The following is a 63499-nucleotide window of genomic DNA, read 5'->3' on the forward strand; positions in this document are numbered from 1 at the left end:
TCCTAACAGCCGGTAGGCCTGTTTTAGATGCCTCTACTCTGTAGAATGGATGCAGTTTCTTAGAATCATAGAATCGCAGAAGAATAGAGTTGAAAGAGACCACATGGGCTATTCAGTCCAACCCACTTATTTCTGCCATATAGGAAAAGCAGAATCAAAGCACCCCCGACAGATGGCCATCCAGGCTCTGTTTAGGAGCCTCCAAGGAAGGAGTTTCCACCACACTCCGAGGCAGAGAGTTCCACTGCTGAACAGCTTGTTGTGACTCAGCTGGAGTCTCAGAGTGACTCTGATGGGGATTGTGGGATTCAGGATCCAGATGTTCAAGATGATGGGATTCCAGTTCAAGATGATGACTCGGATGGGAATTCATCATCATCATCATCATTTAATTACTTATTAATCGCCCTCCATCCACGATGCTCTAGGCCAGGGGTCCCCAAACTAAGGCCCGGGGGCCGGATGCGGCCCTCCAAGGTCATTTACCTGGCCCCCGCCCTCAGTTTTATAATATAATATTTTATATCAGTTTTAATAATATAATATATTGTATATACATATAATATTGATAATAATCTTATTATTATCTTACAATATAATACTAATAGTAATACCATATAATAATATTAATTATATGGTATATATTACATATTATATAATAGTATAGTGGTATAGTTCAGTATAGTAATATATAATGCTAATATTGTGTTATGCTAATAATATAATATATTGTATGTACATACAGCTGCTCTGAGTCCCCTTCGGGGTGAGAAGGGTGGGATATAAATGTAGTAAATAAATGCAATAAATAAATAATTAATTTTAGACTTAGGCTCGCCCAAAGTTTGACATGACTTGAAGGCACACAACAACAACAACAACAATAATCCTAATTAACTTGACTATCTCATTGGCCAGTAGCAGGCCCACACTTTTCATTGAAATCCTAATAGGTTTATGTTGGTTAAAATTGTTTTCATTTTTAAATATTGTATTATTTTGTTGTTGTTGTTGCACTACAAATAAGACATGTGTAGTATGCATAGGAATTTGTTTGTATTTTTTTCAAATGATAATTTGGCCCCTCAACAGTCTGAAGGATTGTGGACCGGCCCTCTGCTTTAAAAGTTTGGGGACCCCTGCTCTAGGCGATTTACAAGATAAAATTGTAAAGGATAAAAATACATACATACAAATATTGATTTAAAAATATTAAAATAGATTAAAAGCTCTAGTAAAGAGCCATGACTTGAGTGCTAGGGTAAAAGGCCCCAACTCACGCATGGCTCTCATCTAGGGCGGCAAGGCCTTCCATAAGGCAGGGGCAGAAACAGAAAAAGCTCTGCGCCTGGTCCTCTCCAAGTGCACTTCTCTGGGACCCGGTACATAGAGTAAGTCTCGTTGGGATGGTCGTTGCGACCTCCGATGATGGGAGAAGGAGAGACGGTCCCTAAGATACGATGGGCCCTGGCCGTAAAGAGTTTTAAAGGTCAGAACTAGCATCTTATATAGACCACGGTAATCAGTGGGAAGCCAATGCAGATGCTGCAGCACTGGTGTGATGTGGCATTTCATGGGTGTTCTTGTGAGTAGCCTGCCTGCCGCATTCTGAACAATACGGAGCTTTCGGGTCGTGGACATCGGAAGGCCAACATACAGGGCGTTGCAATAGTCCAGCCTAGACGTGACCGTGGCATGGATGACCGTTGCCAGCGCCTCATCAGATAGATAGGGAGCCAGTTGCCTCGCTTGTCGTAGGTGGAAAAAGGCCTGTTTGCTGGCAGCAGCGACCTGAGCTTCCATTGTCAGCTGCGAATCTAAAACGACACCCAGGCTCTTAATGGAAGGCGAAGGAGATAGGGCAGCACCATCGAAGGTGGGAAGCAAGTGGGTCAGACCAGTCGAGCGGCCATGCCAGAGAATCTCGGTCTTCGCCGGGTTCACCTTCAGTCTACTAGCACGTAGCCAGTTCGACAGAGCCTCCAGACAGAAGGTGAAATGGTCTGGTACTGACGTTGCTCCAGGCTCCAAGCGCAGGAGTTGGGTGTCGTCCGCATATTGATAGCAGTCTAGGCCGAAACTCTGAACCAAGCTAGCAAGGGGTCTAACGTAGATATTGAAGAGAAGAGGGGAGAGAATGGCACCTTGGGGTACCCCACATAGGAGGGGAGATCTGTCAGAGACTTGGTCCATATACTCCACGCATTGGCTCCGGTTTCGCAGAAATGAGTTGAATCAATTGAGGGCCTGACCGCCCTTATTATGAATTATGGGATTCAGGTTCAGAGTGTCCCTGTTGTGAGAGATGAGGAGCAGGGAGGCATTCCTGAAGAGACTGGACCTGAAACTGGGCCCATAACCTGTTATGGGTTTGTAGAAAAACAAACTGCGTGCAGTCCTGTCCAGACTTATCCAGTCCTTTGTTGTATCCACAATGAGAAAAAGAAAAACAAGCCACGAAAATGGAAGAGAAAATCAAAATTTACTCTTAAGTAGCAGAGTCAAAAATCATAATAAAACTTCCAGCAACAAAAATTCACATAGTCTCTTGCATTAAATTCATGCAACTTCATAGTAGGCTCTCAGCAAGTATTCAGTAAGTCCCCCAGTAAGTCCCCAAAAGACATTGCAAACATTTCCCAGATATACCCCATTCAGGGAGTGGCTCAAGCCTGTTAGCCCTGATTGTTCCAATTACTCAACCATGATTTGTAATTGACCAGGTGTTTTTCTCTTAACACACACTTACACAAGTAGTGATCCAACAGAAACTTAGTCACATACATGCATATACAGTAATAATTCCCACAGCAGGGAATGGTTTTGTTGATACTGAAGATGATACTGAAGCTAGCCAGGTGCAAAGGGAGGACAGTTCCCAGTTAGATAGCAGGCAGACTGGCTGCTGCTACCGAGCTGTCTGGCCTTGACCAAACAACATCTCTAGACCAAGCTGGCCATTTAGAGTTCCGAGTTTGCAGGAGTGCCAGAATAGCAAACAAGAGAGAGGTCAGAGGCCAAAGAAATGCATTCATGCTATGCACAGAATATTAAAGGGTGTGCTGAGAGACAAACCTTTGTCAAAAGCAACGTCGCGTTTTGCAGTATAGAAGCTAGCTCTTGCTTTCCTGGATTACCTTGCAGCCTTGTGTATTCAAGTTATGGGACTTTGTCAAGCATTCATGGAACATTGTTTTATGCCTTATGTTTTCTTGGATTATTCTTTATAGCCTTGGTTTTGCAACAATCTTTTGGAACTTTACTTTTGTTTTCAAGAGCTACTTATTTCCTATCTTCTAATAAACTACAAAAGACTATAACCTGTGTGCAGCCTGTGGTATTTAGCAAGGTGAAGCTAACCTGAAGGTGCAACACAGCTCTTCTTACGGTCAGGAAGTTCTTCCTAATGTTCTGCTGGAATCTCCTTTCCTGTGATTTGAACCCATGGCTCCACTGAGTCCTAGTTTCATGGGCAGCAAAAAACAAGCCTGCTCCCTCCTCCTTATGGCATCCTTCCACATATTTATACATGGCTCTGGTGTCTCCTCCCAACCATCTCTTCTGAGGCTAAGATACCCAGCTCCAGACTTTTGATCATTTCAGTTGCCCTCTTCCTCTGGACACCTTCCAGCTTAGAATCAATATGTTTCTTAAATTATGGTGCTTAGAATTGGACACAGTGTGATTCCAAGGAAAGAGGTTTGACCAAAGCAGAACGGAGAGGCACCATGATGTCCTGCGAACTGGACACTGGACTCCTTTTGAGCTGCTGCATCACATTCACGTTCCCTTGATCAAGACACCAAACTGCTCTTGATCCTTTTGTATCTTCTTCTTCTTCTTCTTCTTCTTCTTATTATTATTATTATTATTATTATTATTATTATTATTATGTGCATGCAACTGTTTTGGTCATCTAGGCACTGGAGCCATGTTCAAGCTCCATCTTGGGAAAGGCAGGTGGGTTGACCGGCTGCATGGCAAACCCAACCCATTTGTCCCCAGAAACATGTGGACGTGGGAAAACAGTCATTGTTGCCAACACAACACAACTTCCTGGGTCACGTCTCAGGTGATACATCCGTTTGGGAGGTGTAGGTTTGGCTCATGGACAACTGGTAGGATGCAGCAAATCATGGGAAAGGTGTGTGCTTTGCACATCAGACCATAAAGACAGGTAGTTTAATCTCTCCAAGTGGTACCTCCAGAAAACTGAACCCTACAATGGATGGAGAAATGAGTGGTTTGGACTTGCATCCAGAGAGAAATGCAAAGAGAGACTTAGATTGCCAAACTCACTAAAAGACAACATGGGTTTCTCACAAACAAGTCATGCCAGACTCACCTGATCTCGTTCTTGATAGAGTTACAAGCTCCATAGATGCAGGAAATGCTGTGGGTGTATAATAATAATAATAATAATAATAATTTTATTCTTATATCCCGCCCCATCTCCCCGGAGGGACTCGGGGCGGCTTACATGGGGCCATGCCCAGACACGACAGCACAAATCAGATAAAACATTAAACCGAGCAGTAAAACTTCAACATGATTAAAAACAGTCATAAAAGTCAATATACACAATAATATTAAGATCCCGATTTGGGTCAAAAGATCCAGGCCAAGGTGCAAAGTAATATCAAGTTATCAGGGAGGGATAATTATGCAGCAGGTGTAATACTTAAAGTGCTGAATGAATCCTAAAAACAATCCAGAGGGTCTACTGCTTAATAGGTAAATAACATGATCCCACAAGGATCAGTCAACGAAGGCCTTCTGGAATAGCCAAGTTTTCAGGCTCTTCCTGAATGAGAGTAGGGTAGGGGCCTGCCTAATCTCCCTGGGGAGCGAGTTCCACAGCCGGGGGGCCACGGCGGAGAAGGCCCTCTCCCTCGTCCCCACCAACCGCAACTGCGAAGTTGGTGGAAGCGAGAGGAGGGCCTCCCCCGACGAGCGAAGAGGTCGTGCGGGTTCATAGGGGGAAATGCGGTCTCGAAGGTAGGTGGGTCCCAAACCGTTAAGGGCTTTGTAGGTGATCACCTGCACCTTGAATTGGGCTCGGAAAATAAATGGCAGCCAGTGGAGCTCTTTAAACAGCGGCGTTGAGCGCGTCCTGTAATCTGCCCCAGTTAGAAACCTGGCTGCCGATCGTTGTACTAGTTGTAGTTTCCGAGCCGTCTTCAAAGGCAGCCCCACGTAGAGCGCATTGCAGTAATCCAGTCTAGAGGTAACTAAGGCGTGGACCACCATGGTCAGATCTGACTTCTCGAGGTATGGTCGCAGCTGGCGCACAAGTTTTAGTTGTGCAAAGGCCCTCCCAGCCACGGCCGACACCTGGGCCTCAAGTGTCAGCGCAGTGTCCAGGAGGACCCCCAAGCTGCGGACCTGCGCCTTCAGGGGGAGTGCGACCCCGTCAAGCACAGGTGGCCACCCAATACCCCGATCAGACGTACGACTGACCTGGAGGACCTCTGTCTTGTCAGGATTGAGCCTCAGCTTGTTCGCCCTCATCCAGGCCAATACAGCGGCCAGACACTGGTCCAGTATCCGAGGGGCTTCCTTGGAATTAGGTGGAAAGGAGTAGTAGAGTTGGGTGTCATCCGCGTAGAGATGGCACCGCACTCCAAAACTCCGGATGACCTCACCCAGCGGTTTCATGTAGATATTAAAAAGCATGGGGGACAAAATGGAACCTTGCGGGACCCCACAGGTCAATGGCCAGGGGTCCGAGCAGGTGTCCCCCAGCTTCACCAACTGGGAACGGCCCTCTAGGAAGGACTGGAGCCACTGCAGAACAGTACCCCCAAGGCCCATCCCGGAGAGACGTCCCAGAAGGATACCATGGTCGATGGTATCGAAAGCCGCTGAGATGTCCAAGAGAACCAGCAGGGTCACACTCCCCCTGTCCAGCTCTCTGTGGAGGTCATCCACCAAGGCGACCAAAGCTGTCTCGGTACTGTAGCCAGGTCTGAAACCAGACTGCGATTGGTCCAGAAAATCCGTATCTTCCAAGAATCCCTGGAGCTGGGAAGCAACCACCCGCTCCAAGACCTTGCCCAAGAATGGAAGGTTAGAGATTGGTCTGTAGTTACTGAGGTTAGCCGGATCCAAGGAGGCTTTCTTCAAAACAGGCCTCACCACAGCTTGTTTTAGGCCAGATGGAAATATGCCCTGCTCCAAAGAGGCATTGATTATTCTCACAAACCAATCAACTAGCCCTCCACTGGCTTGTTTTAAGAGCCAAGATGGGCAAGGGTCAAGGGCACAGGTGGTCGCCCTCACCGCTCCAAGAATCTTGTCCACATCATCAGGCTGCACAAGCCGAAACGAATCCCACAAGATCGAACAGACAGATGCCTTGGTTACCTCACCTGGCAATGCATCAAGGCCGGCGTCTAAGTCGGAACGAATCTGAGCGACTTTGTCTGCAAAATGGTGAGCGAACTCGCTACACCGAGTTGACGAGATGTCGGGTGCTCCCCCAACCTGAGGAGGGTGGAGGAGCTCCCCAACAACTCGAAACAACTCTGAAGATCTATTTGTTGCAGACGCGATGCGGGCAGTTGAGAAAACTTTCCTGGCTGCCCGCAATGCCGCGGAATAGGCCCTAATAGCGGCTCTAGACCGTGCTCGGTCAGATACGTCACGAGTTGTCCGCCAGCGGCACTCTAGTCTCCTTCTTGCACGTTTCATCTCCGCCAGCTCCCCAGTAAACCAGGGAGCTGGAGCAACTCCACGCAGCAAGAGGGGACGCTCAGGAGCGATCGTGTCTATTGCCCTGGACAACTCGCCATTATAACGAGTGACCAGGGCATCGACAGGATCGTCAGCTTCCATGGTAGACAGATCCCCAAGAGACCTCAGGAATCTCTCAGGATCCATAAGTCTCCTGGGGCGGACCATCTTAATTGGTCCACCACCCCTGCGGAGGTTGGAAGAGACGGTTAGTCTTAAACTGATCAGATAGTGGTCGGACCATGACAATGGAAGAATAATTTGCTCTTCCACTCCGACCAAACCGTCGCCCGCAACAAAAACCAGGTCGAGTGTATGTCCAGCTTGATGAGTGGGGCCCGATATTATTTGGGACAGACCCATGGTCGTCATGGCGGCCATGAATTCCTGAGCTGCACCTGTCAAGGTGGTCTCAGCGTGAATGTTGAAGTCGCCCAGCACCAACAGGCGCTGGGAACCCAACACCACGCTAGAAACCACCTCTGCTAGCTCAGGCAGGGAGACTGCTGTGTCGCGGGGTGGACGGTACACCAGCAGAATCCCCAAACTGTCCCGGGTACCCACCTTCAAGTGGAGACACTCAAACCCGACCGATTGCAAAGCGACGCATCTGACCAGGGCGATGGACTGCCTAAAGACCACCGCAACCCCACCTCCCCGCCCTCCTGGCCTAGACTGCTGATGCACCCCGAAACCCGGAGGACAAAGCTGGGTAAGACTAACCCCACCCAGATCATCCAACCAGGTTTCGGTGATGCAGGCCAGATCCGCATGTTCATCCATGATTAGATCCTGGATAATAGATGATTTACCTTTGACGGATCTGGCATTAAACAGCAGGACCTTCAGCCGGGAGGGGCTACCATGGAGGCTACCACACCTATCCTTCTCCAGGGTCGCAAGAACCCTGTTGCGCTTCTCCCTGGAAATGCGTTGACGGCAATTCCTCCTCCTCCCCCACACGACCTCGATGGAGCCACCCCCCGCCTGTTCCCCACCCCCCAAGGAGTCTGGCTCAATTGGAGCATCCTTAAGAGAATCTAGTCAGCTCCCTGGATCCAAAAGGTTACTAGACACACCATCTAACTTTACTTCAAAAGAAGGGGATAAATGGGGCCTACTGGAAAAACGTAGTGAGGTTGAAGAGGGTGAAAGTTGCTGGTCTGGTACGGAAAATGATTGGGCCAGAGTCTCTAATTGAGACTTTTCTAAAGGGGGGAGCCTACGCTGAGGACTACACATCCTATTATCTCTGGGCCTAACAGATGGTTGAGTGTGTAAAGATAGGTTGGCCACCAAAGGGCGAATCACGGGGTCCACAAATACTCTTCTAATGGTAATGCCCCATGAGAGCAGCCGGAACCTAAGGGCCCATAATTCCTCTGTTATAGACTTATCCTCAAAAGTGAAGATAAGGCGTAAAGAGCGATCATATGATTGATAGCCCTTATGGAGCCAAGTGATCATCTTTATCTTGACTGTCGTCAGGCTCCTTGAAAGAATTTGACCCAAGCACATCTTGCTTTTGGTAAAGCCTGTGACAAGGTCCCCCATGGCATTCCCATAAAGAAACTCATAAAACGTGGGCTGGGTGAGGAATGAAGTGAATGTCCAAACCCAAAGGGTGCTTCTGTCTGTTCCTCTTCTTCATCCTGGAGAGAAGAAGGGACCAATGGAGGCCATCAAGAGGGTCCTGTCCTGGGCCTTTCAGAGCTATCCAGTATCTTTATCCGTGGCTTGGATGATCAAATGAACAGATGGGACCAAATGTTGGATTTTATGTTATTATATCATTTTGTCTGACTACATGCAGTTTAATTTATTGATGTTAGGTTTAAGTCACTGATGTTAGGCTTTAATTTGATGCTAGGTTTTAATGTTATTTTAATAGGCAGAGTTTCTCTGGGATTTTATGTTTAGTATTTGTTTGTTTACGGAGGCATTGAATGTTTGCCATTGTATGTTGGAATCTGCCTTGAGTCCCATTGGGGAGATAGGGCAGAATACAAATAAAGTTATTATTATTATTATTATTATTATTATTATTATTATTATTATTATTATTATTAGGTATAGATAATACCTTACCAGGGGACTTACCGTATATACTCGAGCATAAGCCAACCCGAATATAAGCCGAGGCACCTAATTTTACCACAAAAAAACTGGGAAAACATTGACTTCAGTATAAGCTGAGAGTGGTAAATTCCAGAAATAAAAATAGATACCAATAAAATTACATTAATTGAGGCATTGGTAGGTTAAATGTTTTTGAATATTTACATAAAACTCAAATTTAAGATAAGTCTGTCCAACTCTGATTAAATCATTATTCTCATCTTCTTCAATGTAAATGTGCTTAGGTATCCTTTTAATAATAATAGAGTAAAATAATACATGTGATAATAATAATAAATACAGGAAAATAATACATGTAATAATGAATAGAGTAAAATAATAAATGTAATAATAATAATAACATCAGAGTGAAATAATAAATGTATTAATAATAATAAAAATAGAGTAGAATAAATGTAACAGTAGCAACAATAATAGAGAAAAATAATAAATGTAATAATACCAATAATAATAGAGAAAAATAACAAATGTACCATATATTCTCGAGTATAAGCTGACTCGAATATAAGCCAACCAGGACCCTCACCTGAGTATAAGCCAAGGGGGGCTTTTTCAGTCTTAAAAAAAGGGCTGAAAAACTAGGCTTATACTCAAGTATATACAGTATATAAGTCTTTACACTAATGCACAGAGCATGGTAAATAAGCAAGACGAACTACAACTTTTAGCACAACACCACACTTACGATGTCATAGGCATCAATGAAACCTGGTGGGATGACTCCTATCACTGGAATGTAGCCATGGAGGGCTATAACCTCTTTCATAGCAAAGGAAAGTGGAGGAGGGGAGTAGCTTTATATGTCAAAAACAGTTACGTTGCAGAAGAGATGCAAGACTGCAATTCGAGAAACCAGCTTGAAAGTATCTGGATAAGAATTAAGGGAACTCCAAAAGATCTCGTAGTGGGTATCTATTACAGACCTCTGAGCCAGGATGAAGAACTTGATGAAGCCTTCTATCAACAGTTGATCAAACAGGCACAAAAAAGATTTGTAGTAGTCATGGGCGATTTCAACTATCCCGATATTTGCGAGAAAACAAACTTGGCCAAGAGTACAAAGGAGGATAGTGTCCAGATCAAAGGAAGTCCCAGTCTCAGTCTCTTCTTCTGCCTTGGCCAAACCTGGAATAATGACCTTTTATCCAGTCCTGTGCACTGCAGTTCAAGAAATATAATAACACTAGCTGTGCCCGGCCACGCGTTGCTGTGGCGTTGTCTGGTGGTGTTGGTGAGAACTTGTTGAGGTAGTGGTGGTATTGAATGTCTGTTGTATGGTTGTCTTTATGTTTAGTATGCATTGGGTTATTTGTGTACTGTGAAAGTGGTGAGGGTAGAGGGGGTCTATGTCCCTGTGTCGTATTGTATAAGGAGCCCCGGTGGCGAAGTGTGTTAAAGCACTGAGCTGGAGACCAAAAGGTCCCTGGTTCAAACCCCGGGAGCGGCGTGAGCGGCCGCTGTTAGCTCCAGCTCCTGCCAACCTAACAGTTCAAAAACATGCAAATGTGAGTAGATTAATAGGTATCGCTCCGGCAGGAAAGTAAGGGCGCTCCATGCAGTCATGCCGGCCACATGACCTTAGAGGTGTCTACGGACAACGCCGGCTCTTCGGCTTAGAAATGGAGATGAGCACCAGGCCCCAGAGTCAGACATGACTGGACTTAATGTCAGGGGGAAACCTTTACCTTTACCTTTAGTATTGTATAGTATTTATACGTTGTCCATGTGTTATGAAAGCTTGGGTTGTGTCCTGCTGCATAGTAGAAAGGGTTGGGCTGGATGGCCTCTAGGAGTCTCTCCAAACTCTTGAATTCTATGCTATTATTATTATTATTATTATTATTATTATTATTATTATTATTATTATCTTCTTCTTCATCATCATTATTATGTAGAGGCTGGATGGCCATCTGTCAGGAGCGCTTGGATTGTGTCCTCCTGCATGGTAGAAGGAAGTTGATCTGGATGACCCTTAGGGGTAACTCCAAACCTTAGGATTGTATGATGTTGTTATTATTATTATTAGTAGTAGTATTAGTATTGAGAGGCTGGGTGGCCATCTGTTGGGAGTGCTTGGATTGTGTCCTCCTGCATGGTAGAAGGAAGTTGATCTGGATGACCCTTAGGGGTAACTCCAAACCTTAGGATTGTATGATGTTGTTATTATTATTATTAGTAGTAGTATTAGTATTGAGAGGCTGGGTGGCCATCTGTTGGGAGTGCTTGGATTGTGTCCTCCATGGCAGAGTTGAGTTGGAGTGGATGGCCTTTAGGGGTGTCTCCTAACTGTCTGATGCTATGATTCGATGTGTGTTATTATTGTGCAGATATTGGATGGCCATCTGTCAGGAGTGGTTGGATTGTGTCCTCCTGCATGATATAAGGAAGTTGAACTGGATGATCCTTAGGGGTATCTGCTAACCTTAGGATTGTACAATATTCTTATTCTTATTCTTATTCTTATTATTGAGAGGCTGGGTGACCATCTTTTGGGCGTGCTTGGATTGTGTCCTCCATGGCAGAATTGGGTTGTTCTGGATTACCACAGTAATTATTTCATATTACAGTAGAATCTCACTTATCCAACATTCGCTTATCCAAAGTTCTGGATTATCCAACGCAGTCTGCCTTTTAGTAGTCAATGTTTTGTAGTCAGTGTTTTAAATTCATTGTGATATTTTGGTGCTAAATTTGTAAATCCAGTAATTACAACATAGCATTACTGAGTATTGAACTACATTTTCTGTCAGATTTGTTGTATAACATGATATTTGGTGCTTAATTTGTATAATCATTACCTAATTTGATGTTTAATAGGCTTTTTCTGAATCTCTTATTATTATCCAACATATTCACTTATCCAACGTACTGCCGGCCTGTTTATGTTGGATAAGTGAGACTCTACTGTATATTTATAATCTTATATCTGCTTAGAACTGGATTATATGAGGCCCCTTCTACACAGCTGTATAAAATGCACACTGAAGTGAATTATCTGGCAGTGTGGACTCAAGATAATCCAGTTCAAAGCAGATAATATAAGATTATAAATGGGTAATATAGCTGTGTGGAAGGGCCTTGAGTCTACACTGCCATTTAATCCAGTTAAAATCAGATAATCTATGGAAAAAGCCTAAGTGAGGCCTAACTGTGCCTGTCCCGTGAGCTGAGTAGGTTGCTAGGAAACCAAGTGGGCGGAGCTTAGCACTCTAACTGGCAGCAATTGGATAAAAACAATTATTACTCTCTCTCTAATTAGGACTTTATTTTTCTTTTCTTTTTGTTGTATCAACCTAGTGCCGTGGATGATGGGTTGTGTTGTCAAATTTTGAGGTTGGGGGGCCTGTACTTTTGTTGTTTTGTCCACTGCCCTGATGCCATTACTCTTTTATATATATAGATGGTGGGAGGGGTCCAGAGAAGGGAAACCAACATATTTGGAAACCAAGCTCTATGAGGAACGACTGAGGATGTTTTTCTTGAAGAGGAGGCTGAGAAGAGGGGGTATGAGAGCCATGTTTGAATATTGGAAAGGCTGTCCCATTGAGGAGAGAGTGCTCTGATACTCTGGAGACCAGGCCATAACGGAGTTATGGGTTCAAGAGATTCCACCTCAACATTATGAAGACCTTCCTGAGAAGGTTGCCTTTGAAGATTGTTTGGAAGCTTCAAGGATCCAATGGGCAGCAGCCAGATTTCTCACCGGAGTGTCGTACACGGAACTCCTTCCCCAGGGATATTAATTAGGAAAAAACTAGACGTGGATGTGGGACCGGGCTCTCGGACAGTAATCTCCATTGCAATAAATGGATGTGGAATGGTGCAGGGACAACTGGAAAGACCTTGGACTAAGATATTGGATTACGTGATTTCAATAATATTAATGTTTGAGTTGTTTTTAGCAGTTGGTTTTAATGTATATGTTTATTTTATGAGATGTATGTTTGTATGGCATCGAATTGGGCCTTTGTGTGAGCCACTCCAAGTCCCCTTCGGGGTGAGAAGGGCGGGGTACAAATATGGTAAATAAATAAATAGGAGACAACCCCCCCCCCCTCCCGTGGCACAATGGGTTAAACCCTTGGGTCAGCAGGACAGTTGCCCAAAATGTTGGCAGTTCAAATCCAGGGAGCAGGGTGAGCTCCCATCTGTCAGCTCCAGCTTCCCAGTGAGCGGGGTGAGCGCCCGTCTGTGATCTCCAGCTCCCCAGGGAGTGAGGTGAGCTCCCGTCTGTCAGCTCCAGCTTCCCAGGGAGCGGGGTGAGCTCCTGTCTGTCAGCTCCAGCTCCCCAGGGAGCAGGGTGAGCTCCCGTCTGTCAGCTTCTGCTCCCCAGGGAGTGGGGTGAGCTCCCATCTGTCAGCTCCCGCTCCCCAGGGAGCAGGGTGAGCTCCCGTCTGTCAGCTTCTGCTCCCCAGGGAGTGGGGTGAGCTCCCATCTGTCAGCTCCAGCTCCCCAGGGAGCAGGGTGAGCTCCCGTCTGTCAGCTTCTGCTCCCCAGGGAGTGGGGTGAGCTCCCATCTGTCAGCTCCAGCTTCCCAGGGAGCGGGGTGAGCGCCCGTCTGTGATCTCCAGCTCCCCAGGGAGTGAGGTGAGCTCCCGTCTGTCAGCTCCAGCTTCCCAGGGAGCGGGGTGAGCTCCTGTCTGTCAGCTCCAGCTCCCCAGGGAGCAGGGTGAGCTCCCGTCTGTCAGCTTCTGCTCCCCAGGGAGTGGGGTGAGCTCCCATCTGTCAGCTCCCGCTCCCCAGGGAGCGGGGTGAGCTCCCGTCTGTCAGCTCCAGCTCTCCAGGGAGCAGGGTGAGCTCCCATCTGTCAGCTCCAGCTCCCCATGTGGAGATATGAGAGAAGCCTCCCACAGGATGGTAAAACATCTGGGCATCCCCTGGGCAACATCCTTGTAGACGGCCAATTCTCTTACACCAGAAGCGACTTGCAGTTTATTTATTTACTGATACAGTAAATAAATAAATAAGAGCAGTTCGGCAGTGGAGTATAGGCTGCCTGGGAGTCCAATGGAGTCTCCTTCCTTCTCTGGAGGTTTGAGAGCAGAAACTGGATGGCCATCTATCGGGGTGCTTTGATCTCCCTAGGGAGATTAGGTTGGCGCTCTCCCTACCATCCTTTAAGAAACAGTTGAAAACCTGGATGTTTGGGCTGGCCTTTGGAGAGACAGCTATTGGATGACCAGCCTCACTATAATTCTATTCTGAATGTTATTAGGTTCCTTTAATCGGGGTAGTTTAATCTAATGATTTTATCTTATATTGCTGCTATATTCCCCCCCCCCCCCCCCCACACACACACACACACCTCTTTGAAGTTGACTGAATTGCATTGGTGGTTGTTTGATATTATTACTGTTTTATCATCTTCTTGAGTTTTAAACTGTGTATTTTGTTAATGTATTTGCGCTGTTACTTTTGTAACATTGTGAGCCGCCCTGAGTCCCCATGGGGAGATGGTGGCGGGGTATAAATAAAGTTATTATTATTATTATTATTATTATTGACACAACGACGTTGTATGACACAGCAAACAAGATAGACATGCTGGATTTCGTTTCACAAAATCACAAGTCGAACTCTTCCCAAGTGTCTAGGACTGTGTGATGTATTTTCGGATGATGCGTGCAGATCCCAGCAGGGTGGCCTTTTGCAGTTGGCAGATCGTGATTTTGTCAATGTCTATTGTTTCCAAATGCCAAATATTATTATTATTATTATTTTCCTGCATGGCAGGGCATTGGCCCAGATGGCCCTTGGGGTCTCTTCCAACTCCATTAGGGTCCTCTGAGAGCGGGAAAGAGATGGGTAGGTGCCTCGAGACCCTCCCCAAAGCAACCTGGGAAGAGGAGTGACTTCATCATGTAAACAGCTTGTGGTCTGGGCCTGAAGAGAAGGAGCTCAAGGCCGGCAGCCAAATCCCATCCAGGAGCCGGGGGTCATAAGGCCTGTTTGTGAGCTGCAAATGAAGTCCAGAACACCAGCCAAACAAACCCACCGACCGACCACCCCTTTTGGCCCCCTTTCTATTTTCGGAGGGGCCCCCCAGAGACACGGCTGCACACGCATGTGCAACGCCCCCCCCCCCTCCCCAGTCTTTGCAAAGCGGGGTCAGCAGCGGCCCACTTGAAAGGCACGAAACTTTCCAGGAGTTCAGCGAAAGTTAAAACAAACGCGAGTAACGTGAGACTCCGGCCCGGGATGGAAAGTATGCTCCGAGACCCCAAGCCATATGGAAAGCCCCCCAGAGACCGCCCGTAAAAGCCGCCAGCTTCTGTTGGAGGCCCTTTGGCTGCTCCCACTCCCTCCGCCGCGTTCCCAAAAAGATGGAAATGGCAGCCAAAAGGAAGCACAAGGAGGAAGGAAGGGGGAAATGGGGGAGAGGGGCCAGAGGAGAGGGTCTCCAAGTCCCACCCAGTGGGTGCCTTTCCCTGGCACATGAGGGGAGCAAGGTGCCATTGGGGGCCCGCCTTGGCCAGTTATCATGATATTATTACTCGCTATGTGTGTATTTGTCGGCTGAGAGAGCCGTGGGCCTCCGAGAGGGAAAAGGGACCGCGCGGGGGGGGATGCCGGAGCAGGCTCACATTTTCCAGCCAGCCATAAAAGCACTTCATTAATTCCTCTGGAGTTTTCTTTGCCTTCGAACAAGAACAAGTTTGTGCAAAAGGGCTTCCGACACAGGAGTCCTGGAATCCGCTCCGAGGGAGGGCCGGGGGGGGGGGGGGGACGCGGCCCGGCCAAACCGCAGCATTTCGGAGGAGGAGGCCGAAAAGGAGCAGGCCCACGAGGGGGGACACAAAGGGGCCCCAAAGAGAAAGACCCCTGGCCAGGGCCGGCCCTAGGTAATCTTCAAGTGTAAGCGAACAGAATTTTGGCGCGCCCCCCCCCCCCCACCAATCACTGAAAAATAAAAGCGTTGGATAAGCGAAAATGTTGGATAATAAGGAAGGATTAAGGAAAAGCCTATTAAAGATCAAATTACATTATGATTTTACAAATTAAGCAACAAAACAAATTGACAGAAAAAGCAGTTCAATACATGGTAAAGTTATATAGGAATTACTATATTTGCGAATTTAGCACCAAACATTGAGCAGGGATATAGGGCAGTGTGGACTCAGATAACCCAGTTCAAAGCAGATATTGTGGGTTATTCTGCTTTGATGTTCTGGGTTATTTGGCTGTGTGGAAGAGCACTGAGGGTCCTTCCACACAGCCATATAACCCAGAATATCAAGGCAGATAATCCACAATTAAAAGGCCACTGAAAGGGAATCTGGCCCTGGTATTAAAAAAAACCCTCTAAAATCAGGACAATAAATAAAGAACACCACTCAGAAAACAGAGGAATTCCAGACGGGAAACAATCAGGGCCAGCTAACACCTCCCAACAATGGATTCCCCCAGACAGGAAGCAGACAGGCTTTGAAGTTGCAAAGCCATTCAATGCTAATCAAGGTGGCCACTTACAACATTGACACTTGCCTCAAGGACTGACATTCCACATATACATAAACCCCACCCTCAGATCACTTTGTGTGGGCACAAGCGGAGGCTTTATTCTCCTTGGCCAAAGAGGATGTCAGCGAAGACGGTGCTCCAAAAACAAACATACCACTATTGAGAACATGTAGGTTTATAGCACTTTGACAGCCTTGGGAATGGATTGTGCCACCAGTGAGGACCATGCCGTCTTCTGGACGTCGAAAAGAGTGCTGGTGCACATAGACCTCACAATCTCTGATGTGGGCGAAATGCCAGGAAAGAATGCTTCTGGAACATGGCCAGACAGCCCGGAAAACTCAAAACCTTTGGTACCACTTTAGCTGCCATGACTCAGTGTGTTTACACTAGGCATGGGCTAAGTTCGGCCCTCCTGGTGTTTTGGACTTCAACTCCCACAATTCCGAAACACCGGGAGAGCCAAGGTTGGCCCATGCTTGGTTTACATGATGGAATGGATGCACTTTGGCACCACTTTCGCTGCCATGGCTCAGGGTGTGTTTACATTATGGAATCAATGCACTTTGGCACCTTGGCCTAATGCTATGGAATCACAGGCCTTAAGTGCTGATGAGGCACCAGCACTCTCCTTGCTAAAGGCCTAGTAAAACTACAATTCCCAGCATTCCATGGCAGTTCAGGAGCAATCAAATGGCATTCCTTCCAGTGTCTAAATCAGGCATGAGCAGCTCTCCAGGTGTTTATGGACCACACCTCCCACAATTCCTAACAGCCAGTAGGAGGAAACCATGAAAATTAACAAAATCTGGCTACGAATATTTTTTTTTAAAAAACTCTAAAATCAGGACAGTAAATAACAGGGGAATTCCAGATGGGAAACAATCAGGGTCAGCTAACAACTCCCAACAAAGGATCCCCCCAGGCTGGAAGCAGCCAGGCTTTGAAACTGCAAGGCTATTCAATGCTAATCAAGCTGACCAATGGCAATATTCACCCTTGCCTCCAACAGTCAAGAGTTCTTTCTCTCACCCTGGACATCATTTCACAGAGGGTGCCTCCAAGCAGCAACAGCCAGGCTGGACATCATTCCATTGAGGGTGCCTCCAGGCAGAACAGTCAGGCTTTGTAGCTGCAAAGCTATTCAATGCTAACCAAGGTGGCCAATGGCAACATTCACACTTGCCTCCAACAGACGAAGATTCTTTCTCCCACCCTGGACATCATTCCACAGAGGGTGCCTCCAGGCAGCAACAGCCAGGCTTTGAAGCTGCAAGGCCATTCAGTGCTAATCAAGGTGGCCAACGGCAACATTCAAACTTGCATCCAACAGACAAGGGTTCTTTCTCCCATACTAGACATCAATCCACAAGAGGGTGCCTCCAAGCAGCAACAGCCAGGCTTTGTAGCTGCAAGGCTATTGAATGCTAAGCAAGGTGGCCAATGGCAACATTCACACTTGCCTCCAACAGACAAGAGTTCTTTCTCTCACCCTGGACATCATTCCAGAGGGTGCCTCCAGGCAGCAACAGCCAGACTTTGAAGCTGCAAGGCCATTCAGTGCTAATCAAGGTGGCCAATGGCAACATTCACACTTGCCTCCAACAGACAAGGGTTCTTTCTCCCACCCTGTACATCATTCCACAGAGGGTGCCTCCAGTCAGCAACAGCCAGGCTTTGAAGCTGCAAGGCCATTCAATGCTAATCAAGGTGGCCTTGCCTCCACCCTGGACTTTATTCCACAGATATATAAACCCCGCTTGTTTCCAACAGTTGTGAGCTAGTTTCCTACAGAGCTCACAACCTCTGAGGGTGCCTGCCATAGATGTGGGCGAAACGTCAGGAGAGAATGCTTCTGGAACATGGAAAACTCATAGCAACCCAGCCAGTTAGGAATTGTGGGTGTTGAAGTCCAAAACACCCGGAGGGCCGAAGTTTGCCCATGCCTGGTCTAGATGCACCAGTTTTGTGATGCACTTGGTTTTTTGTGCACAAAATTATGACAAATGCTCCGTGCTATGGGATCCTGGGAGTTGTAGTTTGATGAGACACCAGCACTCTTTGGCTGAGAAAACCAAGGACCAAATAAAAGTGCGCCTCCCAGGATCCCATAGCATTGAACCACAGAATTTCCAAATTGGGCCACACTGCATTACTTCCAAAGTTTGGCCCAACTTTCCAGCCTGGATTCGTCTTGATCTCCGTCCCAGGTTCGGATCTTCCGCAAAGACCAAAAAAATAATAATACGTAGTGTAGAGATTTGACATTCTTTTTATTATGGAAGTCTATAAAATAGCCACATGGATTATTCCCCCCCCCTTTTTTATTTTTTAATCTTAAGACCACAAAATACACGACACATTATCTCATAGCACGGATGCCGGACGCCGCTCTTCCGGGCTCGTCTTTGCTTCGGCACGGCTCCCACCGAAACCCACACAAATGCACAAATATAATGTGGCTGCACGACCAATGCTCCTTCCAAATGGCGAACTGACCCTCTTTTCTGCAAATACACTATATATATATATATATATATATATATATATATATATATATATAAATCTCGAACCTCACATGACACGAAACACATCTTCACATGGCACGAAAATATACCTTCACCACCCAACAGCTGCAATTGCCTTTTTCCATGACACAGTCGATACCAGGCATGGGCCAACTTGGGCCCTCCGGGTGTTTTGGACTCCAACTCCCACAATTCCTAACAGCCTACCGGCTGTTAGGAATTGTGGGAGTTGGAGTCCAAAACACCCGGAGGGCCCAAGTTTACCCATGCCTGGTCTACACTATAGAATTAATGCAATTTGATACCTATTTCGTGGTGCAATGGGTTAAACCCTTGTGCCGGCCAAACAGCTGACCTGAAGGTTTGGTTGTTGACGTGAAGGTTGCTGATTCGAATCCATGAGAGAGGGTGAGCTCCCATCTGTCAGCTGTAGCTTGCAGGGACATGAGAGAAGCCTCCCAGCACAATGATAACACATCTGGGTATCCCCTGGGCAACGTTTTTATGTCTCTGTAGATGGCCAGTTGTCTCACACCAGAAGCAACTTGCAGTACGTTCTCAAGTCATTTCAAGTACACACTTATTCTGTAAAATATGTTGATAAAACATTTGTTTTTGGTATATGTAATTCTCAATTCATTTCTGACACATTTTTTAAAAAAAACCAGTTTCAATCCCTATGGGTTTTATGCTACAGAACCCCGGGAGTTGTAGTTCTGCAAGGCCTAGATCGCAAACTACAAATCTCAGGATCCAATCGCATTTTTTTCTCAAGTCACTTTTGACACAATTTTAAAAAAATCAATTTCAATCCCTATGGGTTTAATGCTACAGAACCCTGGGAGTTGTAGTTCTGCAAGGCCTAGATTGCAAACTACGAATCCCAGGATCCGATAGCATTTTATTCTCATGCTACAGAAGCCTGGGAGTTGTAGTTCTGCAAGGCCTAGATCGCAAACTACGAATCCCAGGATCCGATAGCATTATTTTTTTCTCAAGTCACTTGGGACACGATTACAAAAATAACCAATTTCAATCTCAATGGCTTTTCTGCTACAGGAACCCTGGGAGTTGTAGTTTTGCAAGGCCTAGATTGCAAACTACAAATCCCAGGATCCGATAGCATTATTTTTTTCTCAAGTCACTTCAGACACGATTTCAAAAATAACCAATTTCAATCTCAATGGCTTTTATGCTACAGGAACCCTGGGAGTTGTAGTTCTGCAAGGTCTAGATCACAAACTACAAATCCCAGGATCCAATAGCATTTTTTTTTTCGTGTCAGTAGTGACTTGAGAAACTGCAAGTCGCTTCTGGTGTGAGATAATTGGCCATCTGCGAGGACGTTGCCCAGATGTGTTACCATCCTGCTGGGAGGCTTCTCTCATGTCCCCACAAGCTAGAGCTGACAGATGGGAGCTCACCCCACTCCCTGGATTCGAACCGCAGACCTTTTGATAAAGTCCTGAAAGCACAAGGGTTTAACCCACTGCGCCACCAAGAGCTCCTATCTAATAGCATTGAATCACAGCAGTTGGAAGTGACATCAAACCGCATTAATTCCACCGTGTAGATGCGCCCCCAAGGTTGACGATAAGGGAGAAGAGGCGAGGAAAGAGGGAGTCGGGGCTGGAAATATGTAGTTCATACTTTACTAAATAACAAATAATTTTTTTTATTTAAAAAATAATAATAACGGCAACACTTTTAATACTAAATATCTATTTGGAATTATAACAAAAATAGTACTTATCATTATAATAATAACAATAATAATAACAATAACAACAATAATAATAATAGTTTATAAACTCAGACCAAACACACGCACACACGCACACACCCACGTTTGTGTACAAAATAATAGAGCAAATTGAATCTGTGCTAGGGAATTAAAATAAAAAAAGGAAAACACAAGACAAACACATAATCTGAGTCTCGAAAGTGCTTTATCCTGCAAACCCAATGCAGTAACATTATCCATATAAATATATATATATATATATGTATACGCATATATGTATATGTATGCATGGGTGTGTACACACACATTGTACATCTACATTGCAGAATGAATGCAGTTCGGTGCCAATGTAAGGGAGCCCTGGAAATTGTAGTTTTGCAAAGAGTACATGCCAGAAGCAGCTTGAGAACATCCTGCAAGTTGCTTCTGGTGCAAGAGAATTGGCTGTCTACAGAGACGTTGCTCAGGGGAACCTCAGATGTTTTCCCCCTGACATGGGAGGCTTCTCTCATGTCCCCACAAGCTAGAGCTGACAGATAGGAGCTCACCCTGTCTCACGGATTCGAACCGGCAACCTTCAGGTCCGCAACCCAACCTTCAGGTCAGCAGTTCAGCCGGCACAAGGGTTTAACGCATTGCTCCAGAATAACATGGCAGTTAAAGTGGGCTCAAAACTGCATCAGTTCAGCAGTGTAGACACGCACAGGCAAACATATACATATATAGTTTACACACATACATACATATACATACATACATATATATACACAAACACATATAGTCAAGTTATATTAGTTGGGCACGGTAAATCAAACATGAGCGCTCCTTGCCTAGATACAATATACACATGGATACAGATATATATAGATAGATACATAGGCTTTAATATTTATATATGTTATGTAAAAAAAAAGGGTAGATGTACGTCCCTTACGCTTCTCCCTGCATTACCGGTCTGGAGGGGCGTCTACGCTGTAGAATGAATGCAGTTTGAAACCGCTTTAACTGCCCTGGCTCAATGCTACAAAGAGCCCTGGGAGTCGTAGTTCTACAAGGCCTTTGACCTTCTCTGCCAGAAAAGGTGGGGCCTCGCCAAACTACAACTCCCAGGATTCCACAGCATTGAGCCATGGCATTTAAAGGGAGGTGGCGCTTGCATTCATTCTGCAGCAGAGACGCAGCCAAAGTCTATCCCCGCAAGCTAGAGCTGGCAGACGGGAGCTCACCCCGTCTCGCGGATTTGACACCAAAGTCTATCCGTTTCTCAAGGCAGCTCTCTCGTCCTGAGATTCCTCCCCTTCGCTCTGTGAAGAGCGGGCCAAGCACTGCAATCTAGGAACGACAGCTAGACACGAATAAATAAAAGATGGTGACGGTGACCGGATTCTTTCTCCACGCCTCCCCAAAACTACAACTCCCAGGATGCTATTGCATTGAAACACCGCTGTCCACTTTAGAATGACGGCAATACAAAGCCACCTTGGGAACCTCTTGGTTTTATTCTAAAGAAGGTGGAATACAAAGGAAGGTTGACCAACATGGTCAAAGGTCTGGAAACTACAGATCTCTCTGAGGAGCAGCATAAGGAGGTGAGAAGACTTGGCTGTTTGGTTGTGCATTTAAGTAAATCAGATCTAATTTGCCATTAGTCGCTGTTGAATGTTTTTAGGTTGAATATTTTTATATTGTGGAATGATATTTTAAATTGTAAGTCGCTCGGAGCACTCGGGTGGAGAGCGACTAATTAAGAAATAAAGTGAAGTGAAGTGAAGTGACGAAGGAGGCTTAGCTTGGAGAAGAGAAGCTGAGAGAAAAAGTTTAAATACAGAGCAACTTTGGAGTGCTTACACAGTGCCTCCCTGTATGGCAGAATGGGGTGAGACTAGGTGGCCCTTGGGGGTCCCTTCCAACTCTAGGATGCAATGATTATGTCAATTCGCTTGCTTACCCCACTTAATAGACTTTGATAGATTTCTGGGAACAACCTTGTCAGAAGTGCTGTTTGTTTGGAAACCATAATTATTTTTCTATCACTATTATTTCCCTAACACTCTGGCAGCTCGCTGGCTCTAATAACACTGTTGCTTTCGAAGTCGTGGTTGGGCAGAGGACAGAGATATAAAATTAAGAGAGAGAAGCCAGGCCTCGCAGGGACGTTGTGCAAGGTCCTCCTTGCAGCAGAAATCCTTCCATTTCATAGTTGCGTATCGACTGTTTTGCGTCCAGGAAAGGAACAGCGGAGACGGCCCGGGGTCCTTTCCCTCCCGGCACTCAAATGCCACCTCAGTTTTGGCCTCTCCGTCCAGGGAGGCTTTGCACAAAGACGTCCGGCGGGGAAAGGTGTCTCGGGGGAGGCAGGGTCCGGCGGCCGTTTCAGTCCGGGGCCAGCGGAGGAGGCGGCTCACACCGTGGCGCCCAGCATGGCTTCCGCCTCGGTCAAGATCTCGTTCTGGTTCGAGTCGAGGCCGAAGAACTTGACCTTGAGCCCGCCGACCGGGTGCACCACCGGCACCAGCGTGATGCGCGGGAAGGTCCGGGTGGCCAGCTCGAAGCGGCTCATGCTGGCCAGCTCCACGGCCAGCGCCTTGAGGAAGAGCTTGGCCAGATGCTTGCCCAGGCAGGTCCTGACCCCCCCGCCAAAGGGGAGGTAGTGGAAGCGCCCGTCCCGGTCCTCGCAGCGCTCCTTGCCAAAGCGGTCCGGGTCGAAGGCGTCCACGTCCTTGAAGACCGGGGCCGTGTCGTGCGTGTCGCGGATGCTGTACATCACGCTCCAGCCCTTGGGGATCTGGAAGCCCTGCGGGGAGAGAGGAGGACAAGAGAACGGGTCAATAATCACCATTCCAGGAGGGCGCTTCCAAAGTATTGATAGTAAAGTGTTTCCAAAGTATCCAAAGTGTTTTCAAAGTATCAATAGCGAACATTTTGTTACTATAACGAGAGTCATAGTGCCTTTGTATTGTGCTCTGGTTAGACCTCTTTACCTGGAATCACACTGTGGCCAATCCTGGGCAAAGCAGTTCAAGAGAATCCCAGAATCCTAGAGTTGGAAGATGTTAGTGCTTTTGTTGTTATACTGTGAAATGTTCAATCAACTGTTGCTCTTGGATTGTGTCTACTGTCTATGTCTTCCGGCAAGCTTTCCAGCAGCCCAGGAGTTAATTACTTGCCAGCCCTGATTGATTGCCTGCAGGGCCAATGGGTCAAGACTTCAGTTTCAACTAGTGGATGGAACATTCGTCATATGCTTTGCCCTTGCTGAGGGAACATGTGTCTAGAGAGTGATGGTATTTAGTGTTGTAAATAGCTTGTAAATAAAACATATAGAACCACTGGGATCAGCAGATAATTTATGACTGAGCTACTTTCACTGATGCCTAAATGGTCTGACTGATGAGAAGGTGAGACCTGACTCATCCATCGGTCAGGGCGACGGATTCCCCTGACAGAAGAAACCTCGTGAGCCATTCAGTCCAACCTCATTCTGCCAAGAAGCAGGAAAATCACACTCAAAGCACCCCTCACAGATGGCCATCCAGCCTCTGCTTCAAAGCCTCCAAAGAAGGAGCCTCAACCACAGTCTAGGGCAGAGAGTTCCACTGCTGAACAGCTATCTCTCTCTCTCTCTCTCTCATAGTTAGAAATTCTTCCTCATATTCAGGTGGAATCTCCTTTCTTGTAGTTTGAAGCCATTGCGTCCTAGTAATAGGGAAGCTGATGAAGTAACAGAACCCTCAAACTATCTACAGACCACTAGGAAAATCCACCAAATATGACGCCCACCTCCTCCAAGGTGAACTGAACCCCCTAAACTGGGCTCTCCAGGCCAATGGAGACTCCACCATGGACATCAGAAGAGCTGTAAAGCCAAGAACAAGCCATGAAAGGAAAGACAAAGATCCACCCAAAGAAAAAGTGTTCTTATCATACATCAAGGGAATCACTGACCACAGAGGGAAGCTGAGGAAGAAATGCAACCTAAAAACTATCTCAAACCCACTAGGAAAATCCAACAAACGCTCTGTGACAAGAGGAATCCTCTCCTCTCTGCAGGAGTCTACCATACACCATGCAACTGTGGACAAGTTTACATAGAGACCACCACATGCAGCAATGCCCAGACACAAATCAAGGAACATGAAAGGCACTGGAGACTAAGTCAACTAGAGAAGTCAGCCAGAGCAGAACACATGATGAACCAACCTGGACACAGCAGATTATCTGAGAACATGGAAATGCTGGACCACTCTCACAACCACCATGTCAGAAGACATAGCAAAGAGCCATTAAAATCCACCTGAAGCAGGTGGACAATTTCAACAGAAAGGACGAAAGCATGAAGATGAACAAAATCTGGCTACTAGCATTGAAAAACTCTAAAATCAAGACAGTGAATAAAAGAAAACATTCAGAAAATGGGAATTCCGGACTGGAAACAATCAGGGCCAGCTAACACCTCCCAACAAATTATTCCCCCAGGCAGAAAGCAAAACAGCTATCTCCTTGAATGTCTCTTTCTCATATGAACTAATAGAACTTCCACTGAGGGATTTCTTCCCAGCCCAGCACAGAGATTGACTTACTAGAAGTATCCGTCAGTCCTTCTCTTTGCAGATTCAACCATTCATTGGAACTCTGGCTGTTTCAACGGAGGGACACATCTCTCCCCTCCCCTGATTGGGGCTTCCTGATCCTGAGCAGAATTCTGGGAAATGTAGTTTAGGGAAGCCGAGGACCTCTCTAGCTGAAAATTCCAAAGGCAAAACTAAAGGTAAAGGTCAAGGTTTTCCCCTGACGTTAAGTCCAGTCGTGTCCGACTCTGGGGGTTGGTACTCATCTCCATTTCTAAGCCCAAGAGCCGGCGTTGTCCGTAGACACCTCCAAGGTCATGTGGCCACTGGCATGACTGCATGGAGCACCGTTACCTTCCCGCTGGAATGGTACCTATTGATCTACTCACATTTGCATGTTTTCGAACTGCTAGGTTGGCAGGACTGGGGCTAACAGCGGGTGCTCACTCCGCTCCCGGGATTTGAACCTGGGACCTTTTGGTCCACAAGTTCAGCAGCTCAGTGCTTTAACACACTGTGCCACCAGGGGCTGAACTACATTTCCCATAATTCTGCTGGATGATTGGCAGACATGTCCAGATCGAGAGTCAGATTGAAAGGCATCACAGACCCACTCTATTCCGCTTTGGTGAGGCCTGGAATAAACCCAGGTGCAATTCTGGGCAAAGCAACTCAACATATAGATGTGGACAAGGCAGGAGGTGTCCAGAGAGGAACGGCCCATACGGTCAAATGTTTGGAGGAATGAACCAAACAGTCTGGAGCGGCTTCGGGAGCAAGGTGGGTTCAGCTTGGAGAAAAGAAGGCCGAGAGAAGGGGAATCGAAAGACGTGTTAAAATATGGGAAAAGAGGCCCCAAGGAGGAGAAAGGGGCAGGAGTATTTCTCTTCTCCTCAAGAGAGCACTGGATCCAAACTGCAGGAAAAGAGATTTCATCTCAACATTAGGAGGATCTTCCTGTCAGTTCAATGGAGGAATATGCTTCCTGGGAGGACAGTGAAGCACAGGCTGTCTGGCTATCTGTCAGGAGAGCTTTCCCTGTGTCCTCCTGCCTGGCAGAATGAGGCTGGGCTGGATGGCCCTTGGGGTCTCTTCCAACTCTTTGAGTCGACGGTGACAGGCTCCTCTCCCCACGCCCAAAGGGAAGGGTGGCAGCTCAACGTCTGCAATGTGGTCCTAATTATGAAATGAGAGATCAAGACGGCAAAGTCGGGATGGGGATTTATAGAAAGGGAGGGGTGCGACACACACACACACACACACACACACGTGTACACACAGGCTGCAGTCTGTGCATGCCACGCAGGCCTTGCCAGGACCTCGGCCAGATACGGAGCCCCTTTTTGCCAGCGTCCCAGCCTTGGCTCCGGCCGAAAGCGAAACTCCAAATGCCGTAGACATGAAGAAAAATAAAGTGTCGGGTTAAGAACTGGCTCCTCGATGCTTCCAAAGGCCAAAGCTTCCCGGCAGGGCAGACGGATCAGCTGCCGCTTGGGTGTCATTTTACCGAAAAGAGTGGGTGCCAGTTTCAAACGTGCCCGGCAACACGGCAAGAAGGCTGCCGCAGATCCCAAAGGCTGGGGTTTTGTGGGTTTCCCAATGTGTGGCAAGGCCACATTGGATCAGGACCGGCTCTGTTCTGTGATTCAGCCTTGCGCGTAAACATCGGAGGAGCAGGTTGCGCAGGCATGTGAGTCACGGCTGCGGCAAATGACATATCGGGGCCAACGAACAGTCATAAGGACGTAGACCTTTCGCCAAGAAGATGACCGAGTGAGTAAAGCCCTCGGTTGCGTCCTTTCACGCAAGTCGTTCATCTTTCCTGAATGAGGATCAAGAGGAAAGGCGGCAACAGCATCTCCAAGGCATGATGTTTGCACGTGGCAATGTGGCGAACCACACTTGGGGTACAAAGAGGGGACATGTCTAGGCACAGAAATGAAGAGCCTTTGCAATGGGCGTGTGAGTCACAGCTTCGGCACATGAGGGGCCAAAATGCTGCGAAACCAAAGGGCAACGGGGATGGAGAGCTTATGCCATAAAGATGACTGAATGAGTAAGCCTTTAGTTGCATTCTATTACTCAGTCATTCGTTCATCTTTCCTGAACGAGGATCAAGAGGATGGGCGGCAACGGCATGATGTTCAAGAGCGGCAATGTACCGAGCCATGCTGGAGGTGCAAAGAGGGGACACAAAGAGCCAGAGAGAGGTTGGCCTTTGCGTCTGGAATGTGAGTCACGGCTCTGGCGCATGAGGGGACACAAGGCTGCAGAACGAAAAGGCAACGGGATGGAGACTTTGCACCATGAGGGTGACCGAGCATTGCGTTCTCTCACTCAGTCGTTCATCTTTCCTGAACGAGGATCAAGAGGCTGGGCGGCAACGGCATGGCTTTCATGCGTGGCAAAGCGGTGAACCACGCTTGGGGTGCAAAGAGGGGGTGTTCCCAGAAAGAGATTGGCCTTTGCGGCGGAGCATCTCGCCCGTTGATCCCATTAGAATGGATATGAACCCACGGCACGAGGCTGAGCAAAGCTGCGTCACCCGATCCGATTCCATGAGCCGAACCTTCCATCGTGTCATCCAGGCATCTGGGCCTAACCTTCCCGCCTCTCACCCTTCTTCAGATTTCCTGCCTGCAACCATTTGTTATGGGTTGTCAACAAGACCCATGCCCCGAAATGTTGACACGGAGAACGGCTCTTCCCAACACAACTTCTTCTAGGGATTCTTCTGGGCCGGTGATGCGATGTAACAAATGGAGAACTTGGCACTCTTATGGTTGGGATCTTAACAGGCCAAAGTCAGGGCTGTCCAATGATGTTGCATTTCCAGTTTCAACATGTGGTTGCAAGAGTGAAGAAAATGGATAAGAAGAAAAGGAAATCTGAGGCTGGAGGGGAGTTCTGCAAGACAAATGAAGGAGTCTGGTTCCCTGGGTTGCTGTGAGTTTTCTGGGCTGTGTGGCCAGAAGCATTCTCTCCTGACGTTTCGCCCACATCTATGGCAAGCAACCTCAGAGGTTGTGAGATCTGTTGGAAACTAGGCAAGTGGGGTTTATATATCTGTGGAAGGTCCAGGATGGGAGAAAGAACTCTTGTCTGTTGGAAGCCAGTGTGAATGTTGCAATTAATCACTGGTTCTCCTTCAGCCATGGAAACCTATTTGGAGACGTTGGGTGAGTCGCACACTCTCAGCCCCAGAAAGACTTGCGATAGGTTCGCTGTTTGGTCTCCATAGGTCACAAATAACCTGAAGGCGCATAACTACAAAGAGCAAACTAAACTTCAACTCTCCGAAGAAGTCAAGAGGACTAAACTGAGACTGTCATACTTTGGACATATCATGAGAAGATGTGACCCAAATACCATAATACTTGGAAAGGTGGAAGGCAGCAGGAAAAGAGAATGAAGTCTCCATTCTAGATAAAGGGATGAACCAAGGAACCAAGACCTGAGCTGGGTTGTGGAGGATAGGGTGACTTGCAGGTCTCTGGTTCATAGGGTCACCATAAGTCGAAAACTTCATGCAAGTTAACAACAACAAACATTATGGTTTAGTGGTAACAAGGAGCTCCACCAAACCCTACTTTGGCATCAGCTTGGGGTTTTGGAGGGCATGCCACTGGAGCAGGTCAGGTTCTACAGGTGACGCTCTAGGACACAATGGATTCAAACGCTAGGAAGAGATTCCATCTAAAACTTAGGAAGAACTTCTTCATGATAGGAATTGTTCTACAGTGGAATGGACTGCCTTTGAGGACAGTGGGTTCTCCTTCTTTGGGGGGTCTTTAAACAAAGCTTGGATAGGCATCCTTCAGCTGTGCTTCAGTTGTGGATTCCTGCTCTGATGGCACTGGACTGCATGGACTTTAGGAGTGTGCAACTCTCCAGATGTTGTTGGCCTAGAACTTCCAGTTTTCCTCACCACTATCTGTGCTGGGTAGGAATGATGGAAGTTGCAGTCCATCCCCATCTGGGGGACCACATGATTTCCATCCTTGTTCCACAATAGGTCCCAGAAATACATGAATGTCAACACATATGAAGTGCATGTGCTTTGGCATTGAGATCTGACATTGAGTTTCCCTCCATGTGCTGGAATCAAATCAGAGCGCATTCTAGGCCCCCTTTCTCAAGTGAGCAATGCATGAGGAGGTGGAAGATGGGTCTTTGTACTCACGTCCAGCTCAAAGGTCTGCAGGACAGTCCGGTACCCTCCGGAGATGGGGGTGAAGAGGCGCAGGACCTCCTTGATGACGCAGTCCAGGTAATGGAGGCCGTTGATGGTGTCCAGCTGGAGGGAGCCCTCGCAGAGGCAGCCGTTGTGGAGGATGCCCTTGCTCCGCAGCTCTTCCCGGAGCTTCTCCAGGACGGCCGGGTGCTTCAGGAGCTGCATGATCAGGGATGTGCTGGCGCTGGCGGTGGTCGCGTAGGCGGCAAAGATCAGCTCAAGGGTACCGTCCTAAAAGGCAAGTAGGCCGGTAAGTTACAACAGTGAGGGACCCATGGAGACCTCTATCCAGGGGCATGGCTTGGAAACTGGAAACCATCTTGCCTTTCCTTCCAAAGCATAGATTTCAAGAACTTCCTTTACTTTGATCATAGTTCCTTCAGCTTCCCTCCAAATAATCCTTGCATTCAATACTTCACTTCACTTTATTTCTTAATTAGTCGCTCTCCACCAGAGTCCTCCGAGCGACTTACAATTTAAAATATCACTCCACAATATAAAAACATTCAACATAAAAACATTCAACAGTGACTATTTGGCAACTTAGATCTGATTTACTTAAATGCACAACCAAACAGCCAAGTCTTGAGCGCTTTTACAAAAGGTCCCAACTCCGACATTGCTCTAACATATGGAGGCAATGAGTTCCACAGAATTGGAGCATCGGCCGAAAAGGCTCTACGCCTTGTAGCTTCCAGGTGTACCTCCCTAGGGCCTGGTACGTAGAGGAGATTTTCCTGGGAGGATTGAGGTGACCACTGATGGGAAAAAGGAATGAGGCGGTCCCTAAGATATAATGGTCCTTGGCCATTTCGAGCTTTAAATGTCAGGATCAGTATCTTGTAAGAGATCTGATGTTCTATTGGTAGCCAATGCAGTTGTTTCAGAATCGGTGTAATATGGGATCTTATAGATGATCCCGCTAGCAGCCTGGCCGCCGCATTTTGGACCATTCAGATCTTCTGGGTTTTTGTCTTCGACATACAGAGTTGGACTGGATGGCCCTTGTGGTCTTCTCCAACTCTACAATTCTAATTTGCCAAATCATGTTGGATTCAATGGCTGAAATGCCATGGTCAGACCCAATCAATTATTTAACCTATGGCTTGACTCAACAGTGGATTCAATGGATCTACTCTGGTTCAGTTCAATCAAAATAATAACTTATTCATGGGGTTCATGGGAATTGTAGTTAGTGAGGTACCAGCGCTCTAAAGGTCTTGCAAAGCTACAACGTACAGGATTCCATAGCACTGAGCCATGGCAGCTCAAGTAGTGTTAAACTGCTTTCATTCAACATGCAAGAATTAGTCTAGTGCCCCTAGTGGTACTGAACACAACTTCAGGTCTCCTCCGCTGAGCCAGTTTCCTCGTACCTTCAGTTCCTGCATTGTTAATTCCTTGCCGTGTTCTTTGCCGCTCTCGATAAGCATATCCAGGGCATCTGAGTAGTCCTTGCCCTGTGTATTTTGCAGTTTTTCACGGATGGCTTTCTCCAGGCCCTTCTGCAACGCCTCTCGAGCGCGGATGCCCTGCAAAAAAGAGACAAAGGAATATATATATATTATTTCAAAAAGATGGAATAGCTTTCTACAAAGCAGCAATGCCCAAACGGCAAAGTCAAAAACACAGCTCTCCTTCACTATCAGCTGTTCCTTTCTGATATAGAAAGAGCAAAAGAAAGTGTCTGTAGCTCTAAATGAGAGCCATCCAGCCACCTTCCAGGCAGTTGTGGACCCATGGGCCTGTATTGTATTGTATTGTATTGTATTGTATTGTATTGGGTAGGCCCAACAAGAACCTTGGTTCCTCTAGCATTGCCATCTCCATCTGGAAGGGGCTCTTTGGATCTGACTAGGCTTCCCATGTCCCAGGGTTTGCAATTTCAAGGCAAACAAGAGGTGAACAGAAGAATGGCTTTGAAAAGTGTGAGTGTATGTTCTCCTGTTTTATTAATTTTTTTAAAAGTCATCCTCAACGGGCCCTTCCACACAGACATATAATCTAGAACATCAAGGCAGGTCATCCACAATATCTGCTTTGAACTGGGTTATCTGAGTCCACACTGCTATATATTCCAGCTCAAAGCAGATAATGTGGGATTTTATTCAGCTGTGTGGAAGGGGCCAAAGCAACTGAGATGCTTAATGCATTTGCTCCATGACATCACTGCCTCCGAACCAGGTTTGTCCCCCAAATCAAGCACCTGCTGCAAGAACTCTTTGAAACCAAGGCCGTGTCTCCTGGAAGCAAGTCAGGTTCTCTGGCAATGCACAACGGAGCCGCCTCTTACCTTCCGGTAGCCGCTGAAAGGCAGGTCCACAGGCAAGGAGAACACGTTCTCCACAAACTGTTGATAGACCTCAAAGAGGTGGCCCAGTTCTTCGTCCGGGATGCGGAAGCCCAGCAGGACCCGGATGGCCATGCGGAAGGTGAGCTTCTGGGCCTCCTGGTAGACATTGATGGGGTCCGGGTTGCTGCTCCAAGCGCGGAGCGTGTCCTGGATGACCATCTGGATCTTGGGAAGGTAGCTCTCCAGGGCTTCGTGGCTGAAGATCCGGGAGAAGACCTGGAAGAGGAAACCCACGCATGAAACATCATAGCGACATAGACAACCAACGGACTTCAGTCTTCAACTAAGATGAATTACAATGAGCAGAATCAACTTGACAACACAAACATCCCAAAGAAGAACCTGGTGGTGGTATCAAGACTTTCTTCAGCAATAATAATGACTATTATTATTATTCATTAGGAGAAGCCAGAACAATGCTGCTGAAGGCCCTAAAGATCCTTTGCATGACTGACAGGTGATGGTTGAGATCCTACCGCATGCCTGTGCAGTGCAAAGCTGTATTGAATGCAATTAAGGAAGGGTTGCACCATCTATGCCAATGCTCCTCAAAGTGCACAAAACAGCACCAGCCCATTGGTTGCCAGTCCATTGTGAATTTCCAGGGCTGGTTGGTCCTCCAACAGCCAGATGAAGAAGTGCTCACTGCTGGGATCTGTAGTCCAAAGATACCTGGAAGTTCACACTTTCCCCCTTAAAGCCTGACCATTTCTGAAAGACTTCCTTCTTAGAAAAGATTACAATGTTGTTGTTGTCGTTGGGCACCAAGTCAACTTTGACATATTGCACTCCTTTGGCCTATGACTCTCAAGACCACTTTTCTCAGTGCCTCCTGATCTGGGAGGAGATCTCAACCAGGCCCTGACATGACCACCATTGAAATGACCACCAACAAGGCCCTGAAATGACCATCATTGTGCAAAGGTTCTTCACAGGGAACAGGTCCTGAATCCTTGCTCCCTCTTTAAGCTACTTCTTGTTGGCCACAAAGGACAGTCGTTTCCACACTTGGTAGAAGCTTCTTTCTGTTTTCTTCTGCTTTCTTCTTATTTCTTTTATCATGATGACAGGTTACATCAAGATGTTTTCCACCATGTATTTTCCACCAAGAAGTATTCAGCCAACCTCTAGTTGTTCTGATGGGACTTTGTTTTTTGGTGTCCACTGAAGACTTCTACCCCATCTTTCCATCACACCAATGGTTGAGCCACCAAGGCACCAAGCTGCTGATGAGCATCTTCATCCCACCTTCTCCTTCAAACACGGCACTGTACTTTCAGAGGGCACCTTGGACATGAGAGGAGGCCAACCAGGGAAATCTGCTGAACCATTTGGGTTGAAAACTGAGATGCCTCTTCTTATCCACAGGAAATAATGGTGGCCATGATTTTGCACTAACTGAGCTTTCAACGGGTCCTCAGAAACAGTCTTGTTCATATAAAGTCCAAGGTCTAGCAATGGCTCCTGTTCCATGATTTCTTTGTCATGCCTTGGATTAGATCAGTGTTCCCAACCTTTGGCCTCCAGATGTTTTGGACTTCAACTTCTAGAAATCCCAGCCAGCTTACCAGATGTTAGGAACTGTAGGAACTGAAGTCCAAAACGCCTGGAAGCCCAAAGGTTGGGAACCACTGGATGAGATAGCACTGAGCCATGGCAGCTCAAGTGTTGTTAAACTGCATTCATTCAGCAGTGGTTCGTCAGTGGGAGACACCACAGTTTCCTCAGTTCCCACCTACAATCCAGGTCAAATCCACCCACCCGCCCCATGCCTTAGGCTTTATTTATTTATTTACAGTATTTATATTCCGCCCTTCTTTCTCACCCCGAAGGGGACTCAGGGCGGATCACATTATATACATATAGGGCAAACATTCAATGCCCATATACACATAGAACCGAGACAGAGACAGACACAGAGGCAATTTAACCTTCTCCTGAGGGGATGTTTGATTCTGGCCACAGGGGGGAGCAGCTGCTTCATCATCCACTCTGACCGCACTTCCTCATTCCAATGTCGTAAATTAGTTAAACTTGCCTCCCCACTTTATAAGTGGTACCTTATTTCCTACTTGATAGATGCAACTATCATGACATAGATAGCCATGTACAAATACGTGAAGGGAAGTCAGAGGGAGGAGGGAGGGAGCTTGTTTTCTGCTGCCCTGCAGACTAGGACACGGAACAATGGCTTCGAACTACAGGAAAGGAGATTCCACCTGAACATCAGGAAGAACTTCCTCACTGTGAGAAGGGCTGTTCGGCAGTGGAACTCTCTGCCCCAGGTTGTGGTAGAGGCTCCTTCTTTGGAGGCTTTTAAGCAGAGGCTGGATGGCCATCTGTCGGGGGTGCTTTGAATGCGATTTCCTGCTTCTTGGCAGAATGGGGTTGGAGAGGATGGCCCATGAGGTCTCTTCCAACTCTACTATTCTATGATTCTATGATTCTATATATCTTTCAGGTTGCTAGGTCAGCAACGAGCAGGGGCTATTTTTTTTTAATTGACGGGTGCTCACCCCGCCACGGGCTGGCCTCGAACTCATGACCTCATGGTTAGAGTGATTTATTGCAGCAGGCTGCTCACCAGCCTGTGCCACAGCCCGGCTTTGCCTACTGGCCAACTTGGTTGCTTCCACTACATCAGCTATTGTAGCTATTGCAATGTAAATTGGTAGAAAGGTAGGTAATGACAGTGAGAATGATCCATATCTGTGCCTGCAGTTCTGGAAAAACTCTAATTTTGGCTTCTCATACACTTGGCACAGAAATTTGGTTAACCAGCTCAAATTCATGAGTAAACCAGGTTTGTTTTTTTGACCTGAAAGATTTCAGGAGTGGTTCGGACCCCTCAACCTTCCCCTTGGCAATGGGCTTGGTTCCCTCTCTCCACATGACAGAAAGAGGGTGGGGGGCTTCTGTCTCCGCCGGCCCCCAGCCTGCTCTGCTGTGGCTTCTGGAGCTGGGCTTGCCCGGCCTGTCCGTCCTCCTCCCGGTCCCGGCATAGATTGACCCGCGGCACCCTCTAGCGAGCCTTTGCCGAACGGCAGCCCACCCCCTCCGGCCTCCCCCTCCCCCTCCCGCTTGACCGGCCCAATTTGGGGGGGAAAGACCCCCAAGCAGAAGACACTTGGCTCTGAGATGAAAGAAGGGGAAAGTTCACAAACAAAGGCACAACCGGGCTGCATTGTTGGTCGGCACTGTCCCTCCCAGTGCTCACAGAATGATAGACTACAATTGTAAAATATACAACCCAAGCCCTCCCAACAGATGGCCATCCATCCTCTCTCTATAAAACTCCAAAGAATGAGATTCCACTGGACTCCCAAGAAGTATAGTCTGTTAGGATTGCAAGACATCCCCCAAAGGCCATGCAGTTGGCCTCATTCTGCCGGGTGGGAAGACACAATCCAAGCCCTCCCAACAGATGGCCATCCATGCAGCCTCTGCTTTAAAGCAGCTGAGGGGGAAAGGAAAGGGTCTGAGACTGTGAGGAATGGTGGGAGTTGCAGTCCAAAACACCTGGAGGGCCCAAGTGTGACCATGCCTGTCCTAGAGTCTCAACGAATTGCAACCATAAAAACAAAGTTTCTGGAATAGGACAATGACTTTCAAACCAAGGACTGTGCAATTAAACAGGAAATAATACTTTTGAGCCAGAACATTTTTCAAACTTTCTTACATAGCACAACAAAAGGACCACTAAGGAATTCCAGGAGCCACAGGATCAGAGAATGGAAAGAGACCCCAAGGGCCATCAACGTCATAAAGGAAGGCACAATCAAAACACAACAACCGGCAAAACCATCTCTGAAGATTCCTAGAAAACTGCAGCATGGCAAGCACCTGGATGCACATCCATGCGCTCACCAGCACACCATTTCAGGAGAGAAGCAAGAAATGAGAGTCTCTCGCGCAAGGAGGCTGAAAGCATGCAATTGAGCGCCGGCGTCGGCGGTGGAATGAAAACAGGATATTTCGAGCTTTATGGTTTTCCTTAAGGCAGAACATTCTTTGCCCCGGTGTCTCGGCGGCAGGATGTGCGAGCGCTCCAGGTATGCGCTGCACGGAGGAGGAGGAGGACCGGGAGACCTGCGGGTGACCTTTGGGAGAAGAGCGCATGGCGGGACCAGACTGGCACCAGGCAAATCCCCTCCTGCCCCGCTGCCAGATACAATCTCCCTGCAAATATTCGGACTATTTCCAGCAAAAAGGGGAACAAGGTCACTGCTGCCGCTTAGCTGAGTTGGACATCAAATTGTTGTTGCACTGCGTTGTCAAAGGCTTTCGTGGCCAGGATCACAGGGTCATTGTGTGTTTCTCAGGCTGTATGTCCATGTTCCAGAAGCATTCTCTCCTGACGTTTCTCCCACATCTATGGCAGGCATCCTCAGAGGTTGTGAGGTATATGGAGAAACTAAGCAAGGAAGGTTTAATCAGGGGCAGCTAATGACTCTGAACAAAGGATTTCCCCAGGCCAGGATGTGAAGCTTAGTAGGCCATTTAATGCTAATGAAGGTGATTAAGCGCAACATTCAAACTGGTCTCCAACAGACAAGAGTTCTTCTCTCACCCTGGACTTTCCACAGATATATATATAAACCTTCCCTGCTGAGTTTCTCCATACCTCACACCCTCTGAGGATGCCTGCTATAGATGTGGGTGAAACGTCAGGAGAGAATGCTTCTGGAGCATGGCCACACAGCCCGGCAAACACTCAACAACCCTGTTGTCGCACTATGTGGCACAATTTTTGTTCCTGGGTTATAATTGTCATTTCCTAATTGTTTCTATCATGAAAACATGGAAAAGTTTTATTAAACTGCAAAAGCTTTATTTTGAAAGGTTCAATTTTTAAAATTATTAGTTTGGGTCCCCAGTGTTGCCTGGGTTATTTGAAAAAGTCAATTTATTACAGTAGAGTCTCACTTATCCAACATTCTGGATTATCCAACAGTTTGCTTCCCGCCTGGATCCACAGCTATTTCTCTAGTCAGCAAGGATTGAACTTTTAATGGATTTAATTTCTGACAATGATGTTACTGTAAATTCATTTTATGCAATATTTATGCAATATTTGTTAGAAGTCAATGTTTTGTAGTCAGTGTTTTCAATACATTGCGATGTTTTGGTGCTAAATTCGTAAATACAGTAATTACTACAGAACGTTACCGTATATTGAACTGCTTTTTCTGTCGATTTGTTGTAAAACATGATGTTTTGGTGCTTAATTTGGCATTTAATAGGCTTTTCCTTAATCCCTCCTTATTATCCAACATTGTCACTTATCCAGCGTTCTGCCAGCCTGTTTATGTTGGATAAGTGAGACTCTGCTGTACTTGTCCAAAATGCATTTGGTTGTGGATTAAATACAACTGACATCATTCCAGGCGAACCTCATCAGTACTTAAAGTTTGTTATGTTGGGCACCTTTGCTCTGGATGCATCATCGGTGGGATTGAGTGTGCTCTCTGGCTGTAGGGTGAACTACAACTCCCACTCCGGTGAGTCCATCCTCTCAAAGCTCTCCAGTAGGTTGAGTTAGTCTTGGGGGTTCTGTGTGCCAAGTTTGGTCCAGGTCCATCATCGATGAAGATTACAATTTCCTTTTATGAGGGTGAACTACAACTCCCAGAAAGGAAGAACAAGTTCTTCCCAAACCCTTCCAGTCATCAAATTTAGGCATAGCGGGTATCCGTGCCAAGTTTGGTCTAGATGATGGACCAGGACCAAACTTGGCACACATGACTGACTCAACCCACTGGAGAGGTTTGAGTAGACTCACCATAGTGGGAGTTGTAGTTTACCCTACAGCCAGAGACGACATTGAACTCCACCCGTGATGCATCTAGTTAGAGCAAACTTGTCCAACATAACAAACACTGCCATATAATCCAGTTTATCTGGATTATATGAGTCTACACCTGGCACGGGCCAACTTGGGCCCTCCAGGTGTTTTGGACTTCAACTCCCACAATTGTGGGAGTTGAAGTCCAAAACACCTGGAGGGCCCAAGTTGGCCCATGCCTGGTCAACATCTATATATATAAAAGGGTAATGAAATTTAGGCCTAGGACAAATCAACAAAACTACACATCCCAGAAACACTAAACTTGGCAGCACAACCCCTCATCCATGCCTCTACGTTCATACAACAAAAAGAAAAGAAAAATCAACTCCTAATTAGAGGGAGAGGAATAATTGTTTTTATCCAATTGCTGCCAGTTAGAAGACTAAGCTCCGCCCACTTGATCTTCTAGCAACCCACTCAGCCCAGCGGACAGGCAGAGATAGGCCTCATTTAGGCCTCTTCCACACTGCCTATAAAATACAGATTATCAGATTTTAACTGGATTATATGGCAGTGTAGACTCAAGGCCCTTCCACACAGCTATATAACCCATTTATAATGGACTTAATGTAAGGTAAAACCTTTACCCTTGACCTTAACTACCACCAATTCCTCAATACTTTATTTCATATACCACCAGACTTCGCCACAGCAACGCGTGGCTGGGCACAGCTAGTATATATATATAAAAGGGTAATGGCGTTTCGGCCTAGGACAAAACAACAAAACTACACATCCCAGGAAACACTAAACTTGGCAGCACAACCCCTCATCCATGCCTCTACATTCATACAACAAAAGGAAAAGAAAAATAAAGTCCTAATTAGAGGGAGAGGAATAATTGTTTTTATCCAATTGCTGCCAGTTAGAAGGCTAATCTCTGCCCACTTGGTCTCCTAGCAACCCACTCAGCCCAGGGGACAAACAGAGTTAGGCCTCACTTAGGCCTCTTTCACACTGCCTATAAAATACAGATTATCAGATTTTAACTGGATTATATGGCAGTGTAAACTCCAGGCCCTTCCACACAGCTATATAACCCACTTATAATCTTATATTATCTGCTTTGAACTGGATTATCTGGACTCCACACTGCTATATAATCCACTTCAGTGTGCATTTTATACAGCTGTGAAGAAGGGGCCTCATATAATCCAGTTCTAAGCAGATAATATAAGGTTATAAATATAATAAGTAATAATTACTGTGATATAATAATACAGAACAATATACAGTAGAGTCTCACTTATCCAACATTCTGGATTATCCAACGCATTTTTGTAGTCAATGTTTTCAATATATCATGGTATTTTGGTGCTAAATTCGTAAATACAGTAATTACTACATAGCATTAATGTGTAATGAACTACTTTTTCTGTCAAATTTGTTGTGTAACATGATGTTTTGGTGCTTAATTATAAGGGAGGGTATAATTATCCCTCCCTGATAACTTGATATTGCTTTGCACCTTGGCCTGGATCTTTTGACCCAAATCGGGATTTTAATATTATTGTGTATATTGACTTTTATGACTGTTTTTAATCATGTTGAAGTTTTACTGCTCGGTTTAATGTTTTATCTGATTTGTGCTGTCGTGTCTGGGCATGGCCCCATGTAAGCCGCCCCGAGTCCCTCCGGGGAGATGGGGCGGGATATAAGAATAAAATTATTATTATTATTATTATTATTATTATTATTATTATTATTATTAATTTGTAAAATCACAACCTATTTTGATGTTTAATAGGCCTTTTGTTAATCTCTCCTTATTATCCAACATATTCGCTTATCCAACGTTCTGCCGGCCCGTTTATGTTGGATAAGTGAGACTCTACTGTAATCTCTAAAATCAGGACAGTAAATAAGGAGCAACACTCTGAAAGCATAAGCCACAGCAACACGTGGCCGGGCAAAGCTAGTTGCTATAGAATCCAGTTCAAAGCAGATAACCTGGATTGAATATGGCAATGTAGAAGGAGCCAGAGACTCATGGCATCTTCCAGCCCTTCCCATATATTAGTTGTCCATCCCAGAACAGTTAGCTGAAGATCTTGGATGGAATCAAGATGGGTTTCCTCTAGTTTTTAGGATCTTAAATTAATGGAGAAAGTGTTTGGTTTAAGGGTGCAAACCCGGCCCCGCCAAGCCCTGGGCCCACTCCCCTTTGCAGGAGCATGTTCTGCGCAGCCTGCGCTCGGTGCCACATCCCCTCCGTCTTTTGGAGCCGCAAGGCTTGGCTGCCGCTCAATGCTCGACTTGATGGTCCAGTGGACTTGCCAATCGCAAGGGCCGGGCTTTTTTGGCTCGTGGGGTGGCACCCGCAGGCAAGAGCAGGCCTCTGCATTGGCAGATCCGCAGAAGAGAAAGAAAACAAGAGGAGGGTCCTGGGGGTGGGCAGGAAACCTGCTTTTGCAGCCTCGGCTGCGCATGACGCATGCAAACCCTAACCCTAACCTTGCACCGAGCCTGGATTGAAAATGACAGCATTCCAAGGATCAAACAAAGGCCTCTTCTACACTACCCGATATCCCAGATTATCTGGGAATGGAGACTCAAATAATCCAGTTTAAAACAGATAATCTGGGATCTGATCCTGGGATAGCATTGATTGATCCAGCCATGGGAGCAGAGGCTGCAAGGAGCGAAATAATATGCAGTGCACATTACCAGCTCAGGACTGTTGGGTTTCATTCTTGAATTGCATAAATTTTTGTGTCATCAAGTTTCTAGTCCTCAATGAGTAGCCAGACCAGAGACAGGGCTAAGATGAGGATTCCTTTGCCTCACATTCCTAAAGGTTTTTGCCTTTGTTCTTTGCTGCTAGCCACATTATCTTTGAGCCTAACAGTTTTGATTCCCCAACAAGGACAACTTGCCCCAGTCTTAAGGTCAAGGTCAAGGTTTTCCCTGACATGAAGTCCAGTCATGTCTGACTGGGGGTTGGTGCTCATCTCCATTTCTAAGCCCAAGAGCTGGCGTTGTCCGTAGACACCTCCAAGGTCATGTGGCCATAGGCATGACTGCATGGAGCGCTGTTACCTTCCTGCCGGAGCAGTACCTATTGATCTACTCACATTGGCATGTTTTCGAACTGCTAGGTTGGCAGGAGCTGGAGCTGACATTGGCCACTCATGCCGCTCCCGGGGTTTGAACCTGGGACCTTTCGGTCTGCAAGTTCAGCACTTTTAATGCACTTCGCCACCGGGGCTTAGAATCATATAATTGGGAGAGACCCCAGGGGCCATCTAGTCCAACCCCATTCTGCCATGCAGGAAAAGCACAATCAAAGCCCTCCTGGCAGATGGCCATCCATCCTCTGTTTCAAAGCTTCCACGTGAGATTTCAGGTCCCAAAGCAAAGACTTGTGGCCGACTCCCTGCTTAAGTGGCTGAGGGGAGAAAGGAAGAGGCCAGGAATTGTGGGAGTTGAAGTCCAAAACACCTCGAGGGCTGAAGTTTGCCCATGCCGGGACTAGATGGTCCATGTGGTCTCTTCCAACTCTATGATTATAATAATAAATAAATAAAACTTTATTTATATCCCGCCACCATCTCCCCACGGGGACTCGGGGCGGCTTACATGGGGCAGTGGCCCAAACAACAGAAGAACAAAATTCTATGATGCACTGCGCAAGATGCCACACTAAACAAAGAGTGGCCACTCCGTCCTCAAAGGAGCCATCCCAGCAACCAATCTGGAAAGTTCGGTGCCCCCCCCCCCTTTGATTTTTCCTCCTCTGAGATGTGGGCAAAGCAAACAGAAAGGGATCGGGTGAAGGGAAGAAGCAGAGCCAGCCTCTGTTGCAGAGCAAAGCCTTCGAGATAATATTTAGCTGTCCCTTAAAGTAATTGCCCGCCTGACCTTTGGGCGGCCGAAATAGGAAACTCGAAATTGAAGGGTTTGTCAAGGCTCTTTGGGTCTCCTTCCAGCTCCACCCCACACAAGCCTTCCTTTGCAGCACCGGGCTTTCCAAATTGCAATAGAGCCCTGGACACCTAGGGCTGGAAAGGGACCCCAAGGGCCATCTAGTCCAACCCACTAATGCCCTGAAAGAAAACCCAATCCAAGCCCTCCCGACAGATGGCTACCCAGCCTCTGTTTGGAACCAATCCAACCCCCCTAGAAAACCCAATCCAAGCCCTCCCAACAGATGGCCATCCAGCCTCTCTTTGGAACCCGTTCAACCCCCTAGAAAACCCAATCCAAGCCCTCCCGACAGATGGCCATCCAGCCTGTTTGGAACCCATCCAACCCCCTTAGAAAACCCAATTCAAGTCTTCCTGACAGATGGCCATCCAGCCTCTCTTTGGAACCCGTCCAACCCCCTAGAAAACCCAATCCAAGCCTTCCCGACAGATGGCCATCCAGCCTGTTTGGAACCCATCCAACCCCCTAGAAAACCCAATTCAAGTCTTCCTGACAGATGGCCATCCAGCCTGTTTGGAACCCATCCAACCCCCTAGAAAACCCAATTCAAGTCTTCCTGACAGATGGCCATCCAGCCTCTCTTTGGAACCCGTCCAACCCCCCTAGAAAACCCAATCCAAGCCCTCCCGACAGATGGCCATCCAGCCTGTTTGGAACCCATCCAACCCCCCTAGAAAACCCAATCCAAGCCTTCCCGACAGATGGCCATCCAGCCTGTTTGCAACCCATCCAACCCCCCTAGAAAACCCAATCCAAGCCCTCCCGACAGATGGCCATCCAGCCTCTCTTTGGAACCCATCCAACCCCCCTAGAAAACCCAATCCAAGCCCTCCCAACAGATGGCCATCCAGCCTCTCTTTGGAACCCGTCCAACCACCTAGAAAACCCAATCCAAGCCTTCCCGACAGATGGCCATCCAGCCTGTTTGGAACCCATCCAACCCCCCTAGAAAACCCAATCCAAGCCCTCCCGACAGATGGCCATCCAGCCTGTTTGGAACCCATCCAACCCCCCTAGAAAACCCAATCCAAGCCCTCCCGACAGATGGCCATCCAGCCTGTTTGGAACCCATCCAACCCCCTTAGAAAACCCAATCCAAGCCCTCCCGACAGATGGCCATCCAGCCTCGCTTTGGAACCCATCCAACCCCCCTAGAAAACCCAATCCAAGCCCTCCCGACAGATGGCCATCCAGCCTCTCTTTGGAACCCGTCCAACCCCCTAGAAAACCCAATTCAAGCCTTCCTGACAGATGGCCATCCAGTCTCTGTTTGGAACCCATCCAGAGAAGGAGAGTCCATGGCATTCATATTCCAAACAATTCTTACGCCCAGGAAGTTTTTTTTCCTAATGTTTAGGTGGAATCTATCTTGCAATTTGAATCCATGGCTGCTTTAGACACTAGACTCCTACTGAAAGGGTGAAAGGAACGAGAGGGCATTGCCCTTTTAAGGCAGGCCGGCTGGCTTCCCAGGTTACTGCAGTTCAACCTGAGACTTGCCTTAGCTGCAGAGCCTCATTTGGGGAGTGGGGTGGGTTTAGTCCCACCCTAAAAGCCCTAAATCATCCTCTTTGCAAGGAGTGGGGCCCAGCTGGGAACCCTTGAGGGCATCTAGCCCGACCCTCTTTGGCCAGAGAGACTTGGAAAGCCTGTGCCCAAGGCTAGGACATTAGGACTGTGTTCCAACACTTCCAAAAGCCCCTGGGTTTTGTTTTTAAGAGTTTCACATTACACTGAAAAACATATAGTAAAAGTAAAAAGAACCTTCCCAGTTGGGAACCCTTGAGGGCATCTAGCCTGACCCTCTTTGGCCAGAGAGACTTGGAAAGCCTGTGCCCAAATTTAGGACATTCAAAAAGCCACTGGGTTTAGTTATTAAGAGTTTCACATTACACTGAAAAACATATAGCAAAAAGAACCTTCCCAGTTCAGAACTCTTGAGGGCATCTAGCTCAACCCAATTTGTAATAATAACCCATCTGTTTTGGCAGGCCAGCCCAGTCCATTTTAATTACGAATTTTAAATTGTTCTGTGTATTTCAATATGAGTATTTTACAGAAATATGTTTTAATATATGCCTTTTCCTGCATGTTTCGAGGATGCTGTGTTTGAACTATGTTAAGCCCCACCTCGAGCCCTAAGGAGAGGCGGGGAAGAAATAAACATTTATTATCATGCATTCCTATCTGGCTCACTAACACTAAAGCAGCTTCTCTTTTTTTCCCCATTATTGTCCCTGTTATAAAATTTGATTGTTATCCTGCCCTGCTTTCAAATCCCAGGAAAGTAAGTGGATGGGGGTCCCACTAAAAAGCACTTTGCACGTGCCCAGAGGCAGTCTGCAAAAGTGTATTATCAGTTTTTAATTGTTTTAAGGGACTTTAATTGTCTGGTTTGCTTAATTCTGTTTTCATATTTACATTCTGTGGATCGTAAGCTGCACTGTGTTGTCAAAGGTTTTCATGGCCGGAATCACAGGGTTGTTGTGAGTTTTCCAGGCTGTCTGGCCATGCTCCAGAAGCATTCTCTCCTGACAGGGTTGTTGTATGTCTTTCGGGCTGTGTGGCCATGTTCCAGAAGCATTCTCTCCTGACATTTCGCCCACATCTATGGCAGGCATCCTCAGAGGTTGTGAGGTATGGAGAAAACTAAGCAAAGAGGTAAATATATATCTGTGGAAAGTCTAGGGTGAGAGAGGTCAGTGTGAATGTTAATCACTTTAATTAGCATTGAAAAGCTTATCTGCTGTCTTCTTCCTGCCTCTGGGGCATCCTTTGTTTAGAGTCTTTAACTGCCCTTGGTTGATTCATGTCTGGAAATCCTCTGTTTTCAGAGTATTGCTTTTTTACTGTTCTGATTTTTGAGTTTTTTAATACTGGTAGCCAGATTTTGTTCATTTTCATGGTTTCTTCCTTTCTGTTGAAGTTGTCCACATGCTTGTGGATTTCAATGGCTTCTCTGTGTAGTCTGACATGATAGTTGTTAGAATGGTCCCTCTCTCACCCTAGACTTTCCACAGATATATATTAACCTCTTTGCTTAGTTTTCTCCATACCTCACAACCTCTGAGGATACCTGCCATAGATGTGGGTGAAACGTCAGGAGAGAATGCTTCTGGAACATGGCCACACAGCCCGAAAGACATACAACAACCCTGTGATCCCGGCCATGAAAGCCTTTGACAACACATTCTCTCCTGACGTTTCTCCCACATCTATGGCAGGCATCCTCAGAGGTTGTGAGGTCTATTGGAAACTAGGCAAGTGGGGTTCATATATCTGTGGATTGTCCAGGATGGGAGAAAGAAAGAACTCTTGTCTGTTGGAGGCAAGTGTGAATAGCATATCTGCAATAGATGTGGGCGAAATGTCAGGAGGGAATGCTTCTGGAGCATGGTCATAACAGCCCAGAAAACTCACAGCAACTCAGTAAGCTGCAGTGTTTTCAATGCCGTGAGCCGCTTTGCATCTCAATGAGATAAAATACAATATAAATAAATAAAGAAGAGGGGAACAAAGGTCGCAAAGGCCTCCAAAGTTTATATAATAATAATGGAATAATACTTTTTTTGGGAAAATATTTTATATGTAATGTTAATTTCCTATATACAGTGCATATGATGCTATGGGGTTGTAAGTTAGAAACAAAAAAATAAAGATAAATATTGAAACTCCTTTGTGACTTTTTCCAGCCCTCCCTGAATAACAACAAAACAACAACAACAACAACAACAACAAAACAACAACAACATTTCTGAGATCTGGCTCTAAGTTTTTAAAGGTCTAAGACACAATTTTCAAGGGTTCAGCTTCATAGACAAAGGCTCAACACAGAGACCTGGTTAAGTGTCTAGCATTTCTAGAAATGTCAATAGGTTTTCTGTTTATTTTCAACAGTTCAATGTTTATTCCTACTTTATTGTTTGTATGTTGTTTAGTTTTCAAACTATGTGTTGTATCATTCTTAGTTAGTGGCACTAGGTCTCTTTATAGAGAGATAACACAGGAAATAATGTCCTTCTCGAGGGTCAAGGAATAAAAAGTTGGCTGAAAAGGCGGTGGGCCCCACCACAAGGTGAGCATCGCCGCTTTAAGTTCCTCAAAAGACCGCTCTCTTCTCTTTCTGAGGTCTTTCCTTTGCAAGAAAGTTCCAAAAAACATGCTTGGAGGGGATGGAGAGAGTAATACACCTGTCTGGGGGGTCCGGGTCACCCCATAAGACCTAGATCCACATAATCTGCCAATATGATCCAGGCTATCAAATCAAATAATCCCAATTTGAGCTGTATTATATTTTAATTATTTATTTATTTACTAAATACATTTATATCCCGCCCTTCTCACCCCGAAGGGGACTCAGAGCGGCTTACAAATTAAATTTACATACAATATTATATTACAGTAGAGTCTCACTTATCCAACGTAAACGGTCCAGCAGAACGCTGGATAAGCGAATATGTTGGATAATAAGGAGGGATCAAGGAAAAGCCTATTAAACATCAAAATAGGTTATGATTTTACAAATTAAGCACCAAAACATCATGTTATACAACAAATTTGGCAGAAAAAGTAGTTCAATACGCAGTAATGCTATGTAGTAATTACTGTATTTACGAATATAGCACCAAAATATCACGATATATTGAAAACATTGACTGCAAAAATGCATTGGGTAATCCAGAACGTTGGATAAGCGAGTGTTGGATGACTCTACTGTATATCCTGCCCTTCTCACCCCGAAGGGGACTCAGAGCGGCTTACAAATTAAATTTACATACAATATTATATTATTAGCATAGCACAATACTGGCAATAAATTACCATATTGTATTATATTATCTATATATTGTAATATTATTAATAATATTACATGTAATATATAATATATAATTAATAATATTATTATATTGTATTATTAGTATTGTATTGTATTACAAAATAATATTATTAATATTATATGCATATACAATATGCAGTAGAGCCTCACTTATCCAACACTCGCTTATCCAACGTTCTGGATTATCCAACGCATTTTTGTAGTCAATGTTTTCATGATATTTTGGTGCTAAATTCATAAATACAATAATTACTACATAGCATTACTGCATATTGAACTACTTTTTCTGTCAAATTTGTTGTATACCATCATGTTTTGCTGCTTAATTTGTAAAATCACAACCTAGTTTGATGTTTAATAGGCTTTAACTTAATCCCTCCTTATTATCCAACATATTCACTTGGATAAGTTCTGATGGCCCGTTTATGTTGGATAAGTGAGACTCTACTGTATTATAATATTATATATTATTGTAAATTATATTGTATATATGTATATGTGTATATATGCATGAGTGTGTGTGTATGTATGTATGTATATACAGTAGAGTCTCACTTATCCAAGCTTTGCTTATCCCAGCTTCTGGATTATCCAAGCCATTTGTGTAGTCAATGTTTTCAATACATCGTGATATTTTGGTGCTAAATTCGTAAATACAGTAATTACGACATAACATTACTGTGTATTGAACTACTTTTTCTGTCAAATTTGTTGTATAACATGATGTTTTGGTGCTTAATTTGTAAAATTATAACCTAATTTTATGATTAATAGGCTTTTCCTTAATCCCTCCTTATTATCCAACATATTCGCTTATCCAAGCTTCTGCCGGCCCGTTTATGTTGGATAAGTGAGACTCTACTGTAATATTACATGTAATATATAATTAATATTATTATATTGTATCATTAGTATTATATTGTATTACAAAATAATATTATTAATATCATATGCATATACAATATATTTTAATATTATATGTTATTGTAAATTATATTGTATATAGGTATATGTGCATGTGTATGTATGTATGTATGTGTATATGTGTATGTATGTACGTACATATGTGTGCGTGTATGTATGTATATGTATGTATGTATGTGTGTGTGTGTGTGTGTGTGTATATATATATATATATATATATACACACACACACATACATATATATATATATGAGAGTCTAGACCAGGGGTCCCCAAACTTTTTAAACAGGGGGCCAGTTCACGATCCTTCGGACCATTGGAGGGCCGGACTATAGTTGGCTACCGAGCAATAATAATAATAACAATAACAATAATAATAAATAAGAGGGTTGGAAGAGACCCTTTGGGCCATTGAGTCCAATCCCCCTTTGTCTTTGTGCACCGAAAGCACAAGTAAAGCACCCCTGACAGATGTCCACCCAGCCTCAATGTTAATAATAATAATAATAATAATAATAATAATAATAATAATAATAAAGTAATAAATAATAAATAAATAAATAATAAAGTACCACCTGCCAGCAGCAAAGAACTGGTGGGATCACAAACCAGCAAAGGTCGTGGAAAATGAGCACGCAAAGATACTGTGGGACTTCCGAATCCAGACTGACAAAGTTCTGGAACACAACACACCAGACATCACAGTTGTGGAAAAGAACAAGGTTTGGATAATTGATGTCGCCATCCCAGGTGACAGTCGCATTGACGAAAAACAACAGGAAAAACTCAGCCGCTATCAGGACCTCAAGATTGAACTTCAAAGACTCTGGCAGAAACCAGTGCAGGTGGTCCCGGTGGTGATGGGCACATTGGGTGCCGTGCCAAAAGATCTCAGCCGGCATTTGGAAACAATAGACATTGACAAAATTACGATCTGCCAACTGCAAAAGGCCACCTTACTGGGATCTGCACGCATCATCCGAAAATACATCACACAGTCCTAGACACTTGGGAAGTGTTTGACTTGTGGTTTTGTGAAACGAAATCCAGCATACCTATCTTGCTTGCTGTGTCATAAAACGTTGTTGTGTCAATAATAATAATAATAATAATGGTTGTAAGAGAAGATGGGACCTCTTGGGTCATTTAGCCCAACCTCCTTCTGCCCTTGTGCCCTTGTGCCGTGGGGGCCGGATAAATGGCTTCGATGGGCCGCATCCGGCCCCCGGGCCTTAGTTTGGGGACCCCTGGTCTACACTGCCATATAATCCAGTTCAAAGCAGATAATCATACATGGCAGCGCAAAATGGGCCTCAGTCTACATCTACACCATAGAACAAATGCATTTTGACACTACATTAACCGCCATGGCTCAATGCTAAGGGACCCTCCCTCCCCACTTCTGCCTGGCAGAAAAGGGTTGGTCTAAATGACCTTTGGGGGCCTCCCTTCTCACTCTTCTTTGGAGGCTTTCAAGGCGAGACTGGATGGCCATCTGTCGGGGGTGCTTTGAGTGTGATTTCCTGCTTCTTGGCAGAAAGGGGTTGGACTGGATGGCCCATGAGTTCTCTTCCCACGCTATGATTCTATGAGGTCTTACCTTCCTCTTGTGCCGGTGGATGTCCCCGATGGAGTTGGCCACGGAGTTGGGCCCCAGGAGCATGCGTGTGCTGCGCGGCCACTCGGTGCTGACCAGGCTGTGCTCTCCCATCAGGATGGTGCGCACGTTCTCGGCCCCCGTCACCCGGATCAGGGGCCGCCCCAGCAGGTGGGTCTTGAAGACCGGACCGTACTTCTCCCTCCGCGAGGATTGGAAGAAGGAGCCCTGCGGAGCGAGGAGAGAAGAAGTCTTGGCACAAAGACATCCACAGCAAAGCATGCATCCACACTCCGGCATGACTCCACACCACGCATGGGCCAACTTTGGCCTTCCCTCCAGGTGTTTTGGACTCCAACTCCCACAATTCCTAACAGCCGGTAGGCTGTTAGGAATTGTGGGAGTTGGAGTCCAAAACACCTGGAGGGAAGGCCAAAGTTGGCCTATGCCTGCCAAGGATCATAGTTTCACAAAGTTGTGTGCACTCTATATTATGGAATTAACCCAATTTCAAACCATATTGGAATCACCATGGCTCAATGCTATACAATCCAGTGAGTTGTAGTTTTGCCTTCTCTGGGTGCATCTACACCAGGGGCACCCAAACTTTTTAAGCAGAGGGCCAGTCCACAACCCTTCAAACTGTTGAAGGGCCAAATTATCATTTGAAAAAAAAATACAAACAAATTCCGATGTACACTACACATGTCTTATTTGTAGTGCAAAAACAACAACAACAACAACAATGAAATAACAATAAAAGAGTAATACAATATTTAAAAATAAAAACAATTTTAACCAACATACATTTATCAGGATTTCAATGGGAAGTGTGGGCCTGCTTATGGCCAATGAGATAATCAAGTTAATTAGGATTGTTGTTGTTGCTGTTGTGTGCCTTCAAGTCATTTCAGACTTTGGGCGAGCCTAAGTCTAAAATTTATTTATTTCTTTAATACATTTGTATCACACCCTTCTCACCCCAAAGGGGACTCAGAGTGGCTTACAAATTATATGTACATACAATATGTTATATTGTCAGCATAGCACACTATTAGCATTATATATTACTATATTGAACTATACCACTATACTGTAATATTATTAGTAATATTATTAGTAATATATAATTAATACTATTGTATGGTATTATTATTATTATTATTAGTGTTATATTACATTATAATATTATTATCAATATTATATGTATATACAATATATTATATTATAAAACTGAGGGCGGGGGCCAGGTAAATGACCTTGGAGGGCCACATCCGGCCCCCGGGCCTTAGTTTGGGGACCCCTGCTTCAGACTGTTGAAAGGCCAAATTATCATTTGAAAATGCACACTGCACATGTCTTATTTGTAGTACAAAAACAACAAGAACAATGAAAGAGTAATACAATATTTTAAAATAAAAAACAATTTTAACCAACATACATTTATCAGGATTTCAATGGGAAGTGTGGGCCTGCTTCTGGCCAATGAGATAGTTAGGATTGTTGTTGTTGTTGTGTGACTTCAAGTCATTTCAAACTTTGGGCGAGCCTAAGTCTAAAATGTATTTATTTATTATTTATTTATTTACTATCTTTATTTACTACATTTGCATCACACCCTTCTCACCCCAAAGGGGACTCAAAGTGTCTTATAAATTATATGTACATGCAATATATTATATTATTAGCATAGCACACTATTAGCATTATATATTACTATATTGAACTATACCACTATACTATAATATTATTAGTAATATATAATATATAATTAATACTATTATATGGTGTTATTATTAGTGTTATATTGTATTACATTATAATATTATTATACAATATATTTTATTATAAAACTGAGGGTGGGGGCCAGGTAAATGACCTTGGAGGGCCGCATCCGGCCCCCGGGCCTTAGTTTGGGGACCCCTGATCTACACCATAGAATAAATGCAGTTTGACCCCTCTTACTCAATGAGATACCTCATTGGTTCTATCATGTGTCACATAAAAGCTCTGCTATTAATTTGGTTGCACTTTTTTCAGCCACAGCGCCATGTCCACCAACACCTGTACATCATGGTGCAACTATCTCCATGTGCAGATACATGAGCAATGTGCCACTGCAAGGCACAATGTTGTCATATGTGCAATTCTGCTTCCAGCGCAGTCAACAAAATGCATCTGCGACACGATGTGCTACATGTGTGGCACAGCTCATGCATGTGTGTGTCACTAAGAGGAAGCCAATCTTCTGAGATGAAGTTGATATAATTGTGAAGTGCACACTCACTTGCACATTGAGTGTCTCTGCTATACTTGTCTATCCTCAACGAGACTCAAACCAAGCATCATGCCCAGGAACATAGGCATTCTGCACATTACCTCACCAGTAATTCACTAATGTTCATTCGCCACCCATGAGTGAAAAGCCAAGAAAGACCCTAGAGGTTTCCCTGTGGTTGCTCACTGGTAAAAGGAGAATTCTACACATGCTCAGATGCACACTGGGTCCTCCTATCCCACAAGCAACAGACCTAAAGAAAGACCCCAAAATACCATTTGCACTCATGTGTCTCTACCATTGGTTTCCACCCCAGCCTCCAAAACACAAGAATATTCCCTTCTTGTGGCTCCAACATCTCACTTCTCCGTCTTATCTTCTCCTAGGTAAACATCTCCCAAAGTCATTTCCCAAAACACTCTTGTGGTTGACCTCCCAGAACATCAGATTAGTATGACGGTATCATGCCCAGGAGCATGGACATTATGCATGTTACCTCACCAACCCATGAATGAAATGCAAGCAGAAGGGGAGGTATTTCCAGCAAGCTATATGGAATAACATCAGGGGGTGGCCTACATGACCCTTGGGGGTCCCAATTCTACAGTTCCTTGGCTTGTCTCCCTGTCTTTCTTGGCTGGCACCCTATGTGCAACTTACACAAAGCTAAGTTCAACATTTGCATTCATTTGCAAGTTTCTTTTAAAAGCTGCCTATGTGCCACTGTCGTGCACTGTTTTGAACTTACACACTGCGCATTGTGCACCATGCATATATTGCCGGGTATACTGTTACGCACTTTATACTCACTGCACATGAATGTCCATTTAACACTAACTGTTGGTGTACTGTTACCGTTTCACGTGGTTGTTTTAATTTACTGTATTTTTATCCCACCTTTCTCCTGACAGAGCACTGGAGTTAAGGTGATGTTCAATATCCGCATTCAGATCACGGTTGTGGGATGAAAGGTGTCCATGTGGAACCATTGTGCACTGTTTTCTATTTTTACACACTGTACATTGCATACCCTGCAGATTTTGCAGGGTACAACAGTGCATGTTTGGCATTGCATATGGATACCTCATTGAGCACTGTCACACCTGTTGCAGCGCTGAGCATATTGCATGTTGTGCAGATTCATGTGTGTATTATACTGCATAATTGTGCACAGATAGCATTGCCCATTGAGCAGTAGCACACCTACCGCATTGTACATACTACAGTGAATTGCACATTGACGCACATTTATTGGGGTACTTTGAGCATTGCACATTGAGCAGTGGTGCACCTACCACATTGTGCATTGCACATTGATGCACATTTATTGGGGCACTTTGAGGCATTGCACATTGGGCAGTGATGCACCTACCGCAGTGTGCATGCTACAGTGCAATGCACATTGGTGCACATTTATTGGGGCACATTGAGCATTGCACATTGAGCAGTGATGCACCTACTGCATTGTGCATGCTACAGCGCAATGCACATTAGTGCACATTTATAGGGGCACATTGAGCATTGCACATTGAGCAGTGATGCACCTACTGCATTGTGCAAGCTACAGTGCAATGCACATTAGTGCACATTTATTGGGGCACATTGAGCATTGCACATTGAGCAGTGGTGCACCTACTGCATTTCCTGCTTCTTGGCAGGGGGTTGGACTGGGTGGCCCATGAGGTCCTTTCCAACTCTGCTATTCTATGAGACATTGCACATTGTTCAGTGGTGCACCTACCGCATTGTGCATACTACAGTGCAATGCACATTGTTGCACATTTATTGGGGCACATTGAGCATTGCACATTGAGCAGTGGTGCACCTACTGCATTTCCTGCTTCTTGGCAGGGGGTTGGACTGGGTGGCCCATGAGGTCCTTTCCAACTCTGCTATTCTATGAGACATTGCACATTGTTCAGTGGTGCACCTACCGCATTGTGCATACTACAGTGCAATGCACATTGTTGCACATTTATTGGGGCACATTGAGCATTGCACATTGAGCAGTGGTGCACCTACTGCATTGTGCATTCTACAGTGCATTGCACACTGACGCACATTTATTGGGGGCACTTTGAGCATTGCACACTGAGCAGTGGTGCACCTACCGCATTGTGCATTGCACATTGATGCACATTTATTGGTGCGCTTTGAGCATTGCACATTGAGCAGTGGTGCACCTACTGTATTGTGCATTGCACATTGATGAACATTTATTGGTGCTCTTTGAGCATTGCACACTGAGCAGTGGTGCACCTACCGCATTGTGCATGCTACAGAATAATCTCACCATCAGTTAAGGAAACGTCATTACACAACAGCCACATACTTTTGCAAGCATATAGTAGTTACTCTCACTGAGTTTGGCACATGCAATGCAGTTTGAGACAGTGTTATATGGTCAGTGTAGACCAGACATGGGCAAACTTGGGCCCTCCAGGTGTTTTGGACTGCAACTCCCACAATTCCGAACAGCCTACCGGCTGTTCGGAATTGTGGGAGTTGCAGTCCAAAACACCTGGAGGGCCCAAGTTTGCCCACGCCTGGTATAGACCCATATCATGCACATCAATGCAGTTCAACTGTGTTACATGAGTCTACACTGACCATATAATGCAGTTTCAAGCGGCATTATATGGCACACAGATAAAGTTTGGGAGGAGCCCTCCCCTCCCCAGGTGAGCTTCCAAAGGGAACTGTCTCTTTAAATCCCACCACCATCTTAGCAAAAAGGGGTCTTTTCCAGGCCAAGGCACCCCCTCCCCACAGAAAGGAGCCTTTGGAGCAACAGGGGAGCTTGAAAAAGCCGTTTCCCTGGTTGGCCCAACTGTTTTCAGACCCTCCCAACAAAAGCCCACTTGTGAAGTTCAGACGTTCAGGTGACCCCTGTGTTTCCCGCTCTGCGTAAATATAATTAAAAGTACTTTTTGTGGCATTAATAAAGGGTTATTTGTACAACATTTCCATGGCCGCACAAAGGGCACCTTTATGTGGCCGGGAGGTTTTCTCTCTCTCGAGCCCAGTCCAATTTATACAATATTTTCTCTCTCTTTTTTTGTATTTTTAGCCTTGGATGGAGCCTTGTGGAAACGGAGGGGGGGGGGGGGAGAACCTGATCCAAAAAGAAAGGCCCATTGAAGCCCCAAAGGTTAACCCTTGCGCTGCTGGGCGGAGAACCCAGGCCTGGGTCTCAAATCCCCGGGTCAAAGGCGCCGGCGTCACGCTTCACACGCCTTCACACGTGCAGAAGCGTGTCGGGAGCAGCCTCAGCGGAAGGAGAAGAAGCTGTGAGACTCAAGGAAGGCAAGGCAAAGCAATGCTGGGGGGTCTTTTCATCCCCACGCTCTTAAAGCGGCAATGCCCAGAACCTGGGTGAGCATCTGTAAGGAGGGCTTAAATGGTGTCCTGCCCTCCTGGATACATCTGAAGGGACTTCAGTTGGGAAGCAGAGGCCTTTTAAGCAGAGGCTGGATGGCCATCTGTCGGGGTGCTTTGAATGCGATTTCCTGCTTCTTAGCGGGGGGTTGGACTAGATGGCCCATGTGGTCTCTTCCAACTCTACTATTCTATGATTCTATGATTCTATGGGACCCCTTCCAGCTCCAGAATGCTAGGATTCTGCACCGAGAATGCAGAATGTACAGATCAGAAAACATATCCAAAAAAAATCCAGCTCCATGGGCTCTGCAGTCAATGCATCACTCACTTATTAAGAGAGTCCTATCCCGCTTTAGGCAGGGCCCAAGTCCATTTAACTACTAATTTAACTATTAACTATAATTTTAACTTACTAATTTTAATTTATACTATACTAATTTGTATTTACTAATTATAAAATGATGGGAAACCACCAAAGACAGGCTGGATGAGCATCTGTCGGGAGGGCTCGGGTGGTATCCTCCCGCCTGGCAGGAGTTTATGACATAGAGAGGGGCAGGCGGATACATGGGCACACATAGGAGATGTGGGAGTGGGTGGCCCTTGGGGGTCTCCTCCACTCTAGGAGTGTGATATGTACATCTATACATATAGATCTATACAGACACAGCAATGCATAGGAGATGTGGGAGTGGATGGCCCTTGGGGTCTCTCCCAACTCTAGGATTCTGATATGTACATATATCCATATAGATCTATACAGACACAGACATACTTATGGGAGGTTGGAGAGGATGGCCCTTGGGGTCTCTCCCAACTCTAGGATTCTGATATGTACATATATCCATATAGATCTATACAAACACAGACATACTTATGGGAGGTTGGAGAGGATGGCCCTTGGGGTCTCCTCCAACTCTAGGAGTGTGATATGTACATATATAGCTCTATATGCAGACACAGACATACTTATGGGAGGTTGGAGAGGATGGCCCTTGGGGTCTCTCCCAACTCTAGGATTCTGATATGTACATATATCCATATAGATCTATACAGACACAGACATACTTATGGGAGGTTGGAGAGGATGGCCCTTGGGGTCTCTCCCAACTCTAGGATTCTGATATGTACATATATCCATATAGATCTATACAAACACAGACATACTTATGGGAGGTTGGAGAGGATGGCCCTTGGGGTCTCCTCCAACTCTAGGAGTGTGATATGTACATATATAGCTCTATATGCAGACACAGACATACTTATGGGAGGTTGGAGAGGATGGCCCTTGGGGTCTCCTCCAACTCTAGGAGTGTGATATGTACATATATAGCTCTATATGCAGACACAGACATACTTATGGGAGGTTGGAGAGGATGGCCCTTGGGGTCTCCTCCAACTCTAGGAGTGTGATATGTACATATATAGCTCTATATGCAGACACAGACATACTTATGGGAGGTTGGAGAGGATGGCCCTTGGGGTCTCCTCCAACTCTAGGAGTGTGATATGTACATATATAGCTCTATATGCAGACACAGACATACTTATGGGAGGTTGGAGAGGATGGCCCTTGGGGTCTCTCCCAACTCTAGGAGTGTGATATGTACATATATAGCTCTATATGCAGACACAGACATACTTATGGGAGGTTGGAGAGGATGGCCCTTGGGGTCTCTCCCAACTCTAGGATTCTGATATGTACATATATCCATATAGATCTATACAGACACAGACATACTTATGGGAGGTTGGAGAGGATGGCCCTTGGGGTCTCCTCCAACTCTAGGAGTGTGATATGTACATATATAGCTCTATATGCAGACACAGACATACTTATGGGAGGTTGGAGAGGATGGCCCTTGGGGTCTCTCCCAACTCTAGGATTCTGATATGTACATATAACCATATGGATCTATACAAACACAGACATACTTATGGGAGGTTGGAGAGGATGGCCCTTGGGGTCTCTCCCAACTCTAGGATTCTGATATGTACATATAACCATATGGATCTATACAAACACAGACATACTTATGGGAGGTTGGAGAGGATGGCCCTTGGGGTCTCCTCCAACTCTAGGAGTGTGATATGTATACATATAGCTCTATATGCAGACACAGACATGCATATGGGATGTTGGAGTTCCATCTCTAAGATTCTACACTATATAGAGGCAAAGAGACAGACATGGAGATATACACAGGAGATGTTGAAGGGGATGACCCTTGGGGTCTCTCCCAACTCTAGGATTCTGCTATGTACATATATATAAACATACAGTTCTATAAAGACAGACCTACATATGGGAGTTTGGAGTGGGTGGCCCTGGGGGTGCTTTTCTAACTCTAGAATTCCATAATATAGATATAGAGAGAGAGGCACATACACAGGCATACAAATGTGATGCTGGAGTGGGTGGTGGCCCTTGGGGTCTCTCCCAGCTATAGGATCCACATATAGCTCTATACTGACCCAGACATACATAGAATCCTAGACTTGGAAGAGACCTGGCGGGCCATCCAGTCCAACTCTATTCTGCCAAGAAGCAGGAAAGTCACATTCAAAGCATCCCAAACAGATGACCATCCAACCTCTGCTTAAAAGCCTCCAAAGGAGCCTCCTCCACCAGACTCCAGGGCAGGGAGTTCCACTGCTGAACAGCTCTCTCGCTCTCTCTCTCTCTCTCTCTCACACACACACACACAGAGTGAAGAAGTTTCCTCATGTTCAGGTGGAATCTCCTTTCCTATAGTTGAAAACCACATGGGATGTTGGAGGGGATAGCCCTGCGGGGTCCCTTCCAACTCTAGGATTCTATTATATTTTATAGAGAGAGAGAGAGAGACCTGCAGATACACCTAGGATGTTAGAGGGGATGGTCCTTGGGGTCTCTCCCAGCTATAGGATTCTGATATGTACATATTTAGCTCTATATAGACACAGACATGCGTGTGGGATGTTGGAGGGGGTAGTCCTTGGGGTCCCTTCCAACTCTAGGATTCTGTGATATAGAGTGGTGGTCCCCAACCTGTGGGTCACAGTCCACTAAAATGAGGTCTGCGAGACATGCGGGGAAAATCATCTCTAGATGATTAAATATGGTTTTCTGTGGGCGACTACTGGGTGGCTTATGCTCTGCATCAGAAACTAGAGCTGGTGTGGTCTATCCAATGCAGTGTTCTGAAACAGCACCCCAAATACCCAAACTGAATCTAAAGTCGACCAAAAATGGATCCATAACCCTTTTGGTACTAAGGTTAGAGAGGGGTCCCTGGTCAAAATTAGATTGTGAACCACTGGGATAGCCCTTGGGGTCCCTTCCAATCCTTCTAGGATTCTATGGCATAGTAAAGGTAAAGGTTTCCCCTGAAGTTAAGTCCAATCGTGACCGACTCTGGGGGTTGGTGCTCATCTCCATTTCTAAGCCGAAGAGCCGGCGTTGTCTGTAGACACCTCCAAGGTCATGACTGCATGGAGCGCTGTTACCTTCCTGCCAGAGCGGTACCTATTGATCTACTCACATTTGCATGTTTTCGAACTGCTAGGTTGGCAGGAGCTGGAGCTAACAGCAGGTGCTCACTCTGCTCCCCGAATTTGAACATGGGACCTTTCGATCTGCAAGTTCAGCAGCTCAGTGCTTTAACACACTGAGCCACCGGAGGCTCCTCTATGGCATATATATAGAGAAAGGGGGGCATTGCAGACATACACCTGGGATGTTGGAGGGGATAGCTCTGGGGGTTCCTTCCAATTCTAGGATTCTATTATAGAGAGAGAGAGAGCTGACATACACTTGGGATGTTAGAAGGGATAGTTCTTGGTGCCCCATCCAACTCTAGGTAGGATTCTATGATATAGAGGGAAAGAGAGACCCGTGGATGCACTGACATACACCTGGGATGTTGTTGGGGGTGGCTCTGGGGGTCTCTTCTAACTCTAGGATTCTATGATAGAGAGACTCCTGTGGATCCACTGACATACACCTGGGATGTTAGAGAGGATGGCCCTTGGGGTCTCACCCAGCTCTAGGATTCTGATATGTACATATTTAGCTCTATACAGACACAGACATAAATATGGGACACTGGAAAAGATAGCCCTTGGGGCCCCTTCCAACTCTAGGATTCTATGATATGTATAGGAGAGAGAGACCCGTGGATGCACTGACATACACTTGGGATGTTAGAGGGGACGATCCTTGCGGTCCCTTCCAACTCTAGGATTCTATGGGAGGGAAAGAGAGACCCGCGGATGCACTGAAATGCACCTGGGATGTTGCTGGGGTTGTCTCTGGGGGTCTCCTCTAACTCTAGGATTCTGTGATAGAGAGAGAGACCCTGTGGATCCACTGACATACACCTGGGATATTAGAGAGGATAGTTCTTGGAGTTCCTTCCAACTCTAGGATTCTCTGATATATAGAGAGAGACCCGTGGATGCACTGAAATGCACCTAGGATGTTGTTGGGGGTGGCTTTGGGGGTCCCTTCCAAGTCTAGGATTCTATGATAGCGAGTGAGAGAGACATAGAGAGAGAGACCCCTGTGGATCCACTGACATACACCTGGGATATTAGAGAGGATAGTTCTTGGAGTTCCTTCCAACTCTAGGATTCTATGATAGAGAGGGAAAGAGAGACCCGTGGATGCACTGAAATGCACCTAGGATGTTGTTGGGGGTGGCTTTGGGGGTCCCTTCCAACTCTATGATTCTATGATAGAGAGAGAGACCCCTGTGGATCCACTGACATACACCTGGGATATTAGAGAGGATAGTTCTTGGAGTTCCTTCCAACTCTAGGATTCTATGATAGAGAGGGAAAGAGAGACCCGTGGATGCACTGAAATGCACCTAGGATGTTGTTGGGGGTGGCTTTGGGGGTCCCTTCCAACTCTATGATTCTATGATAGAGAGAGAGACCCCTGTGGATCCACTGACATACACCTGGGATATTAGAGAGGATCGTTCTTGGAGTTCCTTCCAACTCTAGGATTCTATGATATATAGAAAGAGACCCGTGCATGCATTGAAATGCACCTGGGATGCTGTTGGGGGTGTCTCTGGGGGTCCCTTCCAACTCTAGGATTCTATGATAGAGAGGGAAAGAGAGACCCGTGGATGCATTGAAATGCACCTGGGATGCTGTTGGGGGTGTCTTTGGGGGTCTCCTCCAACTCTAGGATTCTATGATAGAGAGAGAGACCCCTGTGGATCCACTGACATACACCTGGGATGTTAGAGGAGATAATTCTTGGAGTTCCTGCTAACTCTAGGATTCTCTGATCTATCTAGAGAGAGAGATGCACCTGGGATGCTGCTGGGGGTGTCTTTGGGGGTCTCCTCCAACTCTAGGATTCTATGATATAGAGGGAAAGAGAGACCTGTGGATGCATTGAAATGCACCTGGGATGCTGTTGGGGGTGTCTTTGGGGGTCTCCTCCAACTCTAGGATTCTATGATAGAGAGAGACCCTGTGGATCCACTGACATACACCTGGGATATTTGAGAGGATCGTTCTTGGAGTTCCTTCCAACTCTAGGATTCTATGATATATAGAGAGAGACCCGTGGATGCACTGAAATGCACCTAGGATGTTGTTGGGGGTGGCTTTGGGGGTCCCTTCCAAGTCTAGGATTCTATGATAGAGAGAGAGACCCCTGTGGATCCACTGACATACACCTGGGATATTAGAGAGAATAGTTCTTGGAGTTCCTGCCAACTCTGGGATTCTCTGATATATCTAGAGAGAGAGATGCGCCTGGGATGTTGCTGGGGGTGTCTTTGGGGGTCTCCCCTGTCTCTAGGGTTCCAGGGGAGCGGGGGAGGCGCGGAGGGGCCGTGGCCTTACCTGGAGGAGCCAGTGGCAGGTCTCTCCGACGAGCGGGAAGCCCATGGAGCCCTTGGGCAGCGGGAGCTTGGAGGCCTTGTCTCGCGTGGCGGCCCAGCGGAGCTGCCAGAGCTGCTGCGCGGCGGCCAGGAGCAGCGAGAGCGAGACCAGGCAGGCCGCCGCCGTGGCCAGCGCCGAGAGCAGCTCCAGCCCCGAGGCAGCCATCGCGCGTGGAGTGGAGTGGGGTGGAGTGGAGCGGGAGAGCAGGAACGAGCGGCGAGGAGAAGGCGCTCCTCCGACGGGGGCCCCAGCCCTCGCCTCTCCTCTTTGGCGCGACTCTTCTCGGGGGGAAAAGTAGGGAAGGGGACAGGAAGGGGACCCCAAAACCCACGCGGGAGGGAGGCCCCCCAGGCAGGGAGTCGGGCCCCAAAAAGAGAGGCGGGAAAAGGTTCGGGAAAAGGTCCGCTTAGGAAGGGAAGCGCGCGCCTCTCTCTCTCTCTCTGTCTCTTTTTCTCCTTGGAGAGGTGAAAGGGTCCCCACGCAAAGCGGCGTCTCAAGGGCCCCTGGACCCACGGAGCACTCTCTCGCGGAGCAGGGCCTCGCCAGGGGACTCCTCCACGGTCACGGAAAAGAGAGGAGCGCTCGTGGCGGCTCCGCGGAGGAAAGAGACCCGCGCGAAGTGGGACAAGGCAGCGGGACGCGACGGGACGCGCGGCTTTTCCGAGGCGGAGGGGCTGTTCTCCAAGGAAGGGTTGTTCTCCAAGGCTTCGGTCCGGTCCCCACGCGGGAAGGGAAGGGAACCCGACGCGGAGCGGAGAAGGGGAAGAGGCGGGAAAAGGGCGAGTCCCGGTGGCGCGCCAAACTCTTCTCTCTGGCCCGCCGGCGCGGAGCGGGCTTTTGGGGAGACCTCGGAGGAGGAAGGCGGGGCCACGAGGAGGAGGAGGAGATCCAGGGGGGAGGCGGGCACCTGGGCAGCGAGGAGGAGGAGGAGGAGGAGGAGGAGGAGGGAGGAAGGCGGAGAAGGAGACGCAGGAGCGCCAGGAGGAGGAGGCGGAGGAGGTGGCGGCGCGCCCCGGCCCTTTCGCTGCCTGTCTCGCCTTTGCGGCCGAAGGAGCCCCGCGGGTCTTATATAGAAATGCGCGCAGGGCCCTCCCCTCCTCCTCCTCCTCCTCCTCCCCTCCCTTCCCGAGAGGAGGAGGAGGAGGAGGAGGAGGAGGAGACGAAGGACGCGCCCGGCTCCCGGTGAGTCTCCGCCGCCAGACGCCTCTCCGGAGGGAAGAAGGAGGAGAAGGAAGGAGAAGCGACTGAGGTGAGAAGGTAGAGAAGGAAGGAAGGTATGTAGCCGGAGAAGGAGGTAGAGAAAGAGGGGATGACGGAGGGGAGAGGAGAAGGAGAGAGTAGGAAGGAGAAGGAAAGAGAAGGAAGGAGACGCGGCTGAGGTGAGAAGGAAGGAAGGAAGGAAGGAAGGAAGGAAGGAAGGAAGGAAGGAAGGAAGGAAGGAAGGAAGGTATGTAGCCGGAGAAGGAGGTGGAGAAAGAGGGGATGACGGAGGGGAGAGGAGAAGGAGAGAGTAGGAAGGAGAAGGAAAGAGAAGGAAGGAGACGCGGCTGAGGTGAGAAGGAAGGAAGGAAGGAAGGAAGGAAGGAAGGAAGGAAGGAAGGAAGGAAGGAAGGAAGGAAGGAAGGAAGGAAGGAAGGAAGGAAGGAAGGAAGGTATGTAGCCGGAGAAGGAGGTGGAGAAAGAGGGGGTGGCGGAGGAGAAAGGGGATCGAGGAGAAGAAGCAAGGAGAAGGAAGGAGAAGGAAAGAGGAGGAAGGAGACGCGGCTGAGGTGAAAAGGAAGGAAGGAAGGAAGGAAAGAAGGTATGTAGTCAGAGGTGGAGGTGGAGAAAGAGGGGATGGCGGAGAGGAGAGGAGAAGGAGAGAGTAGGAAGGAGGAGGAAAGAGAAGGAAGGAGACGCAGCTGAGGTGAAAAGGAAGGAAGGAAGGAAGGAAGGAAGGAAGGAAGGAAGGAAGGAAGGAAGGAAGGAAGGAAGGAAGGAAGGAAGGAAGGAAGGAAGGTATGTAGCCGGAGAAGGAGGTGGAGAAAGAGGGGATGGCGGAGGAGAAAGGGGAGCGAGGAGAAGGAGAGAGAAGGAAGGAGAAGGAAAGAGGAGGAAGGAGACGCGGCTGAGGTTAAAAGGAAGGAAGGAAGGAAAGAAGGTATGTAGTCAGAGGTGGAGGTGGAGAAAGAGGGGATGGCGGAGAGGAGAGGAGAAGGAAGGAGAAGGAAGGAAAGTATGTAGCCAGAGAAGGAGGTGGAGAAAGAGGAGAAGGTGGAGGGGAAAGGAGTGCAAGGAGGAGAGAGAAGGAAGGAGACGCGGCTGAGGTGAGAAGGTGGAGAAGGAAGGAAGGAAGGTCTGTAGCCGGAGAAGGAGGTGGAGATGGAGGAAGAGGGGATGGCGGAGCGGAAAGGAGAGCGAGGAGAAGGAGAGAGAAGGAAGAAGTGAGGAGTGGAGTGCCCCAAGCAGGGTTCCTTCCGTCCTGGGCCCGGTTCTGTGGGAGAGAAGGAAGGTATGTAGTCAGAGGTGGAGGTGGAGAAAGAGGGGACGGCGGAGGGGAGAGGAGAGCGAGGAGGAGAGAAGGAAGAAGTGACCCACAGGGTCCCGTCCTGGGCCCGGTTCTGTTTCGTATCTTGATGACTTAGGGTTGGAAGGCATAATCACCAAGTTTGCAGACGGGACCAAAGAACTTCCTCACTGTGTGTGTGTGTGTGAGAGAGAGAAAACTGTTCAGTAGTGGAACGCTCTGCCGCGGAGTGTGGTGGAGGCTTGGAAACAGAGGCTGGGTGGCCATCTGCTGGGGGTGCTTTGAATGCGATTTTCCTGCTTCTTGGCCGAATGGGGTTGGAATGGATGGTCCAGGTTTCTTCCAACTCTGGGATTCTGCGAGAGGAAGAAGGAAAGAGAAGGAGAAAGGACTGAGGAGGAGAAAGGACTGAGGAGGGGAAGGAGAAGGAGAAAGAGGGGAAGGCGGAGGGGAAAAGAAAGAGAGGAGAAGGAGGAAGAGAGGCGGGGAAGGAGAAGGAGAAAGAGGGGAAGGCGGAGGGGAAAAGAAAGAGAGGAGAAGGAGGAAGAGAG

The 63499-nt window shown here is 46.6% G+C and overlaps 1 protein-coding gene across 1 annotated transcript; it reads right to left on the reverse strand.

Moving 5' to 3' along the window:
• Positions 1 to 19684: 19684 nt before the first annotated feature.
• On the reverse strand, positions 19685 to 60614 carry LOC134299221 (cytochrome P450 26B1). The gene is made up of 6 exons (XM_062981361.1): positions 60404 to 60614; positions 48898 to 49122; positions 31703 to 31978; positions 30786 to 30941; positions 29359 to 29640; positions 19685 to 23401 (listed from the first exon to the last, which is right to left on the reverse strand). Exons 1-6 carry the CDS (start codon positions 60605 to 60607, stop codon positions 23009 to 23011), a joined length of 1536 nt encoding a protein of 511 aa, XP_062837431.1. The 5' UTR covers positions 60608 to 60614; the 3' UTR covers positions 19685 to 23008.
• Positions 60615 to 63499: the final 2885 nt, after the last annotated feature.

Source organism: Anolis carolinensis, chromosome 5 (assembly GCF_035594765.1).
Source record: "Anolis carolinensis isolate JA03-04 chromosome 5, rAnoCar3.1.pri, whole genome shotgun sequence".
Lineage (NCBI taxonomy): Eukaryota > Metazoa > Chordata > Lepidosauria > Squamata > Dactyloidae > Anolis > Anolis carolinensis.

Coding starts and splice junctions, on each gene's coding strand:
- LOC134299221 (XM_062981361.1), bottom strand. CDS start 60,607: ATGGCTGCCTCGGGGCTGGAGCTGCTCTCGGCGCTGGCCACGGCGGCG. Junction 49,123..60,403: donor CCTGCCACTGGCTCCTCCAG/GTAAGGCCACGG, acceptor CTCGCTCCGCAG/GGCTCCTTCTTCCAATCCTC. Junction 29,641..30,785: donor TAACAATGCAGGAACTGAAG/GTACGAGGAAAC, acceptor CTTGCCTTTTAG/GACGGTACCCTTGAGCTGAT.